Raw genomic sequence first — 72089 nt, 5'->3', positions numbered from 1 at the left:
CTATGCGTTTAGAGCGTCACCATTGAAAAATGATAATAGCATTACAACATTGATTGTAGCTTTATACAACTATTGTAATAGATTTTCACAACTATGGTAGTGACTTTTAACAACTATGGAAGTGAATTTTTACATTGTGATATCATTGTTGAACGTTGCATACTTTTTATATCATTGAATATGTTTTCTGTACATACATGTACATTTGCAAGCATAATTAGCTCTGATGGGCTACGCTCATTGTACCGCCAAAGGCACTAATTCCAACCAAAGGAATGACATGCAGACACACCGCCAGGCGGGCTACAGCCCCAACGTCGAACCATCTCCAGATCGGCGGCGACGCGCCGCCACGCGCCGCGCCAAGATGGCATCAGAAGCTTCCGAAACTGGGAACTGAAGCATATCAGTCCCACATCGAAAACAAAGAGAAGATTAACCTCTTCCTCACCTATAAAAGGTCCTCTCCTCTCTCCTCATTAATTACGCATTCAATACTTACCTACTGTTACTTTGTCAACATAAATACATTGACTAACTTAGGCATCGGAGAGTCGAAGACCGCCCAACGCGGTCTCCCTCTAACGCCCTTTGTATTTTACATGACAGGTAACGGAGGCTTTGGAAATATCACAAGTATCGATCCGCTCACCGGATCAGCGTTAACTAAGGTTCAGCTACCGCCGGACTTTTAGACATTAACATTTGCGCCGTCTGTGGGAAATCTTGAACAAAAGGTCATCCCATCACAACTACCATGACTAGCGGTAGCGGGGGAAACGCTGAGGAGCAGGCAGACCAATCTGCCATCCTCCAACCCCCCAATCCAGCGGTAGGTGTTAACCGCGCACTATTCAACACCCCAGCCAACCCCAGCGGTGAGGCAAATCCAAGCAGCAGCCGCCCACCAGGCCAGGACCTCACCGCCATGTACAAGCTGGCACTAGCAAACCTTTACAAGGCAAACAGAGAGCGTGAAGAGGAGCGCAGAGAGAAGACTGAGGCCCAAAAAGAAGGTGGCTACGCTGATGTCACGTTTTGATGACCTGAAAAGGACGTTGGAAAGAGCCGCCAATCCAGCGCAGAGCGAGCATTCACATAGCACCAGGCGTAGTCAGCCCAACACTGGCACAATAGCACCAGGACCAGTCATACAGATGCAGGTTCTGCTGGACCCACCTGAACTATTGGGGATGGGACCACCGCCCATCGCCCAGCTAATGTTAGAGCAGGAGGCGGAGTCAGTGCCGCGCACCAACCGCTCGGAAGCTAGGGCAAGAACCGAGGGCAATCCGCCTGCGCCAAGGCGTAGGTAGGCCCAGCGGAGTACATATGCCGGATCCGCCGGCGACGCAACAGCCCAAATTCTGGAGAGGATGCAATAGTTGGAACAGAGGTTGGTCCGGGCGGAGTCGGGCGCCCCGGCGCCAACTCAAAGTCCACTTTTCACGTCCAGACCAGGGCCCTTCACCGCTGCAATTCTGCAAGCTATCAGACCGGCGTACGCAAAAACTTCAAAGATGTCACACTACAGCGGCACGTCCGACCCCTTCGTCCACATGGACACCTTCAAGAAGGTCACCAACAACAAAGGATTTGACGACCCCACCCTGTGCCACTTGTTCAGCGAAACACTGGACGGAGAGGCAATGAATTGGTTCTTCGAATGTCCGTTGGGGTCCATTGACTCATTCCATGCACTATCACATACCTTCCTCTCTCGGTTCATCTTATTGTCCGCCGGACATCATAACACAAGTCAGCTGTTCAGCGTCAAACAGGGGGAAGACGAATCACTAAAGGCATTCGTCACAAGGTGGCGAGCGGCAGCATCTCAATGCCGCGATCTAGACAAATCAATGGCATCGGCGACCTTCAAGCAGGGACTCCTCAAGGGACCGTTCCTCTATCACCTCAACTACAACCATCCAAACGCGGCATATGACCATATCATGAGTGAGGCGGTCATTCACGCCCAGGCGGAATTCATTACATATGGAGAAGCCCCACCGCCGCCAGCAACGCCAGCAAAGACAACACAACCCACCTCCAGTCAGCATGAGACTGCTAATAAAGCACCCGCCGCACCGCCAACTGACAAGAAGAGGGAATGGCAACAGGGCCACTACCAGAACAAGCGACAGAAGAACCAATACCACAACAAGGGCAACCGCCCAACCCAGGAGGATAACCGCAACAAGCAAACGACGGAGTCTTCTCAGCGGTATGCAGTGTTCACGGTCCTCACGACCTCGTACGAGGAAATATACAATCAGTGCAAGGATCAAATCCCGCCACCACCCCCAGCTAAATACCCAAAGACGGGCAAACCTAGAAACACCGGCAGGTGGTGCAAGTACCATGAAGACAGCGGCCACAATACCAACAGCTGCAACGCACTGAAAATAGCCATTGAGACCTTATACCGTGAAGGCAAGATGGAGCAGTTCAAGGTGCGCCAACCGCCACCTGTGATCGCCAACGTAGAGACCTTGGGCCGCATTAACACCATCGACGGCGGTGCTCCAATCACGGGCATGTCTCACAGGGCAAGGAAGCGTTATGCACGCGCTAATCACCCAAAGGAAGTCTGCAATATCCGCTACGAGAGAGCCGCCAAACTCCCAAAGGCGGGTTGGGAACCTATTCCATTCTCAAAAGAGGAGGAGCGCGGGGTGCATCTACCCCTTGATGACCCCTTCTTGGTCGACGCCATTCTTGGCAGATTCTCAGTGGGGAGAATATTGGTGGATAGCGGGTCCGCTGTCAACGTCATCTTCAGCGGTTGCTACAGCCACCTCAGGTGGAATAACAAGTTGCTCCAGGACCATGAGCCACTGCTCAGCTTCTCCGGTGACGTCACGCAACCGCTTGGTTCTGACTACATGCGGTTGACTATTGGCGCTAGTCCATGTATGGCGGAGGTACATACAGAATTCATAATCGTTGATTGTTTCAGCTCGTATAATGCCATCCTCGGACGACCGGCGCTCAACAAGCTTAAGTGCATCATCGCCGGATACATGCTTCTCATGAAGTTCCCTACACCTAATGGCATGGGCTGTGTGAGAGGAAGCCAGCAGCTGGCACGAGAATGTTATTCAACGACTATAGCGCGGTCAGCGCGCCGCCATGAAATTCTGACGGTGGGTGATGAGGCACCGCCACCAAACATCTTTGAGGATCCTAGAGATGAAGAGGAGAAATATGTAAAGAAGGAACCGTTCAACCCGGACACGTCGCTGAAGGTTATCTGCATCTCAAACGAACACCCTGAGAGGACAGTCCGCATAGGAGCCCAACTAGACCCAGACGTGGAGGCAGAACTCACTCAATTCCTACGTGATAACGCGACCGTCTTTGCATGGTCCTACGCGGACATGCCAGGTATCTCTCCTGACATTATCACTCATAAGCTGACCATCAAACCCTCCTTTTATCCCATCAAGCAGAAACGGAGGGCCTTTGATGAGGAAAAATACCGGGCAATCGGAGAGGAGGTCGCCAAACTCCAGGACATTGGATTCATCCGCCAAGTCATCTATCCCCAGTGGATCTCCAATTTGGTAATGGTAAAAAAGCCCAGCGGCAAGTGGCGGATGTGTGTCGACTTCAAAAATCTCAACAAGGCATGCCCAAAGGATAGTTTCCCGCTACCTCGTATCGATCAGCTAGTCGATTCAACTGCCGGTCATGAGCTCCTCAGCATGATGGACGCTTTCTCCGGATATAATCAGATCAAGATGCACCCCAGCGACCAGGAATGCACCACCTTCACCACTGACAAAGGCCTATACTGCTACAATGTCATGCCCTTCGGTCTGAAGAACGCCGGTGCAACTGACCAACGGTTGATGAACGCCATGTTCGCTGAGCATCTAGGAAAAATCATCGAGGTCTACGTCGACGACATGCTAGTTAAGAGCATAAAGGCCAGCGGACATGTGGCAAACCTCAAAGTCATAATAACCATTCTCTTGACCTATGGTATGCGCCTCAACCCAGAAAAATGTTTCTTTGCGGTCACCGCTAGCAAATTCTTGGGATACATCGTCAACGAGCGAGGCATCGAGGCTAACCCAGACAAGGTACAGGCCATCCTTAACCTGGCGGACCCCGAGTATAAGGTGGACGTCCAATGCCTCCAGGGCAAGTTAACCGCCCTTTCTCGATTCATCTCTCGACTCACTGATAAGTGTGCCCCATTCTTCAAACTCCTCAAAACAACTCACAAGAAGGTCATCGACTGGAACCCAGAATGTCAGGCGGCGTTCCAGGGCCTGAAGGAATACCTGGCGGCAGTCCCTCTCCTTTCTATCCCTGCGCAAGGAGAAACACTATTCATATACCTAGCGGTCTCGGCATCGGCGGTAAGTTGCGCCATTGTCCGGCGGGAAGGCCAAGATGAGCTCCCGGTGTTCTACGCCGGTAGAGGCATGAACGGAGCAGAATCAAGATATCCTCCCTTGGAGCAGCTGGCCCTCGCACTCATCGTTGCCGCCAGGCGCCTCCGCCAATACTTCCAGGCTCACACGATCCATGTGTTAACCAATCAACCGTTGAGGCAAGTGATGCAGAACCCTGAACACTCGGGGCGCCTTAGCAAGTGGGCCATTGAGCTCAGCGAGTTCGACATAGAATACAAGCCAAGAACCGCCATGAAGGGCCAGGCAGTGGCGGACTTCATTGCTGAACTCACCAAGCGTCAACCTGAACCCGGTATTGAGACAGTGCCAGGAACGGAAGTGGTAACCGGTGGGGAGGCAATTCCCCTACAGTCAGATTGGAACCTGCATGTGGACGGCTCCGCCAGCGCCAAGGCCAGCGGCGCCGGAGTCATCTTAACAGGACCCGGGGGACTGAACGCGGAGTACGCGTTGAAATTCAACTTCAAAGCTTCAAACAACATGGCGGAGTACGAGGCACTCATCGCCGACCTACTACTCGCCATTGACTCAGGTGCTGACAGCGTCAACATCTTCAGCGACTCTCAATTAGTCGTTAACCAGGTCAACGACAGCTTCCAAGCCAAGGACCAGCAGTTAGCGGCGTATTTGGGGTACGTCAAAACACTGCTAAAAAAATTCAAATTTCATACCATCACACAAATCCCCAGGGAAAAGAACGCCCGGGCTGATTCACTGGCAAGATTGGCTACCGCCCAACCACACCAAAGTCCAGCGGACACAAGGGTGGAATGTCTCGATAAGCCTAGCATCACAAAAACCCTGGCGGAGATATTCAACATTGATATCAATCCCAGCTGGATGAACGAGATTATCGAATACAAGCGCAACGGGACATTGCCAGAAGACAAGGTCAGGGCACGACAACTTCAGCGGAGAGCAACCCGCTACAATATCCAGAATGGCAAGCTTTACCGCCAGGGGTTCACTCACCCCAACCTCCGCTGTTTAACCCCAGAGGAGGGAAAGGTCGTGCTGGCAGGAATCCACGGCGGGGAGTGCGGAAACCACTCGGGCGCCAGATCCCTGGAAAATCGCACAATGCGACAGGGCTACTTTTGGCCTACGCTCGGTGATGACGCCCGGCAGATATCAAGATCTTGCCACAAGTGCCAGCAGTTTGCTGATCTCTCACATGCACCGGCGGAACCACTTTCAATCATCATCGGTCCATGTGTTCACTCTACATGGGGCCTCGACTTGATGGGGAAATTCCAAACCGCCAAGGGACAGTTCAAGTACATCATCGTTGCCGTCGACTACAACAGCAAGTGGATAGAGGCAGAGCCACTGACCGCAATAACTACCGCCAAAGTTATTCACTTCCTTTGGAAGAACATTTACTGCCGCTATGGTGTCCCACATACAATCATTACAGACAACGGCACACAGTTCAACAACAAGGAACTCATCTCTTTCATCGCCAATCTTGGCACCAAGATGAGTTTTGCATCTGTCGCACACCCCCAAACCAACGGCCAGGTCGAAGCAGCAAACAAGATAATCAAGAAGCTGCTAAAAAAGAAACTCGACACCGCCAAGGGTTAATGGGCGGAGAAGCTTCCAGAAGTACTATGGGCCATCAGAACAACCCCGGCCTCCGCCACTGGTGAAACCCGTTTTTGTATGATGTTCGGCACTGAGGTTGTCCTGCCTATTGAGGTAACTCAACCTACCGCTAGGATCGAAGGCTACCGACCAGCAACCAACAATGACGGCATCAACCTGGACAAGGACCTCCTAGAGGAAAAACGATACAAGGCCCATTTGCACAACCTGCAAAACAAGCAGCGGGTGTCACGTTTCTATAACGCCAGGGTCAAGGCCCGGAACCTCCAACTGGGGGACTGGGTAATGAAGGAAGTCATTCCACCGCCAACAAAACTCCGCCCAACTTGGGAAGGTCCATACAAAATAGTAGAAGTCGTTAGCCCCGGCACCTTCTACTTAATGGACAAGGGTGGCGTCACAACCACCCACCCTTGGAATACCGCACACCTTCGGTATTACTATAAATAGTCATGTCACTACCCAGGAGCATCTTGACTTTTTTGTTCAATATTTAGCTAAGGGAAGCTACCCAACGGGTACATCCCCACTTTTGTAAACACTGATCCGTCAGCTATCAATGAAACGAGGAATTATTCAAACCATTGTTACCAAGTCTAGCACTGAGGGCAACTGGCAACGCCAGTAATCGTAAGCGGACTACGTCCGCTACATTGTGCACTTGGACCAATCTTAATTCCTTTAATGTTTCATTGATTGCAGAAGAAAATTCTAAGTCAAACCTCTAGCGGTACAAGCATATCATCACTGGCCAAAATTCCAATTTCATTTCATATATTGAGGGCTGGGACTCCCCACCCAAAAATATTCTTTACATCCACACAATATTCAGCCTCAGCAGCTACACAAAAAAAAAGAAAAAAAAAAAAGGGAAAGTTCAGCATCTCAAGGGTTGGCTTCCGCATCCTCTTCGGCGGCATGCGGCGGCGGCTGCGCCCGGCTTGTTTGTTCAGACTCTCGGGCAGTGGGACTTGGAGTCTCTATAGTCCCATCCGCCCGAGTATGCGCCGCCATAAAACCGGCACGGGACACATCCGACTGGGTAGGAGGAGTCCGCTGGGCACCATCCACCGGTCGAGCAGTATTTTCTCCGCTGCCTGAGCCAGCGTCAAGGACATTCTGCACTGGCGGGGCATTCTTCACCGGCGGAACATTCTGCGCTTGCGGCACGGCGGGCTGGGACGCCTTTGCCCAGTCAATGGCACCCTTTTGGCGCAGCATCTCCACATTGGCTAGGGCGCCCGCCTTCACCGCGTCATTCATCGCCTTTTTGTATTCCGCCGACTGTTTAAATTTCTCCACAGCGCCGGCCGCGGCACGGCTCTCTTCGTCCCTCAGGCGGGCCACCTCACCCTCTAGTTTCCTCACCTCCCCTTGCCTGGCGGCAGACTCCCGCTGCAGGATATCAATCTTCTTCTCCTTAGCGGCCACCCGTTCCTGCAGCAGGGCCCTGTCTTGCTCCAGCTTGGAGACGTGATCATTTTGCTCCACATCCCGCTGGATGGCGACTTCCAGCTTGCCGCGAGCGTCCGCAACATCGCAGTCAGCCTTCATCAGGCGCCGCTCCACATCCGCCAGCCTGTCCTTGGCATCCGCAAGCTCCCCCTCGAGTCTTTTGACCTCCTCCCTGAGCTGCACCTCGATCCGGGGCTGCTTCGACGCCGCCAGGAACATTTCATTCAGCCCGACCGCCAGGTGACCAAAGGCCGAGCTGAAGGGCGACTTGTCAATCGCCGTTGGGCGCGAAATCCCCGCTAGACCGCCAAAGCCCAACCGCTCGCAGAGATAGAAGAGAAACTCCCGCTCACTGTCGGTCATGAACTCGGCATATTCGGCGAAGGAGTCCAGATCGCTCACAACCGCCTCTTTCTCAGAAACCGCCGGGGCCTTTGGCGGAGCTTGTCGAACATTCTTTTGCTGGCGGATCCCGATGACCTCCGCCTCATCCTCATCCTCCTCGGCGGAGTCGTTCTGCCGGAGCTTCCGCACGAGCACCCGTGTGTTTCCAGCGGGCACCGTGGCAGTCCCCGCCAGCTGTCCCGCCCTCTGTGAGCCACGCCTGAGGGCAACCACCCTCTCTTTCTGCGGAGCAGGAGCAGCGGACCCTTTCTTCCCGCCCTCCACAGTGGCACCAGCCTGAACAACTGGCAGGCTGTCGACGCCAAGGTGGGAGTGGTGCGGCATGGGCAACACCACTGGAACCTCGGATGGGCTCAGCGCCAAGGTCTCCGGGTTTACAACCGTCTCCTGGGCCGCCTGCCCTGAGGCGTACATGGTCTCCAAGAAATTGTTAATCTCAGCACGGTCCATGGCCTTCTCGAAAGCGTCGCGGCTAGCTTTGTTCCCTGGCGGAGTCTCTACAACAAAGTCAAAATGCGAACACGTCAGCCTCGAACAACCTAGCAAAAGGTACTGTCTGGCGGAGGTGTCTTACCAACGGCGCGAGTCAGTTATTGATCGACCAACAACTCCCAACCGGTCAGCAGGCGGAAGTCCAGCAAATTGCGATTCCGCCAACAGCCTCTGATGCGCGCCACGCGGCACTCTTCCTCACGAGTCAGGGTATACTGCAAGCCCGCTACAAAACAAGAATAATGGTCAGCATACGGTACAAAGGCTATACATAACGTAAAACTAGACGTGTTCAGCGGAGACCGCCAGACAACCTCGTATAGGCTGAAACTCCGACTTAATCCTAAACATCGGCTCACGTACACCAGTTCGTAGAAGTGAAGTACCTCCGCCACAGTTGGCCCCTCGCAGCCGGACAGCCGCCACAGTGAGTTCATCGCCAACATCAACCGCCACATGTTGGGGCAGATCTGCCCAAAAGCAAGGCCGAACTCGCACACCAAGATCTGTAGATTGGGCACGAGCGGGAATGTCACCCCTTGACGAAATATTGCCTCGTGCACAGCGGCAAACCCCGCTGGCAGAATGGACGCCTTCTCATCCCCCGTCGGCGGACGCAGTTTCACCACGCCAGGCAACCGGTACACCCGCTTCAACCGATTGACGGCGACGACATTCATCCTCCCTCCAGCCTCATCAACGGGGGTCCCATCCTGGAGAACCCATGCCGACTCAGTATCCTCACCCGTCACATCTCCCCCTTCAGCGGAACCACTGGCGGCGCTGTTACTTGCCAGCCGCTCCTCACGTCTATTCTGCGCAGCGGCAGCCTCCCCCGCCCTAGAACTCTTCGGACGCGAACCACGACCCATGACTACTTCCCAAGGAATGGTTTGTAGCGGCTCAACCTCTAGCGGTTCTGGCAGTGAGGTTCCTGCACGGGCAGACGGACGCAACGAGTCAATAAAAATTCTATCCGCCGCGCTGAACGACACGTCAGACCCAGAGTCCTCACTGCTCGAAATCTCTACGACGTTAGCCATCCCAAACCCTAAAACCCAAATCAGTTAGCTCAAAAACGGATCTAACCTATCCCCACACCAGTTATAGCCAAGAACACCAAGAACAGCTACCCAGAAAAATACCAAAACACGAACACACACTCAACCCAGATTCGACCATCTAGTAAAACCCTATATCCCAACTCTCTGTCAAACACCATAACCCAACCCCAAATCACACTCTACACCCTCCCAGAACAGCAAACAAGACACCAATCCCAGAAATAGCAAATAACCCAGAAATCGACAAAACAAATGAAACAGGACAGAGAACCAGAATGCTAACCTCAGCGCTGAACTTTGTGAGGTCGTGGTGCGCGTTGGTCTCCGACGACAGAAGCTTTCGTCTTTCCGAGCAAGAGAACTCCACAAAAACACAGCAGCCTCTTTCTTGAATCTCAGACGCGAGGAGCTTGAAGACGAGTAGGGTTTGAAGTTTTGCCAAACTGACAAAATTTCGCTACGTTCCCCCCCTTTTATGTCCCATTCAGGGGATTCTGGGCCGTCGAAGTAAAAAACGACATCACCTACCGACCGTACACGTGTCCCACGTCTGCAGTAAACTCTCCGAATTAACCGAGGCAACGCCTCGGTTCCGCAATCCATCATTACTTGCATTAATGGCGAAAAGACGGCCGGACTGAAGAGACCAAGCCTCCGGACGCTAACCCTCTCGCAGTTTCCCACGTGTCAGCCACCATCAGACGAAGCGTCTAATGGAAGCAACCACTTGGGCCAACTTCAACAAGTAACGAAGTCTCCGCTGAGCGAAACTCCGCCAGCGGAACTTCTCATTTTTCATCTCGTGACGAAGTCTCCGCTGAGTGAAACTCCGCCAGCGGAACTACTCATTTTTCATCTCGTGACGAAGTCTCCGCTGAGCGAAAGTCCGCCAGCGGAACTTCTCACTTTTCATCTCGTGACGAAGTCTCCGCTGAGCGAAACTCCGCCAGTGGAACTTCTCACTTTTGATCCATTGACGAAGTCTCCGCTGGGCGAGGCCCCGCCAGTCTCGTCACCATCAAAGTCTCCAACAGTGGAGCTTCTCCCTTGTCAGCCTGCAAACGGGGCATCTTCCGCCACACCACACACCGCCAGCGGAACCCTCTTTCATCTGGCATGTCGCGTACTTTATTCAGCGCGGTACCGCTCAATAAAATACCGCCAAGCACGTCTACTGGACGCTGTTTCCTGCTCCATTTAGCGGGGGGATATCCGCCAAACGGCGAATCCCGAGGCCACGCCTCACTGACAACGACCGCCACGCGGCGTTACCGTCAGACCGTCCCTACGGGACACGGGGACTTGGAAACAGTCTACGACGGCCCTGATCAGGCACGTTGACCCCCGTCACTCGGGTACTAAGATTGAGCTCGCTACTCAACACCCTCTGCTCCGTGCAGCTCCCCCTCAACAAACAATTTGCCGACCATCCGGAGGTCTATCTTAGCCGGGGAGTGGGGGACTCCCTGGGGGGCCTAGCAGGGGCCCACCCGAAATGGTATAAAGCGTTTGCTCAGTAAAACCAACGGTTGACAACGCACTGACGCTAATTATGCTCTTGCAAGTCTAGCGGAAGAAAACGCTTCAAACCGCCGAACAACTCCCCAACCAAGATTGCCCTCCTTGACTGGGGACTTGGGGGACTTGTACATACATGTACATTTGCAAGCATAATTAGCTCTGATTGGCTACGCTCATTGTACCGCCAAAGGCACTAATTCCAACCAAATGAATGACATGCAGACACACCACCAGGCGGGCTACAGCCCCAACGTCGAACCATCTCCAGATCGGCGGCGACGCGCCGCCACGCGCCGCGCCAAGATGGCATCAGAAGCTTCCAAAACTGGGAACTTAAGCATATCAGTCCCACATCGAAAACAAAGAGAAGATCAACCTCTTCCTCACCTATAAAAGGTCCTCTCCTCTCTCCTCATTAATTACGCATTCAATACTTACCTACTGTTACTTTGTCAACATAAATACATTGACTAACTTAGGCATCGGAGAGTCGAAGACCGCCCAACGCGGTCTCCCTCTAACGCCCTTTGTATTTTACTTGACAGGTAACGGAGGCTTTGGAAATATCACAAGTATCGATCCGCTCACCGGATCAGCGTTAACTAAGGTTCAGCTACCGCCGGACTTTTAGACATTAACATTTTCTTTTCTCGATTTCAGTAGCATTTTTGTTTTGGTTGTATCTTTTACATTTCCATAGATTTGTTAGTCTTTGAGAATAGCTTTCTCAATCTCTAGGAGTAGCTTTTGTTCTGTGTGATAGTAGTTTTTGTCTTGCTTGGTTATAACTTTTGACATTGATGAGAGTAGCTTTTGTTGCTGGTGATGGTGACAATAGCCATTTGTTGCTGGTGAGAGTATCTTTTTGTGTCAGTGACAATAACTTTTGTTGCTGGTGACAGTAGCTTTTGTGACCTCGTTGGAAATCTCACCAGTGTAGCTTTTGTTTGTGACAGTAGCTTTTGTGTCATTGCCGGTAATCTCACCAGCGTAGCTTTTGTTGCTAGTGACAGTAGCTTTTATTGCTAGTGATAGTAGCTTTTGTGACCTCACTGAAGGTTGCTGTAAATCTCATCAGAGTAGTTTTTGTTGCTAGTCACAGTAGCTTTTAGTGTTAGTGACAGTAGATTTTGTGGTCTCCGGAGTTTGCTGGAAGTTGGTTGGAGACTCGCCGGAGTCGACCGGAGACCTCACCGGAGAGGAGAGAGAGAATGGTTGTTGACTTTTTACTCTAGTGGCATTTATGTAAATATGTTAGTTTTTATATCCAAAATATAACACCATTTTTAATCTAGTGGCCTTATGAGGGAAAAAATTTGTTGGTGGCCTTATGGCTAAAAAAACATTCAAAGATGCACTTATATGTAATTGACTCTAACAAAAAACACAACTTAGAGGACTCAAACCCAGGTCAAAACTTCAGAAAGAGTTAAAGAGGTTGTCACTTTGACAACTTAACCAAACTCAGAAGCTTGATTAAAGTAGCGCACCTATACTATCTAAAATATTGAAAGAATTTTGGGTTGGGCTACAGCCCTTCACTTGGCTTCGTCCCTGGTACGTAGTGTCAACTTCTGACGGAGCTTTTGATACTAATACGAACACCAGAGGTGTGTGAATTCTGGTACGTGTTTATGAGGGCTTCTTTCTCATGTGACATGCCTTGAGTTTGACCCTAATGTATTCCCTAGCTCATGTCTAGGAAAAGGAGTAGAGAGGAAATAGGCAATGACAAAATGAGAACGTGGTAGCAAAAAATGATCTCCACTAGCGAGAGGAGGCTTGTGCATGATCAGTGGGATATCGATGGTGGGGTGTGAGGACTTCTTTTCAGTTTTCATAATGAAGCTTAAGCAGTCTCTCCCTCTGCTCTAACTAACCAAAAATAGGAATTATCGGCCAAGATTGGGGTTCTTCGTCAGACTCTGGTTTTGACTTGATGGAGTTGGCCTAATAAGCTCGGGGTTGTCCTGTAGGCAGTATTTTATACTCTATATGGGTCCTTGACCCAAAGCACCAAAATGAGCCAAAATTGTCCCACTTACCCCAGCAACAAATTTTTATTCCCACTTACCCAATTTAGAGCAAAATGACATTTTTGCCCTTAAATTAATTATTTAATTACATTTTAGGCCACTCCTCATCTCTCTCTCTCTCTCTCCACCGGTCTCTCTCTCTCTCTCTCTTCGCGCGTACAGAGCGTGGGCCAGAGAAAGTTTCACGGCGACTATGGCCGGCTAATTTTCTAGCTGCATCGAGTCTGAGGAAGCACGAAGGTTCGGATCGCTGACGGAATTCTCTTTCAGATTCCGAGCAGAAGAAGAGGATCACCGTAATTGCAGTATCCGTCGGCAATGTCGACATCGTCGTCTCGGTCAACTCCGTCTGTGATGCCCGGCCTCTGGAAGGACCTTCCGGTCAAGCTCCACCACAAGGTCTACAAATTCTCAATGTCGCCGGCGTGTACCTCGATCTACCTTTGAACACTTTCTCAGGTGAGATTCCGAGGAGCAGCGCCAACCTTGGTGACAGATTTCGATCTAGAAAGGATTGGCTAAGGTAAGGACCATGGAGTTGGGGCCGATGTCGTTGTTAGTGGCGTCGGAGACGAGTTTGCCGGTAGAAATGTGCCGGCGTCGTTGTTGGATGGCTACTTGGGTGAACAAATCAGATTTATTTTTATTTTTTTTTAAGTAATGGAGCAGAAGGAAAGGGGAAAAAATGTTTTGAATGTCTATTGGGTTACAATAGACGTCTATTGGGGGGCAATAGACGTTTTGAATTAATGTAATCTCCCTGTTTTTTTTTCTGTAATCAAAGTTTTATTTGTCTAAATTTAGGGAGATTAGTTCCCATTATGGCGACTGAAAGTCCTATTGAGGGGCAATAGACGTCTATTGGGGGCAATACATGGCTGATAGTCAATTATTGGGGGGTAATAGACGTCTATTAGGGAGCAATAGACTATTGGGGCAATAGACGTCTATTGCCCCTCTATTAGGGGGTAATAGATGTCTATAGGGGGCAAAAAAACCTTTCCAGTGAGATTTTCAGCAAATTCCGGTGGGCTGCGACCGGTGACCGGAATCCAGCGAAAGTTGGCCAGAATTCGGCGGTCGGTGACCGGACTCCGGCGAAGTCTCCTACGGTTTCTCTCTCTTCCATTTTCTCTCTCTCTCTCTCTCTCTAAGTAACAAAGGGGTGAGGGTAAAATGGTATTAAAAACAAAAAAAAAATCTTAATGGGGTATTAAGGAAGACCTCCTTAGAGTGTTTTGGGTAAGATGGAATTAAAAAAACTTAATAAGGTAAGTGGTAAAAAAATCTCTAAAAATGGGGTAAATGGACAAAAACCCATATTAAAAAGTAAACCCAAAACACTGTTCATTGTTGTTCAATGAATAGTGATAAGACGATTTTGCCCCTATATTTTGCAAGATTTATCTTCATGTCCTGTATTTGCAACCAAGTGTTGTAGTCGATCTTCAAGTTATATGTAATTTTCCTCTATATATTTCTCACCCCTGTAGAAAAGAAATACTTGAGGAGTTACAAACATTGTTTCCCATAACTTCTCTACTTCGTAGTCCATTAAGAGCTACCAAAACTTAACAGCTTCCATTCAAATTCTCTCTCTCTCTATCTCTCTCTATGTGGGAAAAACCATTTCGTTCTTAACCACTATGACAGTCCCAGCCAAACCAAACAATTAAGGCAAAAATCAACCCCGCATCAACGTAGGGGCTTATCAACTAGTTCTAGATCCAAAATTCAATAAAGTCCTCGACCTCAGTGAGGACTAGCGCTCGTCGCAAAAAAAAGAAACTAGGTGAAGGGGATTCCCTTTCACGAGTTCGTTAGGGATGTCGAGTTCACCGTTATTTCTTGTTTTCGATTCTAAAATTTGTGATAACCATCGTCTCTAATGGTAGTATGACTAGTGGATGTCGATATGGCCAGCCTTGAGTTTGTCGAGACACAAAATGTAAAAGTCAATTTTTTTTATTTTTACGGAAAATTTTATTAAACAATCATTAAAAATTCAAGACTCTCACATTCATAATGGAAGATCAATCATTTTTATACTAACAAGTTAATTAAAAAAGTAAAAAAAAAAATTGATTCACAAAAAAATAATAATAATTTGAGCCCATAAAATTTGATAATTTGAGTATTATCTATGAAACTAGACGCCAAACACATCCTATGGGTGTAAATAACTACCTAGGTAGGTACGCATTTCACAGAATGTGGAGAAAATTGCTCCACTTCTTTTGTTTTTTATTTTTATTTTTTTTGTTTTTCTTTTATTTTGTGAATTGGCCTTTTTTTCCTTCTTGAATATTTCAGTTCAAAGGTTTTTTAATATCTAAGGGATATTTTGGTAAAAAAATTATGTTTTGGTTGACAAGCTCTGTCATCCTTATAATAGTCTAGATAGATAAGTTGGTGTCAATTTATGAACAAAATAAGAATTTTTCACAGGTGGGTGAGCTATTATTTGTTGGATATTTGAAATAACCGACACATGGGTCTACATGTTCAAATCTCACCCATATCATGGAATGAATGGGGGTGAGAAAAACGTCGTGTCTATCAAAAAAATGGAGTTTCACAGCATGTTGTAGGAGTAAGAATACCCCCAATTAAAAAAGAGATTTATTATATAGATCAAGATAATTAGCTGAAGAAATTCAAATTTGACAGCTTATTTTTTCATTAATCGATCATGCTTGACATACATGCATTGATAATATATTCATGCAATAGGTGGAATAACACCCGGGGTAAGTGTTCCAACTTTATTTTTATTTGTAACAATTAATAGAGTGAAGCTGATGATCGAGGATTATCATGTGTAGGAGGATAAGGAGGACTGGGACTAGTACGACACCTTGTAATTGGGGAGCAACCTCTTTGGTAAGGAGCAACAGCCGGAGGAAGTACTGATCCGGCTGATGCCTTAATTGAAACGTAACCAATCTTCCTAGCATCAATAACCTCGACTCCAGTAGAAAACAACAAGCAGATGAGCATAGCTTTGAGGCAAATCATGAGGAGCAGTCCTAAATTCTCTTTGGAAAAAGCCATTGTCGGTATGCAGTAAAACAGTTTGCAGAGGATAGTTGGACAATGAACTATGTAAACTGAAGACTACAATTGTATGTTTAATCGGTCATGTAATAAGCTATATATACTATTGGTGAGACTTGGAATCTTCATACGAATATTGGTACATATGGGACGATTATTATGTGGGAACAATATTCGTTGTACGTACATGCATATGTAGATATTATATTGTGACACTTTGAATCTTCATATGAATATTGTACATATAGAAAGATTATTACTTGAGAACAATATTCATTGTACATACATAAACATGAATAACCTCGCTTTTTAAGGGAAAAACTCATTCAATTACACATTAATTCCGGTACAAATAAAATATGTACATATGGGAAGATTATTACTTGAGAACAGTATTCAGTGTACATACATATGCATGAACAACCTCGCTTTCTAAGGAAAAAACTCATTAAACTACACCTCACCTATCTACATGTAATTGTGGTATAAATGAAATATAGAAACATCTCAGAAAGCTCATAGAAGCTATTGCCACACATACTAGACTTGAAAATCTAATTTTATTCCAGATAATAATAATTACCAACTCCCATAGAAGTCATGATCTGAAAATGATTGGTCCTGAACCATATACTGACCCAATTACCCAAAAAAGTTCAACTGTTAGGTCGGGCCCACCCTCATTATTAAGTGATAAATGAGGGTGGCAAAACACCTTCCTTGAACACCCACAAAAGGAGCTCATCAGCCCAAGTTTGAGCCCTGGTCTGAAGTCCTAAGCCCACACCCGAGCAAAAAGACTAGTAGCCCCAACTCTCTGTTACTAGTCTGCCTTCACAGTCGTCAGCCCTCCAGTGGTCGCCCTTTCCACCACAGCATCAAACTCCGATCAGAAACCACCCTAACCAGTCAAATCCTATAGATCCCTCCAACCTGCCTCGTGACCTCAACGAAACCGCAATACCAGAGACTCACGACCTCGACTCAACCGCCGCCTAAAGAGCAGAGATTCACGTCGAATCCTCCTCTACAGCCCAAGCGACAACCTCCCTGTCCGTTGGAGAACCGCCTTTGATCGCTCCGAATGACGAGATACCTCGCCTCTGCTAGATTTGACAAAGAGGACTAGGTCCGCCGCCGTCACTCTCTATGCTAAAAACCCTAGGGTTTACTCTCTCAAAGATTTGTTTTATTACATGACTTGCATCCAAAATTTGTATTAGGCTTGCATTTTTATGAAAGCATACCTTGTTCTGTAATGAACTGCAGGGCTAGGTAGATGGTTGATTGTTTCCCCGCCACACCTCTAATTTTTAGTGTTTGTAGACTCTGGCCATTGAGGCTGTTGATCTGATATATCGATCAACTTCTATTTAAAAAAAAAATTGTACATACAGGCATATATAGACATAAATTTGTGTTGCATAGGTCAGATTTTTATTTTTAATTTGAATCAATATAAATACATATGGAATTAAGTTTTCTTATTACCCATGCATGGTCAAACGAAGTTTAAATACATTATCATTACAATAATAAATAGTCTTTACTACCCCATAACGACATTCCCTAATACAAAAAAGGAGAAAGAATCATATTAAACGCGTCTACTTCTTCTCCTATGTACATAGTCGTACTAAGGATGCAAGCTTTGTGCTGCACATTATCATATTAAACGTAAAAAATACGTACTTGAATAATTTGAATTTTTAATGAAAAATATTTTTGAAAAATTCGGCCATAAACTATATATGAAAACAACGAATTATAAAATTCGATACATACGTGTTTAAACGAATTGGGATATTGACCATTTACACAATTTGAACCTAAAAATTGCCCACTTACTCCACTAAGAAATTTTTAATCCCATTTACCCAATTTAAACATCAATAATAGTTTTGCCCTCATTTTAATTAACAAACTACACTCCTCTCAGACTCTCTCTCTCTCTCTCTCTCTCTCTCTCTCGACCGAGTTGACTCAGCGAGTCACAACCAGTGGACACCAACCACCATCTCTGCTGGACGAGGAATTGGCGAGGCCGTTGGGGATGAAGATCTCAGCGTCCCTGCACCATCTCCGCCAAACGAGGAATGGATGGCGATTGGAGATCTCGGTTGGGGATGATGATCTTAGCAGTGCGCCCCGATCCCGCTCCCCATAATGTAGGAGATTGCTGCTCCCGTCTCCACTATGTGGTCGGTAGTCTGGCACGACGCTTGACAACTCCCGGCCAAGTATACAAGCACTTCGTCAAGAGCTGCCACGTCATCATCGGGGAAGGTGACGTTGGCAAGCTTCGCGAGGTCCAGGTTATCTCAGGCTTTCGACCAACAACATCACGGAGAGGCTGGACGTGTTGGACGAGGAGAGCCACCTCATCAGCTTAAGCATGGTGGGACCGGCTACCACATGCTGTCTTTTTTTTTTTTTTGGGAGACCACATGCCACAGGTTCTTGAGGAGAGTCTGTTGTTGCTGATTACACTTAGTGTTGTCACTTTTGATGTAGCCTTACTTCATTTATTCAAAACAAGCAGCATTATCCTTAAATGCTCGTAGGCTCATATGTGGTAGACTTCAAACCACAATTGCTTCGAACATGCGTAATTATGGATCTAAGCCATATACATTCACGAACCGGTTCATGAATAGCAATCATCTCTGCATGGTTTGAAGATATAGCGACAAGGGTTTGTTCTATGGACCTCCAAGATATCGTGGTCTTACCCATGGTGAACACTTAACCAGTTTTAGGAACAACCTTTTGTGTGGGTCAGAGAGATACCTAGCATCAGCAAAACCTTCCAAAACACTATTGTCTTTTTGGGATGGGGAGAGGGGACGCAAGCCAGTGTTGGCGGCGTTTTAGGTGTGTGATGGGTCTGAATCCATCATCTCTCTACAGGGATAAAGTATGCTCATATCAGTTGTACATCTCTAGTATCGAAAGATATCTTTTACACTAATCTAATGGCGTTACGTTGGCGCAAAGCTATACCTAGCTAACAAGTTCACTGCAAATGAGATGTCCGGTCTTGTGCATTGAGCTAAGTACAATAATGTGCCTATTGTACTCCAACTTGACACCTTTGCCTCTAGCACATCTTCGTCATCATCCTTCGGACGAAGAGGATCCTTTTCAGGATCAAGACTACAGACGATCATAGGGGTGCATGAAGGCTTGACCTTGTCAAAATGCCTAAGCATCTATTAACACGATCCTCAAGTTCCCAATTGAGACATAATCATGTTCTCCCGAAATCTTTCATCTCAAACTCGGATTTCAAGTGTTAAGCGGTTTCCTTTAACTCTTTAAGGGCTTCTAATAAAGATCATGTTCAACATGAACGGCGATAGAATCCTAAACTTGTTATGGAAACACTCGGGCATTTACATATACCTTCCCAATCAAGTAGTCACTTTAGTGAGTGTTTCAACCTCATTGCAAATGCGCTCCGTGGTCTGAAGCCACTTGACTTGGGTTAATGAAGTTCACCATGAACCTTCTTGTATATTCCATATCTAGATCCCCATAGAGATATGTAGTTAACACATTTGTAAGCTGCATGTTCATTTATTCGGAAATTACCAAACTGACAGGGTAGTGGAGTGCAATGACGTCCATTACGAGAGAATATGTCTCATTGTAGTCGATTCCATGACATTTTGTGAGAAGTCTTGCGCCATAAGGCGAGATTGCCATATCTTTCTCTCGTTATAATTTCTAACAAAGACCCATTAGTCAATAGGTTTTATATTAGGAGGTGTTGGCATCACTGGCTCGAAAACCATCCTCTTCGTTAAAGAATCCAACGTAACTTGGATCGCTTCTTTCCATTTAGGCCAAATTTCTCTACGTTGGCATCTATTCATCAACAGAGTGTGGTTTGATATCATCAGACTCAACAAACTCATGCGCAATGAAATGCGCGCATACATCATCAATCATGATGGAGTTTCTATCTCACGTCTCATGTACATTAGTGTAATTTTCATAGAGCTCTATATTCTTAGGAATATGTTCTGATGCTGAAGAGTCCCCCAACGATAACCATAATCCGGAAGATTCTCATGAGATGGATTTTGAGTGTCGATGATCAAAGGATTGAGTTGTGCCAAAGTACCCTTCGAACCCACGGGCCTCCCACACATCCTAGCTGAGGCCATGGCCTGTAACGCCAGAGTGCCACTCTCTATGGCGTTGGTGCCATACCTACCTCCGTGTATGGTGGCGCTACGTCCATCCTTGCAGACATGTTTATAGTAGATATGTGTGATCTCGTCACTTTAGCGAGGATCAAGATGAGACATAGTGGGGATAGACCACGACAATTCCTGTCGTTCCTGCTGAACATTCGTCATCTTATCTCCCTCTAACGACGGGAAGACTGTCTCATCAAAGTGACAATCCGCAAATCTAGCGGTAAAGAGATCGCCTAACAAGGGTTTTAAGTGGTGGACGATTGTCTCATCAAATCCAACGTAGTTGCCCATTCGTCTTTAAGGACCCATCATCGAGCGTTGTGGCAGCGCAATTAGCACATAAATGGCATACTTAAATATGCGTAAGTACGAGATACTGGTACCCAGTCACTAGCTGTAACGTAGAGGTAGATTGAGTGGCGGTGGGTCGTAGACGAATGAGCATAGCTACATACGATATTGCATCACACCAGTTTGTTCACGTTACTCATCCTGAAAGAGAATAAGAAAAAGAGTTAGTTTCAGAGCAAAAAAGGCTACCATGAAAACATATAAAATTTCTAAGCATAATCACTCCCAAGAAATTAAAAATTTCTGAGCGTAGTCGGTTCCAAGAAATTCGATTCCAAGAGGTATTGGATTAGATAGAAACAATGATGTGTTTGTGGTCGATCATAACTTCTCAAAAAACTCTAAGTTTGGAGGACTCTACAAGCTCCAAGCTTGGAGTGAGCATGAACCCCCACAGTTCGGTTTTTGGTCTCCCCTATGAAAAAGAAATTGGGGTAGAAGAATGAAGGTTGCAAGTCCCTGAGGAAAAAGAAGAGAAAAACAATAAAAAACTTCAAAAACGGGAACTAATAGAACCTTTAAAACATACCTTGAAAAGTGTAGAAAATTGCCGGAAAAAGTCGTTGGAAAAGTCGCCGGAGGTGGCAGGAAATCATCGCCGGAGGTGGCCGGAGCTTGGTGGTGGTTGGCCGGAATTGTTTGGTTGTGGGTTGCCCTTCCTTTTTTTCCTGATTCCTTTTTTTTTTTTTTTTGGCAGGAAATCGTCGCCGGAGGTGGCCGGAGGTGGCCGGAGCTTGGTGGTGGTTGGCCGGAATTGTTTGGCTGTGGGCTACCCTTCCCTTTTTTTCTTTTTTTTTTTTCTTTTTTTTTCCGGCCCAGGCCTGTTGAGGATCAGATGGCAGGGCCTTGACTTCTTCTTCCGGCCCGCGTTTCTTTTTTTTTTTATTTGGAAGTGGGCCGAGTCTTGGGCTACGTTTTTTTTTTTCTTCTTTCACTGGCGGATTGCTGCCAGTCCGGTCACTTTGTGGCAGGTTTCTGGAGAGATGGTTCCAGTTCCTAGAGCCTAGGGTTAGGGCGGCGATGGTGGCCAAGTTTGACGATGAAAGGCGGTTTGGAAGCTTGTGAATCGGGCAGGAATCCTTTTTTTTTTTTTTTCTTGGAGGGCTGGTTCGGTACATTTTCGGCCGGTTTCGGTGGTTTAACCTTCGGTTCTGAGTTTCTGGGATCGAGAGCTTCAAGGTGGGGGTCGGTGGTTGCTAGGGTTTGAAGACTATGATTTTAGGGTTTCAGGGTTAGGATTTCGTGTTGATACGTGTTTTAGGAAAACTGAAATTTGGAGAGAATTGGGTCGTGCTTTCATTGATAATGGGGGTCTCTTTATATAGAAGATTACAAGCATAGAGACAGAGTTGTACATGGAAACATAATCATACAATGATTGGATATCTACGAATATCTCCGAGAATATCTCTAACATAACCCTATTACAACTAGAGCAAGTAACATAGAGTTTGGGCCAGACACATATTCTGGATTTACTTGAACAATTATAGAATTTTGAAATTGTGCCTGCCATGTGGGCCCCACCAATGCTAAGCTGGCATGCCACATCAGCTACTTAACGGCTTCATTTGACGGAATCATGACGTAGTGATCTATTGGATGAGAAATGATAGTTTGAGGGGTGTTTTTGATGAAATTAAAAGTTCAGGGACTGAACAAACCACAGAGTAGTAAACATTATTTAATAGAAGAAAATTAAAGAAAGTAAGAAACCAACTCGAAAATTGAGGACAGATGACAATTAATTTAAGAATATTTTATATTGAGATGTACCCATTGTCATTTCTGAATTTATTCTTGTATTAAATTGGGAGAGGGACCATTATAAGAAATGAGTGATTTTATTGAATTATTTATGCATTTTTATGAGACTCTATAAGGAATTTGTAAAAAATTTGGGCGCGGGGGGCCATGGCTATCACTGACCCCCAAAGGGTTCCGCCACTGATGGTGGGATGGTTATTTGTTAGGTAATGTTAATCTTAAAGTCTTTGATAAGAAATGAATTGAATTGAATAAATTGACAATTGCTCTGCCTCCCATGAATCTATTATCTATGACTGATTCCTCCAATCCTACGACAAGATTGAATGCCATGATGTAATACAAGTATTAAAGGGAAATGAAAATGATAACTTTTCTTTGTCTCATAGTCTGATATAGGGAACGCGTCGTTTTCTTTGGTATAATTTGATAGTCATTCATCTAAATACTACATATATTCTTAATCGCCTCACCTAATAGCACATGTGCGGTTAAAGCGACAGCCTGCATTTCATTTGGAGAAATTGCAGTGCTATCACATCTTACTATTTTAGATTTTGTTTTTTGTTTTTTGAATTTGAACAATTATTTTAGACTTTGTTCATATTACAATTAATAATAAAGTCTAAATTATGGGCAGCCATATTAACTTCACGATACACATGTCTCAAGGAAGAACCTACTAAAATCCCAAGAGAAAAGTTAATGTTCTCAATAATTCAACCCTCCTCACCCTCAGCCTCAATAGCAGAAACTAAACTTTGACAATATGTCTCAAAAACTAATGAGAGAAAGATGAAACTGCATTGCAAAGAGAAAAGTAGCCCTACAAGCCATGGCCTCAACAAAATCAGGAGAGGTAACAGAGCAAACCCCACCGACAATATCACCCATAGCATCTCAAAACCATTCCTAATCCACTAGATTTGGAGGACAAATCAAAGTCTCCGTCACGATTGGCCTTAAGCCAAACTGAAGGAGGAGGGGACCAAACTGCCCTAGCCCTCATTGCAATACTACGAGGAAGAGCCAAAGTAGACTGAAACCACATATAAGTGAAAATAGGATCTAATCTTGAAATTGTAAGTGAGTCAAAGAAACAAATTTGTTTGACCACACCCTCAAATTAAGCTCATTTCAAACGAACCATCCAACTAAAAGCGCCACATTCTTTTTAGATAGAAAGCAAGAGACCAACCAAGTAATGACTGACATACATTCATTGCAATCAATCTGCAGCACCCCATGTAGCTAAGGAAAGAAAGAGAGCAAGTTTTGAAATCTTTTATTTTCTTAACTCTTGCAATACCATAAAGAAAATAAGATATTCATACCAAAATCCGTAGAAAAGATATGGTAAGACCATTTCGAACAATTTGTCTAAAAAAAAAAATTTCCCTTCTCAAAACTCAATATCTCAACAAATTTTATTCTCGATAAGGTTCCTGCATTTTCCCAATAAATTTCTAGTTTTCGTCGCATTACCAACAACTTTGTTAGGGTTCCTATATCTCGTAAAAATTATTGTATTTTGTTTAAGTTCTATAATATGAGAATGTAGACAACAATTTAGAAGATAGATAAGTCTTAAAACATTTCGTTTTAAACAATACAAATTTAAACTACCGTAAATAAACTACACAAATAGTTAAAAAACTTGAACACAGACATTCTTTTTTGAAATAGAAGTTGAATTCATTAGATCAACAGCAAAATAGTTGAACGTATAACTTCTTTATTGCTCTTTCTCTTATCTTATTATTACCAAGTACGTAAGCGCAATAAGATAATCTATATACCTACCATCTGCCAGACATTTTTTTAATCTATATACCTACCACCTACAAGACATTTTTTTCTTCTCGTTGAAAATACCTTCGAGGGAATCAAATGATGCCCAAGATGATTGATGATATTCCTATTTTTATTTTTATTTCTTTTTTCTCATAGAAGAAAAAACACTGACCAAGAGAAATAAGAAATCCCTCCTCCACCATCATCATTTTACCTCCGTCATTTTCAAGTCAGCACAAAACGTCAAGCACTCGAGCCCAACTCTCTATAATTCCAAAACCATTCCCCCAAAATCTCACTCATACGACTAGCACATGAACCTCCCACCTGCACCACAACCCGACCCGACAACCCTCAAAGCCCAGTTCCACCTTCACCGGAGCTACTTGACCCGCTAGCCATCTATGGAGCTCATGCAGCCTTCACATCCTCCTCCACACCACGCCGGGGAACCCACTTCTGGGTTCTCATCTCCGGCGAGTTTTGCACGTGGGTTTGACTCGCCGGCCACTACTTCTCAGTTGCCGGAGATTTTTGAAGAAACTGGTGGTGGTGATGGTGGCTTTGACAAGGTACACGTGGCGGTTGGCAAGTCTGTGGAGAAAGCTGTGAGCTTGCTTCGTTGGAGTTTGAAGCAATTTGGTGGTAGAGAGATTTGTATACTTCATGTTCATCAACCTTCTCAGCTCATTCCAACTCTCTGTAAGTAAAAAAACGGTCTAAATTATTCTCCTTTTTTATGAATGCGTTCTCAACTTTTCTGAAGTTTGTAATTTTTTACGGAAAGTTTGTGCCTTTTATGTTTTCTGTGCAATATTGATGAAGGGGTTTCAAGTTTGAGTTTTGAAAAATTAATGCAGAAATAAAATGTTTCCTTGTGGATAGAATGTCAATTGGTATTGTTTGGCATTTGAGAAAGGAAAGGGTTCTTGAGAGAATCTAACAAAGTTGGCTTTAATTATGCAATATTTCCTAATGGAAAAGCTAAGATTCAATCTTTCCTGGTTGAGCTTCTTTTGTGTTCCTTTTTCTCCTTTGATTTGTTCTGAACTGTATTTTGTTGTTGGTTACATTATGCAGTAGGGAAACTACCTGCAAGTAAAGCAAATGCTGAAGTGGTGTGTGCTTTCAGGAGGGAGGAAAAGGAACAGAAAATGAAGTTTTTGCAAAGTTATTTGAGTATTTGCTGTAGAGAAAAGGTGTGCTCTCGTCTGTATGTGTAGTCTTGACTATCATAACAGTTATAAATTTATGTGTCATAGTGCAGAATCTTAGGAACCATAGTCTCCTACAGTTTTGTTAATTATTATTCGGTGGAAACACTGGTTCTTTCCTGCTTTATTTCCTTTTAAGACCTTTCTAATTCACTGCTTCAGGTGGCACAATTAGTTATTTGTTTCCTCGCATGTTATTTTTTCGTTTATTGGTGGGGCTAATTCTTAGTAGTTGAATGTTGGCATTAAAAATTTGTCAAGAACTATTCTATGAGGCAAGTTTCTATACTTCTTGAAATGACACTGCTTCTTAAATGAAAAGAAACTACATATTATCCAAAAGAACCTGAATAAGTATAATAGTGTAAGCATTTACTTTACAGATTAAAGCAAGCATTGCGATGGTTGAAGCTGATGAAATTCAGAAAGGAATTGTAGAATCAGTGCATAGATATGGAGTTAGGAAGCTTGTTATGGGGGCTGTACCAGAAAAGTAAGTGGTGCATAAACCATTTCTGTTCTTTATCACTGGAAATTAATGGTTCTCTCTTTCGAAATTTGATATACTTGTAAAGAACATAATTAGACTTGATACTCTGGTCTGTGGAAAATTGCTATTACTGGATGGCGAACTTGGTTCCTGTAACATTGATAATGTGTGGGCTTGAACTGATTAGGCTATGCTCAAGTGTTCATGCCCTGCTTCCAAGGGAGTGGACCGGGGTTCAACTTTATCCAGAAAGTAGGAGTTGACCTGGGTATCCAAGTAAATCTACCAAACAATAAAAATAAAAATAAAAAAAAGGCACTTGTGAATTTCCGCTTTCTAAATCTTTTTCTTTTTCCAAGTGCGCAAAATAACTATTCCTGATTTGTTGTGAACTTGAAATGTTATATTGTTTTGCAGTTAAGGGTTTTATTTACTTTTTATTGTATATAAAAATAAAGAAACTAATTTCTAATATAGTTGCATGAAGGTGAAAAGGAGCTCCAGCAAAGCAAGTTATGCAGCCAAAAACGCTCCCTTGTTCTGTGAAATATGGTTTATCAACAAAGGGAAACCTCTATGGACAAGAGCTGCTTCGGAGGGCCAAAGTTCTCTGCCTTCCTGCAGTCAACTGCAAATTGCATCTGAAGAAAGTTTTAAATCATTTCAACATAGAAAGAATGAGGGTTTTCACCCAGAGTGTCTCCAGTCCGGTTCTGCCAATAATGATTTTTCCAGAATCAGTAACTGCTTTCAGAGTGAATCAGTTCGGTCAGAAGCCGCTCAATCATCATCAACTTTATCTTGTTCTACCCATACATGCTTACCCCACAATATTCATAGTTCAACCAGAACAAGTTCTAGCTCTGGTTCAAGATATAGTTCTGCTGAGGGAAGGGTGTCTTTAGATTCTGATTTATGTAGTAGGCTTACGGAAGCTATGCTAGAAGCTGAGGCATCGATGGAGAAGGCATCTTCAGAGCTATTGAAGTGCAAAAGATTAGAATCAGAAGCCATGGAAGCTATTGACAAGGTAACTATGAGTTGGTGTCTGTAGTACAGTTTAAGAACATTTGCAGTATTATGACTCCTAGAAGTTAGGATATGGCATTTTTAGCTTTCTGTGATATTGGAAAACAGAATGTAAATATTAAGACATAGTTGATTTACTGAACCACCGAAATTACTAGTAACCTCAAAATTGTTTTTCCTCCGATATCTTCAGGTTAAAGCATTTGAGTTTGCCCATGCACGTGAAGTTAAACTTAGAACAGAGGCTGAGGATGCCCTGAGAACTACATTGGAGGAACAAGAAAAAATCATGGAGGAGAAGGAAGAACTTTCCACGAATATAAGGAATACCATGAGAAATATTGCTCTTCTAGATAGTCGAGTTCAGGAAGCAAATCGTAGGTCAGAAGAAGCTTCTGGAGAAGTAAAACAAATTCAGACTTCAATTGCAGCTCTCTGCCAAGAAAAACAGGGTATCCAACGACAGAAGATGGAAGCCCTACGCTGGCTTGAACGGTGGAGAAGTCGTCGACAAGCTGGAGCTGCGAACTACAATGGTCTCACTGGGTCTGTTGAAGAATTGCTCAAGCTGGCAGAATTCTCATTGTCAGATCTGCAAACTGCAACATGCAATTTTTCAGTGAGCTTTAAGATTGGGCAGGGAGGATATGGTTGTGTTTATAAGGGGGAAATGCTGGGAAGAACTGTTGCTATAAGGAAGCTACACCCTCATAACATGCAAGGACAATCAGAGTTTCAACAAGAGGTTTGTCACATGATTAAAATATTAGTGTTGCACTTGTACTTCAAGAGATGGTCATACTTTTCCTGCCTCTACCAAATAGTACCCCTTAATCCTTATCTTGCTTGGTAGATCTGACAACATTTGTTTTTGTGCATGCAGGTACAAGTTCTTTGTAAAATACAGCACCCTCATCTTGTGACCTTGCTTGGTGTGTGTCCAGAAGCCTGGTCCCTTGTGTACGAGTATTTACCAAATGGGAGCCTCCAAGACCATCTTTTCCGAAAAAGTAATGTTTCTTTCATGACATGGAAGACCCGAGTACGGATAATTGCTGAAATCTCTAGTGCCCTTTGCTTCTTGCACTCTTCCAAACCTGAAAAGATTGTCCATGGTAATTTGAAGCTCCAAAACATACTACTCGATTCGGAACTCAGATGCAAGATTTGTGATTTTGGGATTTGCAGGCTGGTAACCGAGGAGAATCTCTGCTCTGCAAGTTTCCGCCGGTTCACTGAACCAAAGGGTGCTTTTTCTTACTCAGATCCAGAGCTTCAGAGAGTTGGAGTGTTGACACCCAAATCCGATATTTACTCCTTTGGGCTAATTATTCTGCAGTTAGTCACCAGAAGGCCTCCAGTTGGCTTAGCAAGTGAGGTGCGCAGAGCACTTCTGAGTGGAAATTTGACAGCAATTCTGGATTCATCAGCTGGAGAGTGGCCTGAATCCGTGGCAAAGCGATTGGTACAGCTTGGGTTGCAATGCTGTGAATTGAATAGCAGGGAAAGACCAGAGCTTACACCGGCTTTAGTAAGAGAATTCGAGCAGTTGCATGTCTCTGAAGAGCGATCTGTGCCATCCTTTTTTTTGTGTCCAATCCGTCAGGTTAGTGATACTGGTGAATATAATCTGTTGAGTAGCACTTACACAACCTCTAGGTGAACTCATAGCTCATTCCTGGAAGCCTAAACAAGTTAGGATTAGACTCTCCAAACTCGGTTGCTAAATGTTCCAACATCTGGTAACATAAGGCTCAATTAAGTTTTCCTTCTTCAGTTTGAGAAGGTGTACCAATAAGAAGGAAACAAAAATTAATAAGAAGGAAACATCATAGTTCATTCTTATTAGGACTTAGGACTTGGGTTTGGCACTTGTGAAAGAAGCTCAGAAGTCACAAATTCTGCAGCGGAAGGGCTCCAAGCTTTTCAACATGACCGTAAGAGCTAGGTGGTAAACATAGTTCAAAACCAACCAAGACTGGATTTTGCATGCTAGTCTGTATTTAACCTTCTGTGGCTTATGCACATTATTGGTTGCTTTCAGGAAATAATGCATGACCCTCAGGTGGCAGCTGATGGCTTTACTTATGAAGGGGAAGCTCTGCTTAAATGGTTGCAAAATGGCGGCGAAACTTCTCCGATGACCAATTTGAAATTAAGTCACTTGCATCTCACTCCCAACCATGCCCTACGGCTTGCTATTCAAGATTGGCTTTGCAAGTGTTGAAATCTCAGTTACTTCATATTTTGCAGATTTAGGTTGTTGTAACCATTGTATATCATGAAATAATAGGGAAGTTAGTTGGATTCTAATCATTAATGGAAAGTGCAGTAATTAATCAATTATACAATAAGCAGCAATAATTAATTTCTGATTTTCTGATTTAGACCATGTGTCTTCTAAGGATTGTAAAATAACTAATTCAATAGTTGTCCTTGCTTTAACCTGGAGAACTAGGATAGAGCCTGGTCTTCTGTAGTAGAATCTATTATCTACCCAAAATTAAAACAGGAACAATAACCTCTCAACTCAGTCTCATTCCACATGCAGTGGAAGAAACTTTCTGACTCCTGATCTTTCTTTTCTTCTTATACAAGCAACGAAGATGCACTTTGATTGTTAGTGTCACTGAAAGGGTGATCATCTTCAGTAGAAAGTTCAATTCTGGACTCATCTTTGTTATCACCCAAAAGAAGTGGGTTAAACGCCTCCTCGCAGTTCCATTTATCTAATACCTCCTTTGGAACCTTGTTTTCTTTAAAACTTGTTCGAGTTTCAGGTTTCTCAGCCACCAGACCATCCCTAGAGCTTGAATTCCCTGCTTCCTTGCTAGAGTCGGTGCTTACGCTTTCATTATTCTGCTTCGATTCTCCTAATTTCTTTGGTAAATCTTCAATACTGGGGGATGGTAGCTGATTTTCTTGATCTTCATGGTTGACGAAGTCAGAATTAGACCTTCCATATGTTTCATACGATGATTCTCTTAAAATGCCTTGTGCCGAAGATGTTCTCTGGCAAAAGCTTCCAAATCCTTGAATGCCTCTTGTTAGTTTTCGAGCTCGGTCTCTCTCTTCTTTGAGAAAGTTTCCTTGGTGTAGCAGCTTCAATATTCTCAGAGACTTTTTTCTAACTGCAAGACCCCAATTGAATCTGCATGCATGTAATTATACATATGTTACAACCATACTGGGTAGCTGTTCTATTACCAAACGGTGAAAAAGTTGCGTTGTCAGATTCTCGAGTATCAGCAGTATCAAGTATCAACCACACGTAATACGTTCAAATAAGAATTCACTGGGATCAATCAGCCAGATTGCCAGTCTAACTAGTAAAAGCACAACACCAAACAATATATGGTACAAGAAAAATGTCATATCAGGATTACTGACCCTTTCTCATCTATGTGCTGAAAGCCTCCCATCTGTTCAATAACACCTTTGTCAACCTCAAATTCAGCTGCAACACTCTCTGGTCCATGAGTCAACAAGTTTTCAAGCACAATCAGAGAATTGTTTGATACCCTCCAGTCCTTTCTCTCAAACTTGAGGAATCTGATGCAATTATAAGTAATTGAATCTGATGAATACTTAACCAAATCATCATAGATGAGAAGCATTAAGGAGAAAAGGAACAGTGCGAAAAGGCCAAAAACCTTTTGTGCAAAATCTCCACAATTCTTGTAAAGTCATCGAGTTCAAAAGCAGCCCTTGAAATTGAAGCCAAAGTCCTTGTGTCTGGTGCCCATGGATTTCCATTTGTAGCTTCCTCAGTCAATCTTTAGACATAAACATCAACCCCAGAAAGTTTTTCAGATCAGAATTAATCCAAACCCAAATAGCAAGGTTCATGAATCAAAACCTCCAGATCATCAAACTAAACGTCTAAACCCATATAACAAATAAAAGGAGTGAAATTCTAATAAGCAGTACTTACAATTGAGCTGGTGTTACATCTGTAAGGACCAACCTTGCGTTCTTGATCTTCTCCTTGAAAAAGAAGGAAGCTTGCTTCTTCAATTCATGAAACAATGGTGCAGTCGTACCACTATGGTTGCTCAAGACAGACATGTTTGAGATGAGAAAAATGAGAAGGAAACAGACCAAGGTTTGTAGATCGAGTTTGGCACAACTATAAAACAAGCACAACACCTAAAATCCACCTATCAAACAAAGTGAGAGCTGCATATGTAATCAGATTGAAGATTGAGACACAAACTTCATTTGTTTAACATAAAAGGGAGTGTTACAAAGGAGAAGAAGGTTTCAAAGTGAAATTTTGAGTGATTGATGGAACCAACGTGTGCGTGGGATTGATATGCCGTATGGCTTTTGAATTGAAATTTTCAACTTGAAAGCAAAGTTTGAATTTGATTAGTCATTGGAGTTTTAAATTGTATCATAAATATCGAGGTTTCAAGTCAACGTACATCAGTATTTTCTTCACTACCAGACAGCATGGTTTGAAATTGTAACGAGTCACAGAATGAGTTTTGAATCTTGTACGTGGCAGTATTCAATACAACTCTCTTGTACTCACATGCAGTGTGTGAATGCCACTCCTGCATATATTCAAAAATTTCAGAGAGTGTTTGTTTGTTCGTAGCAATTGTATATAGGGCGGATTTAGAGTGGAGGCCTGCACATAAAGAGAGCCAATGTCATAATTTCTTCTAGTGGGGTTGGTTCAAGAAGCCCCTGATTAATAAAAATGCAAGGTAAGAAAGAACACGTTGAAATTAACCCACTGTGAAAAATGTGGGCAGGATGATAGTAAGATATTTTTTGGTATTTATAATTTTTTTTTATCCTAAATGGTACCTAAAGTATTGTACAATTATCAAATATAGTACTTCCGTTAATTTTTCCGTTTAAGTCGCTTACATAGCATGTATTTTCTGAACTGTTGCAAAATGTATTTTTTTGTTTTTTACCTTAAATGATACCTCAAGTATTGCGCTATTACCAAATATAGTACTTTCATTAGCTTTCTCATTAAAGTGGCCTACTTATATGTTTTGGCTTTTAAGTATTTATTATCAATATGCATCATATGTCCGCACATGTCAATTAGCTTTTATTTTTATTTTTTTAAATTTAAAAAGTTACAACAGTTTCTCTCCTGATGTTGGAAATATTTTTCATTTTTCATGAGAAAATTGCAATTTTTTGAAATATGATATAGTCAATTGACTATCTTATCCTTGTATAGAAATAATTAATTTTATTTATTAATATCTATATTATGTGAGGGCATATATGGTAGTTCAAAAATTTAACTATTCCCTCAAGAATTGGCTTAATTATATAAGATGTAGTTTAAGTTTATGATCAATATGTATCATATGCTCTGTAGCTTATTTGTAAAAAAGACAACCAAGTGATTATGATCAATATGTAAATGAGCAAACATATGATACATACTAATCTAATATTTATTGATCATAAACCTAGGTTACGAAACATATGATACATATTAATCATAAACACTTTAAACCCAAAACATAACGAAAGTACTATATTTAGTAACGGTGCAATACTTGAGAATACCATATGAGGTAAAAAAAAAGAATTTATAGGTACAAAAAAAATATTTTGAAATAATTCAGGTACCATTTGGAGTTTTTATCCAAACAAATGCATGCCACATAGAGAACTTTAACGAAAAAGTTAACGGGAAGTACTATATTTGGTAACGGCACAATACTTCAGGTACCTTTTGGGGTTGAAAAAATGTGTAGGTGCAAAAGAATATCTTTCCTAATATTTCAAATACCATTTGGAGTTTTTACCCTTATGAAAAGGGTTTTTGTCCATTTACCTCAATTCTAGAGTTTTGGTCACCGGCTGCCACACACCGGACTTCTCTGAAAACCTCGCCTGAGGTCCCCAAAGAGGTCGTCGGAGATCTCATAGGTTGCCGGAAAGGTTTCTTGCCCCCCAATAGACTTCTATTTCCCCCAATAGAGGGGCAATAAACCTCTATTGCCTCCTAATAGACGTTTATTGCCCCCCAATAGAAATTTCAGTCGCCGAAATGGGAACTAATCTCCTTTAATTTAAACAAATAAACTTTTATTGAAGAAAAATAAAAGAGGAGATTACATCAATTCAAAACGTTTATTGCCCCCCAATAGAACTTTCAGTCGCCGGAATAGGAACTAATCTCCTTAAATTTAGACAAATAAAACTTTAATTAAAGAAAAAAACGAGGAGATTACATCAATTTAAAATGTCTATTGCCCTCCAATAGACCTTTAATAGTCCTCTATTGCCCTAATATAACTTTTTTTTTATTCCATTTTTCTTTCCTTCTCGGCCTTCTGCCCCAATTTTACCAAAAAAGAAAAAAAAGAAACAGAGAAATTGATTTGGGCATCTAGAGAAAAGCTATGGGCACCCAATCGGAGTTCAAGGAGTTCAACCGTGAGATGTGAACAACGACGTTGCTGATCTTTTCACCACCACCTGTAAATTTTGATCATTTCCAATCTCGGTGTCTATCTGCAAAGGTTTGCGCGTCCACCCGAAACGAGGTGATGGACTCGGTGGTTTCCGGGAACTGCTTTGAGATCAAGGAACGTTCGCAATGGGAGCCTCCGTCATGGAGCTGACAGGAATTGGAGGCGTTGGGTTCAGATTCGGGGCTGGGCCTTGTCGATCGGAATCGGAGGTGTCGGGGAGATGGAACTCTATTTTGAATCTGATCTCGACGGCGATGACCGGAGTTCATGAGCAAACTGCGACAAATTCTCTCTCAACTCGAAGGCGTACTCCTCCTGCACTACGGCGGTGATGCACAACATCTGCGGTTTGGTCCTTGACACGTCAGCTTTCTCGGTGAGGTATTTCATCAGAGAGAGTGCATCGCCGCGCCGGCAGTCTTGCTGGAGAGAGAGATAGGTCGGGGTCGTACTGGAGAGAGAGAGAGAGAGAGAGAGAGAGAGAGAGAGAGAGAGAGAGAGAGAGAGAGAGAGAGAGAGAGAGAGAGAGAGAGAGAGAGAGAGAGAGAAGGGAATGGCATCGATGTAATTAATTTTTCAATTAGGCTGAGGGCAAAAATGTCAATTTAGTTTAAATTGGATAAGGGGGAATAAAAATCTGTTGCTGGGGTAAGTGGGATAGTTTTGGCTGATTTTGATGCTTTGGATGAAAGGACCCTATTGAAAATATGGACTGTGGGTTATCAAATTACCTAAAGGTTGCATTCTATAAGTAATATTTGATGACAAATTTCTTTAGAAACCATTGTGCATCAGACACACTACAAATACCGATATCATTTTTGGGATTGCCCTTTTTTGTTCTATCTATTTCTTTTTCTTCCCAATTTTGGTTTGACTTCTTAATTCCATTCCTTTGCTATGACAATTACTAAGGGAATTAGAAAAAAATAGCAAACATATATGCAGTAGATGTAGATCCAGGAGAAAAATCCATTGTACTCATTTTAAGTGTAATTTTCATTTTTGGTTTTTCTTCCTGAAAATACTTGGATGAAACGTTTTCTGGAAAATGGGGATTGATAGGCACGTTTCAATCCTTATTGGGCATAAACCAAAAATTTCACACAGAACACCAGATTTTTAGTTACGCAGTGAAAACCTCAAATATGAGATTAAAAACACTGCGGGGCTCTTACTCTTGAGAACCCAAAAAGAACAATTTACTTATAACGAAGGATATGTTCTTTACAAACACATATAGCTCTCTACGCGGCTACAATCTCTAGACTCACTAAAGAGATGCTTGTCTTGAATCTTGACCTTCTTCTTCACTTGAACGATCACCAATTATCGCTCTTCTTTCTTCACAGCTTCTCTACTGATCTCAAGAGAATTTATGCATATGAACAAATGACCAAGAACATTTAAACATGGACCAAGTGTTTTGACTCTTATGATAACTCCAACCTTAAGCAAATAAGCAAGACTACTCAAATAATTCTTGCATCAATGGTTTACCCATATGGACGTCTCTTTTATTGAATATATTCAGAACCAACGTGTCACATGTGTGTCAATCAACCAAGATTCTACCCTAATTATGATCCTATTAGGAAACAAAATCTTTTTGATTAAGGATAACTAATTAAAAACACCAAATCCTAAAATGCCTAGGATTTCAATAATCCGATTTTATCAACAGAAAAATATCTTTATATAAAAAATATTAAACCTGAAAGATACTTTCCTAGATCAAACACACTTTAACACACGGGACTGATTCAAAAGGATACTTAATTGTTTTGTATGGAATACCAAGTGCAAAGCTTGTACCTAAACTATTCCTTCCATGTCCACAATCGAAAAGCTTCCTTCCATATGATAGGCCAAAAACAAAAAAAACAAAAACTTTGAAAATAGAAACCAAAGAAGGATTTTTTTTTTCTTTTATTCATTTGCCCTCAAGTATAGTAATTACAATTGTTCTTCTAATCAAGTGCACTGTACATGACATAATGAGGTCATTAACAACATTGCAAAATTCAAGAGAGCCGAGTACTTTTGAACTTTATCTCCTTCTCAACTTCTGCATCACTAGGAACGTAGCCTTCTGCAAATGGTGGTGGAGGCGGGGCCGGTGGTAGACTACTCCACATGGATTTGAGAATATTATCTACTCGGCTTGCTTGCTCACTACTGTCATCCTTTCCCTCTCTACCAATCGCGCTGATTCAAAGTTGGCCGCAGGTCCACTTTCAGAGCCAACGTATCCAATCTTCTCCAAATTTGAGGCAGTAGTCTTGAAAGCATTCTAGTGCATTACACGTCCCATTTTAGCTTCCAACACATTGCGAAGCGACGGTGCTTGGTAGATAGGGCTGTCAATTCCGACATGACCAGATAACACGACTCGAAACCCGCACGAAATAAAGCGGGTTGAACCCGCACGATTAAAAAGCGGGTCGGCCGTGGGTCAACCCGCCATGACCCATTTAATAAATGGGTCGGCCACGGGTCAACCCACCAACACGAAGTGAACCCATATAACCCGATTATACTATATTTCTTCTTGAAATATTGGACGTTAAGAGTATTTGATCATAGGATTAGACAATTTGAAATATTTTGCTTTATAATTATTGGATTTAATTAGTTATGAAGTACATATAATTATTTATATTCTTTGTCTTGTGGAGTTTTTAGTGAATTTAATCAATTTTTGTATTTTTTAGTTAAATGGATCGCATTGTTAACCCTTAAATGGGTCATTTTGTCTAACACGACACGACTTATTTATTAAATGGGTTAAGCGGGTTGGAAACGGGTAACCCGTTTAATAAATAGGTTGAGTTTGAGTTTAAATTGTTGACACGATTATTAAATGGGTTGGGTTTGGGTTTGTATGTTGCAACACGATAAATACATTGACCCAACACGAACCCAACCCGACACGACCCATTGACAGCCTTATTGGTAGATCGAGCCATCCAAGACATAGTAAGTCGCCACAGGAGTAACCGTCTCAGGAGCATCCCTCTTCTGCTTGGTTATGACGAAAAGGTTTGGCTCCTTAACTTGAGTCAGCACGTACTCAATGCCCGTCATTTGTGAGAGGCAAGAGAGGTCGAATGGGTGAACGGAGCTTTGCGGAGTTGTTGGTTGTTGCTGGTGCAGTCATAAAAAGGAGACAAGGCGAAGTACTCGAATACCATATTGCGATCCAGAGGGAATGTTTGCAACCAAGCCTCGTCCTTGAAGCGTAGGCCGGTCATATCCTCCTCCGCCGGGATGCCCTTCATGCTCTCCGGCTCTGATCTATCTTCTTCATCTTTAATTTGTCTCTGCAAATCAAAAAAAGAAATCACTGCATATCTTTTCTATCAAACTTTATTATAATTGCCAACAATATTGTAATTCCAATTAATCATATGCCTGAGATGAATTAACACAGGCATACATATACCTCTTCCAATTTATGTGTTTCGAGAAACTGTTCCACTTCTGGCAGTGATCGAAGGGTCCTCCCTTCCGGGCTGATGTAGTACTGCACAGAGAAATTGAGAAACGACTAGTCTTATTAGTTTCGAACTTTCGATCAAGAATCTAAACCAGTGAACACCAATTACAAAATTCCCCGTATCTGTATAAGCATATATACTGGTATTTTGTGTGCCATAAAAGAAAATCAAATTTGAAACAAGAGAACGAGATTTAGGTAGAAATGGAACAAAAACCAGAAATGGAATCGATCCTTCATTGGTCAATGGCAATCTATATGTGCATGTCAACATGAATGGTTGTCTGTTCCTGTGCGCTAGGGTTACGTGGTTATGTATACGTGAATACATTCAGTACTTTTCTTAATTAGAGTAGATATATAGTTTTATGCATTCGATCAGATTTCGTTCTAATAAATAAATTCAGGAAATAAATTGCATATATGGTTAAGAAATCTCATTGATAGACGCCTAACCCTGAAACCAACAATTGAAGTTAATTAACAAAATCAACAAATTAAATTCAGCATTGCTCAAGCCAATGCAGTGTACGTATATGCAAGAAGAGGATAACTACATTAGTAAAACGTAGAATAGCTTTGTTATCATTACCTTATCAACCTGCCCGGCAGATTTGCCACTCTTTCGGGTTTTTTTTTATCGCCTGCCAATCAGAGGGCAATCCTTCAGGCAACCGCTCCTGCATGTGATCTTCGTTCTTGTGGCCTATGCCGTCCACTGCTGCCGCCCCCACACCCGTCAACCTTTCTTGGTCGTCCGCGGCCACGCTTTGTCAATGGAGGCTGATGATCAGCTAGCTCTGTGATACCGGCTAACTGATCATCATGCCGTAACTGAGCTACATTGAACTCCATTGGCTCTTCTTGTACCAACCCCACAAGCGTTCAGACACTTGTGGTGGTTCAAGATCTTCAATCTAAGCCTCGCGTGCCTGAAAATTATTGGTGAAAAATGGATTCATTTTAGTTTCACACTGGCTAGTTAGACTATGGCAGTGGGGTTTATGGCTACTGTACCCTAACTAAACCAATATTTATACCAGAAAAGGCTTGGACTAGGTTAATTAGGCAGTCTAGGACTTGGATATATATTATTCCTAAATGTTCACTTTTTTTTTAACCAAATACTTTCATTGAAATTTATTAACAAGTACACCCGTTTAGAATGGCATCCCTTATAAACTCGATCAGGAGCAATTATAAACCATGTTTGGCTATCACTATTACACAAAGAATGACCAGCTATTCTATGTGCCACCATATTAGCATCTCTAGGAACAAATTTGATCATGTAATGCACATGTCCTCTCAATAACTCTTTCACTTCCGCAAGCATGAAGCCTAAATTTGAACAATCTGTAGCTTCTTGTTTCAAGGCATGCACAAGTAGTAGACAATCAGTTTCGAATTCTACCTTATCAAATTGCAAAGTTTGAGCCAGCTTTACACCTTCATATAAGGCTATAAGTTCAGCATGGAAAGGGGAAACCACTTGATCAAGTTGCTTCGTGGTAGCTTCCTTGAACATACCATCATGGTCACGAATCACAGCTCCCACGCCTCCTCTAGTAGCAGCAGCATGCAAGAAAAGAACCATCACTATTACACTTCAACCAACCATTCTCTGGAGCTTCCCATCCCCTTCGCTATACCCGTGGAGGCTGTTCAGATGTATTTGCTTTAGCAAACTCATTAAACCAACACATAGCTACCATAGAAGCTTCACTTGGTTGCTGTCTACTCCCTTCCCACAACTGTGCATTCCGGTTTTTCCAAATAGCCCACATAACCATTAAGGCCTTATTAAACTGCTCCTTACTGAGAGAATTAGCTAACATTAATAGCCAATCCTTCAAGTCCGATACTACCACCGTAGACAGTGTGTGGCAGCGCAGCTGCAACCCAAGCTTCTAATGCATAATAGCACTGAGTAAATAAGTGAACACCATTCTCTACGCCATCGTTACATAACAAACAGCTAGTGTCACCCAAATAGCCCTTTGAACTAAGGCAAGTTCTATTAGGCAGGATACTCATACAAGACCTCCAAGCATGGAGAGCAACTTTCGGTGGCACTTTGGCATGCCAAATGGCTACCCATAACTTTCTATAAGGGTCAACCAGTGCAGGAGGAACCAACATGAGCCCTAAAGCAATATCACGAGCAACAAAATATGCACTATTTGTGGTAAAAATACCCTTTTTATAAAGTGCCAGACTAACTTGTCATTTGAAGCCCGACGACCAAGAGGGATACTCAAAATCAAATCCCTATCCGCGGGTGTAAACCACTGATTAAGTATTCCAACATCCCACTTTCTTGTAGAATGATCGATCAACTCCACTACATACTTTGGAGCATCCCTTGGAGGGGGAGAAGACAGACATTGAGAAAAAGAATCAGGAAGCCAACAATCACGCCAAATATCAACAGACTCCCCATTACCAATTTGCCATCTAATTCCACGTAGTAGAACACTTTGAGCTTCACATATACTACAAAAAGGAAAATGAGGCCTATCTCCCAGCTCTGCAGTACTAAAATCACCTTCAGGGTAATAGACAGCCTTGTACAGTCTAGCAATAAGTGATTCTGGATTTTTTTAAATTCTCCAACCTTGCTTTGCAAGCATCGCAAGATTAAACTAGTGAAGATTCTTAAAACCCATACCACCCTCCATTTTAGGGATACATAATCTATCCCATGAATGACAATGAATTTTTTGCTTTTCTTCCGAATCTCCCCACCAGAAGCCTGCACACAATTGCTGTAAATCATCACTCAAACCCACTGGCAGCATATAACAATTCATAGCATAATTTGGGATTGTTTGAACAATCGCCTTTATCAGAATCTCTTAACCTGCACCACTGAGTAGCTTTGCACGGCAGCTCACAACCTTCTTTGTAAGCCTCTCTTTTAAGTAACTGAAAGTAGCAGTTTTCGATCTTCCCAAAAAAGTGGGCAACCCTAGATACCTTTCATGCTTGTCTACTCGCTCAACTCCAAGCAAATTAGCTAAGAAGAGTTGCCTCTCCATGCTTACATTTTTGCTAAAAGCCACATTACTCTTCTGTAAATTCACACACTGCCCAGAAGCTATTTCATAAGTATGCAAAATATTACGATACTGCTGACATTCCTCATCAGTTGCTGCCCCAAATAAGAAGCTATCATCAACAAACAACAAGTGGTGAATTATTGGGGCAGTAGGGGCTGCAATTATCCCTTGAATCCACTGCTACTGAACAAAATATTCAATCAGAGAAGATAGACCCTCTGCACATAAAATAAAGAGATATGGTGATAGTGGATCCCCCTGTCTGATCCCTCTAGAGGGTCTAACATAGCCACGTACCTCTTCATTCATAAGAAAAGAATAGCTGATCGACAGTGTTAATACTAGCCATAATTAACTCCACCCGCTTAGCATCAAAACCAAGCTTCAGTAACATAGCTTGAATAAAAGGCCACTCCAATATGTCATATGCCTTACTGATGTCCAATTTGAAAGAAAAATGACCATCACCACCCCAACGATTGTATGCAAATAATGAGCCAGTTCAGTTGTCAGACCCGCTCCCGGATTCTACGGTAGAATCTAAGGTGGATCTGTATAGACCAAATTAGAGAAAGATTTTTATCGAAAATTCGACATAACCTCCCCTAAAAATGGACTACCCAAGAACCTGTAAATCCAATAATATACTTCTAATATCATAAATCCCTAATAACTTTCAAGTAGGACCTCCTGTCCTTCACAAAACATCCACAAACAACCAAAGCAAGGGGTTCTAACCCAACAATTACATCTTAGGAATCCAATAGTCAATTTATGGTTACATCAGAGCATAAGTTGCATAGTCTAATTAAGTAAGAAATATAAAAGTACGAAAGGAAATAAATCCTACAAGTCGAGATGGATGACGGTGGATAAGGAGAATGCCTCAACGTGGTGCGGTCCGACCTCAGCGAAATCTACTACCTGGGCAAAACGGAAATCCAAAGATCCCCGAGAAAACATAGAAAATGTGAGACAAGCTCAATGAGAGGACAAAAAAATAATTTAATATTTAAAACCACTTTGATAAATCTTATTTTCTTAAAGCCATTTCTCTTTCGTAAACTTTTGGCATGCAATTAACCACTTAAAGTAAAAAGACAAGTTCAAAGATTATAAATCACGAATACTTTCACATACCAAGTTATAAAGTAAACTTGTAACAAAATAAGCACTTGCTTTAAAAAAAGTCCCATAAGAAAACTAAACGTATAACTGTATAATAAACTCGATACTTGCTTGCAAAGGTGACTCAGTCCAAAGGCATTTTGCATAACTTTCAAAACTAAAAACCGTTACCAAACTTGTACCCAAAAACTGGTCATACACCTACAATGATCTAAATCAAAATAGGCAGAGCGTGGCGGACAACTGGTCATGCACCCATGTTGAGTGAACTCAACATGAGCAGAGCAGGGGAGGGGGAAGAACTGGTCGTACACCTGTGCGCATCAGGCAGAGCGGGGGAGCTGGTCATACACTTGTGCGTCCTCCGGTACACAAGCAGAGCATGAGAGTATACATGCACGTAACCGGAAAACTGATGAAGTATCGCTGTATCTTGCTGGGGTTGGGTACTCGTAAGGTAAGTTGAAATCCAATTTATTTTGCCAAAATAGAAGGTTCTTTCTTTTCGTACACGTAACAACATTTAAAACTTCATATCTAATAGATCATTTGAAAAGTTTCTTTCTTTCCCAAAAATAAGCAATTTACTTCAAAACATAAATTATAAAATTACAAAATGACCACAACAATTAATTTACGAGAAATCATAATAAACTTCTTGAATAAGAAATAGGTAATTAAGGAAATCAAATATTAAAGAATCAAAGTAATTGCATGCATTTCTTTAAAACAAAGTCCAACTCACAATGAAGGGTGACTAGGTGAGTCCCATCTCGGGAATATCCTTAGAAGCTTGCTCAACCGGATTACCTAGCCAATAATAATTTATAAATAAGTTAAGCTCACACTATACCACAAAGTTAATCAGACAACTGTCGAACGACTGTTGTCTGAATGAAAAACCTGCTGTTGTCTAGTAGCTTGATGTCTGATTGACCTCGTTCAGACAACTGTCGATAACAGTTGTCTGTTGCTCAGTCACACAACACATATAAGCCAAAATTTGTTGTCTGAATTTACCCAAAATCTAATGCGTGTTAACTTAGACAACTGCTTGTTATTTTGGTGTTGAGTGAAATGAACCTCAGACTACAGATACTTTTTTCCCTGTTGTCTGAAATATATTTAAGATAACAGTTTGAGAGATGTAAGTATTGTCTGAATGCGTATGAGATAACAATGTGCCGGAAGAATCTGTTGTCTGAAATGAACCTCAGACTACAGATACTTTTTTCTCCTGTTGTCTGAAATTTATTTAAGATAACAGTTTTCGAGATGCATGTGTTGTCTGAATGCGTATGAGATAACAATGTGCCGGAAGAATCTGTTGTCTGAAATCAACCTCAGACTACAGATACTTTTTTCCCCTGTTGTCTGAAATTTATTTAAGATAACAGTTTGCGAGATGTAAGTGTTGTCTGAATGCGTATGAGATAACAATGTGCCGGAAGAATCTGTTGTCTGAAATGAACCTCAGACATCAGTGATAGTGTGGTCATGTCGTTGCAAGGAATTGCACACAATATGTCCTTTAGTAAAACTGTTGTGTGAATGTTCCTAAGACAATAGGTATTATGTGTGTAAATTTATGTGTTGTCTGATGATACTGTACTACCATATTTAATAGCCTTATATATGTTGTTTGAATTGAATAAGCACTACAGGTACTGATTTTGGAAATAGGCAAATATGAAACACAAATTAGTTCAAATGTCATTTACTATAGCACATCATTGTCATACATTGCCAAAACACACTGAAACTAGAAATAGAGTACCTAATTGTTAAAGTATTTCTTACATATCAATTCAAAGTACTAGCTACTGATCCTGTCCAACCAAAACATAACCACAAACTTTGAACTAGGTCTCCAAGAAGTACCAACACAAATCTTACATATATGTTTTAACCACAAACTTTGCCCACTCAGTTCTGACCACATCGATATCCTCCTGGGAATATGCTGCTTTACTTCTTCTCTCCCACTGAAACAAAATGGTTTGTACTTAGTAGTTGACATAATTCCTAAAAAGAATCTAAAGAACTCAATTGTGCAACAACAATGAATCTATGCATATATATATAAGCAACTCTAACCAGCCAATAAAACAAGATTCTATAGAACTTCTAATCAATACACAGGTAATTGACATGAAGAGATATCATATATATCTATACTGTATCAAGGCCAAGATACATGGACTAAATATAAGAACATTAATTGCCAGTGAGCAATCAACAACCAAAACTATATATACATATCCACCAGAATACATGCAAAATCACAGTAACCCATGTTTCAATAACCATAATCCAAGTGACCTCAACTAGTTTTACTTACCTTGCTGAAAATGTCCAAGGTTTTATCCTCCACTATTTCCTTCATGTATCTCATTATAAAATATCCACAATCCTTGTCGGTCTTTTGCTCCGGAATACCCTAAAAACATGAGGTCATAAAGTTTTCATTACTCCAGAAAAGAAGATGAGGTGGGAGGCTAGAGAAGGAATAAGCAGAAAGATCAAAGGCTGGCTTTAACTGAATTTGAATCCGCCATGGAAATCGAAAAAGTCCACTAGATCCAACGATCTAACACTACTAGAATGTTTGTTGTGTCAAACACAGAGACAAAAAGCATTTAAGTGATCAGATATAAATTAAAAATTTCACAACTTCCATTTGCAGAAATCTACAGAGACCCCAGGCCCCAAAGTTAATAATCTAAGAAATGGAAAATACTATATATACCCACTTAGTATAAATATAGGGAAAAAGCAATCTGTTACCAAGTATGATGTGACCCCATGGTTGAAGTAGATCAAAGGAGATCTGAGGGAGGGGGCGGTCTTAATCATGATGTGAAGATTGAATTGAAACAGCAACTTTAAAAGCTTTCTAGAAAGTCTGATGAAAGACCAAGTCAGTTCAACTAGAACAAACTGAATAGAGATCAGAAGAGTACCAAGTATTGACTGACAAAAAATTGGCTCTCATCTCCCTGTGATTTTCATTCTGCTTGGAAACAGTGTGGATGAGTGGAGGAGATAAAGAACAGTGTGCAAGTTCAGATAAGAAGAGAAGCTGTGCAAAAATAGAAGCAGTAAATCAGGAATTGCCTACTAGAGTGAAGAGGTGAGTAAACCGAATCAACTGCGAGAGAATTATACTTACAACAACAAGACATGGCAATATTGGTCCTGCGAGCAATCTTAACCTTGGCCTATCTTCGTCTTAACATATCAAGATATTTTGCTCACTTTCCACGAAACTGCTGCATATCAAGAAATAGGGCAGAAAGAAGACACATTGCCCAGCTTTTCAAAGTCATCAGGGCTCATTTGGGTTGCCATGTCCCTTCGTGAAACTGCACGAGATACATTGGTGGCTGCATCCTTAACCCCATCAAGCTTTTCATCTGTATTTACCCATGGACATAGACCAAAGATTAGCCATTCACGAGTATACAACAGTTCTAAATTACCTACAGTTATGATACCATTCTGAATTCAACTAGTGAAAAGCACTGTCTAATGCAACCAAATCAAACTAGTACCTTGAGACTCAGGCAGGGATGACTGCTGGTCCAACACCTCAGAGCAACCATGCACGCTAACCGAACGAGCAATGAAAGGCTCAGCCCTATTCGAAAAGGCTCCATTATGAGCACCGGAGGAGTGGAATGCCATTCCATCCGCTGCCATAACCCCAGCTGAAAACGGGTCTCGGCCTGTCTAGCTTCTTGGACAGAGCTTCAGATCTAGATCGACAGTCCTGGCATTCTATAAAACACAAGGGTCATTTGGTTTTTGGCTAGGAATGGATTGGATTGGATTGTAGTGGACAAAATTGGGGGGCTTACCTTTTAAGGCGAGAGAGAAAGAGCTTCGTGCTGAATCAAGAACCAAGTCGGCGTCGATGTCTTGCTTTGGAACTGTGCAAGCTCCAAGCCAAAGAGTGAAAGTCAGGGAAAACAGAAAGTCACATCGTTTGGAAAAACTAAAAAGGAAAGGAAGAAAGCGACGTCGTCCCGAAGCTTAGCTGTAGTACCTTTGGCCTTTTCTCCTTTTCTGGATCGACGACCGTGGTGGTGGCTAGTGATGTGTAAAGCGGGCTTCGTCTTCGGATCTAGATCGCGATCCGGACCACTGGAGCTCTCTTCAACCTGGTGACGGTGCGCCGCCGAGTTCTGCATCCAAAATTTCAAATCAGATTGTTCCACATTTGCAATGAGCATGAAATTAAAGCATGCAGAGGGTGGGGGTTGGTCACCGGAGAGATCTCGGAGGCGGTGGAGTCGTGGTCAAAGGCTTCGGAGGCGAAGGAGCAGCGGTCAACGCTGGCGGAAGCGGAAAGGAGAAGAGGCTGGACTCGAGTGTGTAAATAACCGAGTCCGGGCTGGCGTCTCGGATTCTTAACCCGGATCTCTGCTCCGACATGGTCAATTTTAGTAGGGATCGTTCACATTAGAGAGAGTTGAACAAGGAGAAAGGCTGAGAGCGATTTTGGGTGGGAGAATGACCGAATTTTTTAGCTAAGGGAGGGAACACGATTTTGGTGAGTCCGAGAGGCTGAGAGCGATTTTGGGTGGGAGAATATGACCTAATTTTTTAACCAAGGGAGGGAACACGATTTTGGTGAGTCCGAGAGGCTGAGAGCGATTTTGGGTGGGAGAATATGACCTAATTTTTTAGCCAAGGGAGGGAACACGATTTTGGTGAGTCCAAAGAGGCCGAGAGCGCGCGCGGTTTGGGTGGGAGATCGAATGACCTAATTTTTTAGCTCAGGGAAGGAAACAAGATTTTGGTTTTGAGTGTTTTGAGTGGAAAAAAATAAATGTAAATTAATTGTTTGTTTATTTTTTCTATTATTCAGACAACAGATGTCCTTATAACTGTTGTCTGAAATCTCTCAAATTTAACAAATAACGATGTGTTGGATGAGTAGAGGGTGAAACGACTGGTTTAAAAAATCTGTCGTCTGATTAACTCAGACAACAGCAAAAACTCATGTGTTGTGTGATGACTGTCGTGTGATTAATTTATTCTAGTAGTGTCAATCTCGATAAACTAAGTAAAGAAACGTGAATGCATCCTAGGAAATCGTATCCTCTTCTCGACGTAAAGTCCCCCAAGTCTTCCTATCATCAAATAATCATCTTAAGTCTCTTCTACTAACTTCTCTCCAACTCCAACACCTCCAAAAATAATTTTTCCCAATATATTCCCAACACCAAATTCTAATTCCTCATCCAAAATTCAATAATTTTACTTGAGCTAGTACTAACACATCCTAGGAAGCATAACAACGCTCAAAAACACTAAAAATGGCCATGAAAGGCCGCCGGAGGCGGCGGAGCCGCGGTGGCTCATGGTGGCCGGAATTTCAATTTCCAAAATCCTCAAATATATATGCAATACTATACTCAAAAGAAAGCCCATGAGGTAAGGAACAACTTTATACCTTGGGGTTTCTCCAAAATGTCGACGGTTTGGCCGGAATTTGAAAAATAGCCGGAAAATCACTCAATCTTCTCTCCTTCGATTCGTCGCGTACACTTGATGATAGGTCTTGAAACTTATATCAATAGAAAGCCCATGGAGAGAGGAAAGCTAGGGTGAGGCGAAATGACCAAAATACCCCTCACAAGAAAATACTCATAACTTTCTCGTTACAATTCCGTTTAACGAACCGTTTGCGCCTACGCTCTTGTATTGTCATGCTCTATTTTTCCATGCTAAGAAAAAAAAATTGGAAACTCCAAAAAAGTAATTTCCTATTATGAAGGCTAATTTAACAATATGATGATTTGAAATATCTAAATGCAATGCAAATAGGTTAAGGGATAGTATTTTCGGGTATGGGGTGTTACATCAGTTGCCACAAGTGTATTATCTGAAATCAATCGACCCGGTACAAATGCACTCTACAAAGGTGAAATGACATCTCCCAGTATTTTCTTCAACCTTTGGCAAGAACCTTAGAGCAAATTCTGTACAACACGTTGCATAAAGCAATGGGCCGTAGATCAAACATATGCTTAGGATCCTTAATCTTAGGTATCAATGTCACATGAGTGTAATTAACCTCTTTCAGTAATACCCCCGATGAAAGAAAATGCTTGACTGCCATACAAACATCTGGTCCAACCTTAGTCCAATACTTTTGAAAAAAGAAAGGAGACATACCGTCCAGACCGGGAGATTTAGAAGGATGCATTTGAAAAAGAGCTACGTGCACCTCCTCATCAGAGTAAGGAGACATCAACTCCTGATTCATTACCATAGACACGTTAGGCTGCACGATATTAAGGATCAGCTCTCTAGCCATTGGGTTTGAACCCTCAGTAAGAAACAAATTCTGATAATAAGAATTAACAACCCTCTCAATCTCGTGGGGCTCATTAACCCAACGACCTGTATCATCAAAGAGTCCCAAGATTTGGTTATGCTGCCTCCTTTTAGAGGCACGACGATGAAAATAAGCAGTATTACGGTCTCCACCCTTTAATCATAAAGCCCTAGACCTTTGTATCCACACAGTTTCTTCCTATGTAAGCAACTCTTGGAACTTGACCTGAAGTGCTTGCTTTTCTGCAAAGTCAGACGCATCAAAAGGTGTCTTCAATAACTCATCCAATCGAGCTCTGACTGCCCAACCAATCGAAACTTGAAAGTATGCCTCTGCCATTTGTACAACTTTTGCCCAGTTCGTTTTATACGCTGACACACCCTGCTCATAGAATCACCAGCAGTAACCTTTTGCTAGCCTCTCTGAATCACCTCCTCAAATTCTTGGTGAGTAGCCCAAAACTGCTCAAATAGGAACCTAGCTTTCTTTCTCCCAGAGTGAGGGATGGGCGCATCACTGACCTCAACAAGGATAGGACTATGATCTGAAATGCTGGGAGGTAGATGTGTAATACAGGAACAAGGGAACAGATTGCGTAGTCCCACATTCCATAAACTCCGATGTAGCATCTCCTTAGTTTGGTAATCAGACCATGTGTACGGACTACCAAAATATCTCATATCAATCAAGTCACAATCTGCCATTGCTTGTTTGAAGGCTTGCATCTGTGGGAGCCTACGAGGCACACCTCCCGTTTTCTCAGTGTTATCTGCTATTTCATTGAAGTCCCCGACTATAATCCAAGGTAGATTAGACTGTGCAGCCAATTGTCTCATCAGATTCCATGTCTCTGAGCGATCAGCAACTTGAGCGAATCCATAAATACCTGTCAGCCTCCACTCTGCCGCTGAGCCCCTATCTCCGATCGAAACATCCACATGACGAGTAGAGTAGTTTCGAATATGGACAGGTACGTCATTCATCCATAGAAATTCTATACCCTGTGAGCCATCTCCCTTTGGCTCCCCCAAGCAATTGTCAAACCCCACCTTGATCCTTAGGGTTTCAAGTTGTTACTTGTCGCATAAAGTTTCAGAGAGAAACAAGATCTTTGGTTTCTCTTGCCTGATAATATCAATCAGTGCCCGTCGTCTAGAGCTACCCACTATACCTCTGCAATTCCATGCCAATACATGGAACGTCATGTTTTCACTGCCGCTGGAACAGCTAAACCGCCGCTAGGACAAACGATACAGTCGCCGCACTTTGCCGGAGATTTCTCTCATTTAGGGTTTTCGGTAGCGACCGAAGATCTTGTTTTGGAATTTTTGACCATTGCATTGAGGGTTTCTGTTACCTCAATAGTATAAAATTTATTCCTAAATGTTCTTGCATAAAGTAGAAATGCAATTAATATTTTAAATGTGCAGTGATATCCAGTCCACCAAAACAGTTTACTCATTTCAGAAAACAAATTCTCATATATGTATATACTATTTTTTGGAAAAGAAATCAATTTCATTAAATTATATATGATTATAATCGAAAAAGATGACATCCATAAATAACTCTGGGTATGAGATAACCATATTCAAGATGAAAATATAAAATAAGGAAATTATGCACTATTAAAATTCAGATTAGAAGAATAGGAAATCTGTTTGTATTTATTCTTTCTATATTCTAAATTTCATTATTACTCTTCTAATTTCTCTTTTATTTGATTTTCTTTTACCTTTTTGTCTATCATTTTCAGTTGTCTTTTTCCAAATTATTTCATAGCCATATATTTGGGCCTGAGTCAAACTTATCCTACCTTAATATTTGTGCTCGTTTTTATATTTTACCTTTTACATGTGTTATAGATTAATTAAAAATCAACTAAACCAAAAAAAAAAAAATTAAAAAGGCCAAGAGAAAATTCAAATGGTCGTCATAGAAAATGTTAGATAGAATCGGTTCTCATTTTAACTTATTAAAAATTTCATACAATTGACAATGAAAATTGATCGATTCACTGGCTGACCAACAAACAACAAATTTGGGATTTATTTTTAGAGTGTCAGTGAAATAGATCAACAAAAACAAAGTGTCTCTCTATTGAGTCTAGACTCTAGAGTCTTGCCACACAATTTTCTTTTCTTACAATACAATCATAGAAAAATGTTTTAGTAAAATATTTCATGTTTGTTTAATTGAGTTACTAGAGTTTAACCAAAAACAATTACTGCTTACAAAATCTGAATGAGTTTGAGTAATAAGAGCTGAAATGAAAGAAGAACAAATTTCAATATGACAAACAAAATGCACTTAATATTTTTCAATATAGTAGGTTGAAGTGTCACACTTGAAATCTTTGCCAACACTATGAAGAAAATATTTACAAGTAGAAAAATAGAATATAGTTTCTCTAGAAATATAAAGTTTGTAAACATATCATAATTGATAATTCAAGGTATAATATTGTATCTCTGATAAATCATTGATTTGATGAGTGATATATAATCATAATCAAGCTCTTCAATTCTAGCATCATCTTCATCTTCATCTTAACCTTCTATCGTCTTAAAAACGTTCTCCATTATCTACCAATGACTAGAAAATAGGAGATGAATGCATATATGCAATAAAAATTATCAGACATCAAGTTCTTTTTTTTTTTAATGAATGGTAGTTCCATTGATAAAACGCATGCCAAGAAAGCCATTACATACCCACTCATTGCCTCACAATGGATATGACAAGGCTTCATGGTAAAACCATAGTAATACATAGGATAGATCCACTATATTCGAACTTATCGCTAACTTATCTAAAGCGAGCCCTATAACTATGACAATGCATAGTTTATAGGCAAGCAGGCAAATACTCATTAGCGCTCACTAAGAAACTAAATGAGCATAGCTCCCTAAACACTAGGGAATTATTGAAAATAGACTAAACTACTAACATAGAGATCCCTAAATAAAATAGGAAACATAAACAACCCACAAGGTCCCAAGACAAACATCACCCAAAGCCCAAACATGAGCAGCCCGGCCCAGCTCAAGCCTCCACCCTTCTGCAAGACCTTACGCACACCGAAGGCATCGTCACCGCGAGCGAACCTCTGCCGTCCCCACCTCAAGGAATCACTGTTCCACCATCCAGAAGACCCCAAACGAAGCTCCAACAACACGGTCAAACCCAAATCCACAATGGGTTTGTGCCCCCCGCGCTCCAAAGCCTTCAGCAGATCCTTGAAAAAATGCCATCGTCGTCGCCGAGCAAAACCCAAATCCTGCTACTGACAATATTCCATGAAGTAGTGCCTACGACCTGATAGGAGCATAAAATGCGACGTTTATAATGTTTAAACCCTATATTTTGCTAAGTTATTTCCTTTATCTTGATCAATTTAACTTAGTTAGTGTTTTACAGGTAAAATGGAGTCTCAAAGTCCAAAAATGGCTAAGGAAGGCACAAGTGGCGCAGAAATGGAAAGAAATGAAGAAATGGAAGTTTTCCCAGTTTGACTAGGAAAAGGAATCCTAGTTGGAGTAGGAGTCTGAAGCTGACTTGGACTAGGAGTTCTACTTGGACAAGGAAACCCAATTCTACTCAGATAAGGAATACTAGTATGACAAGGAGTCCCTGTTGGATAAGGATTACTCAAGAAGGTTCCGGAAGAGTGTAGAAGTATCTCGGAAAAGGAAGCAGTATTCAACTAGGAAACCTACTTGCATACTAGTATTCCTTATCTGAGTACTTGCATATGGAGTTCTACTCATACTAGGAGAGCTTTGGAATGTTCATGAAGTATCTAGAAGTCTCAAGAAGATCATATGCCGTGCACATGGAAGAGAAAGCAACAAGGAATTCGGATTTCAAAGCAATGTGGAGTTTGGATTTCTAGTTGAGTATGGATTGGAATTGCCGTGAGATTCTTGAAGGTTCTAGGGAGTTCTTGACGTTTCATTCTTCAATAAGGCGTGGAAGACATGTGAGAGGCATGTGATGTGAAGGGAAACCGAGTTGGACTTAAGTTGTGCTTTAAAAGTCAAATCCATTACAGATTCGGATTACTGCCTGTACAGATCAGTCAACTTCAACGGAGCATAGAAAATCGCTCAGAGCTCGGAAAATTATGAACTTTATATGGTTGGAAAGCTACGGATGTCTAGTTTCCAGATATTTTTATAGCTTGTCAATAGATATTTTCTAGAGGAAGTTATGGCTGTTTTAGTGCACTGAGGTCAAGACTGCCGGAAATCTGTTTTGTGCCAAACAAGTCCTAGATCAATAAGAACTTGAAGAAGTCAAGTAGAAACGAATTGGGAGTGCTTTGAGACGTTCTCCTATATATACCTTGTGTATTTGACGTCTCAAGGTGAACAATTTTCTCCACAATTTCGTATTCTCACTTGTTCTCTCTAGTTTTTCAGGTTTCGCAATCTTCAAGGAGAAAGGCCGTGACCATCCACCTTCCTAGCCGTGATCAACACTTGTGCACCATCTTGGATCTGCTTTGGACCTTGGGACGTGATCAAGGGTTGTCCACACCATAATCTCATCATGTATTTTCACGGTTTTTGCTTTCTTGTAGTTAGAATTTCTGCTTTGGAAAATCTGTTGTGTAAACCGAAACTATGATGTGACAAAACTGTTTTCAAAGTATAATTTTGATGTTCTTTTCATGATTGATGTGTTTATGTATTCTTGATCTTGCTTAGTTGCCGAATTGATAGAATGATAATCTGAATTTTGTGCTTCATTACATGTCAACGATTCACTTGGTCTGACAAACATAATAGGATGAATTGCATGTAACTTGCTAGTAATTAGGTTTGATGCTTTGTGAAACCTAATTCGAAAAAGTAGTAAAGGCTTGCTTTGAGTCGAAATCAGATTATGCATGTGATGAATAGTTTTGACACGCTTGGATTTGCATGTTCATCAATTCTTTCTTGAACTTAATGATTTGAAAACGAATTTGCAACGTATGTGTGTGTTCGGGTTTTCAAAATAAATTGATTTGGTGCCTTGCTATTTCGATTAACACAAGAAAGAAAGTTAAAAGGGACATTGGTTGCTTTGATCTTTGTGTCTTGGTTGATGGCGTTCTTGGTAACTAATAAAGATTAAGGGATGCATGAAACATGGATCTTGATTGGTTCTTGATAAGTTGTTCTTCGAAAATTCTTCTTTTCCCACCTTTGTATAGAAACGATTTTAATCTTTTTATTTGTTTTCGAAAATTTATGTTTTCAATCTTCAAAAACCCCCCATCTTTATGTTATATATGTGTTTTTGTATATTTGTAAATAATTAAAATTAACTTAGAGTTTTTAGGTAGCATGTTCATGTAAATAAGAAAATAAATAAAATAAAAATGTTTTCTAAATTCGTGAATAGTAACTCCGTGAATAGTAAATATGTGTTAGTGTTTTCTAGGAATTAATTTTGTGGTTTTTAGGAAATTGTTTTGTGTTTTTTAGGGATTGCTAAAAAATAGGGATTTCTTTGGTGTTTTTTTGGAATTGTGTTTCTTAGGGATTTTTGGTGGTGTTCTTTAGGGATTTTTGTTTCCTTGTTGTATATGGTTTCCCAATGTGATATGGATTTGTAATTGTGTATAAATAGGAGTAGGATTTCCAAAACCCATTCTAACTTGGTTTTCTTTGTTTGTTTCGATTTGTGTGAGTATATATATGTGATTTCGTTGCTTTCTTTGTTCATTGTCTTCTAATTTCGTATGTTAAATGTAAATGCTCTCTCTCTCTAACTCTTTGTTGTTTCATAATTCTTTCCTTGTAAACTTGTAATTTTCGTGTAAACTTGTAAATGTTCTTATAATTTTCGTAACTTGTATATTGTTTTATTAATTTGTTCTCACATGTTAGCACCCTCAATCCCCGGTTTTGAACGATACCCTATTTGCTCTATACTAACGATGATATTTTTCAGGGTTTAAATTGACGATGCTTTTGCACGTATCACGACCACTTCTAAACTCCGAAGAGCTTCGAACCCGAGCAGAACCCGACTACTCGCTGTCTAAAACCTCAAAAAGTGCAATCTTGGAAGCCAAAGGGAATAGCAAAAACATTCCCATCCGGCGGCATCCCAACGCCGACGAGGCAAGTGCCAACGTTGACCGTGGATGTCGCCGGACAAGAAGAAGATTCTTGGGTTTTTCGCCTTTGCTCCCTGACCGTGTGCGGCTAGGGTTTTTGCCCTGTATATGGATATCATTTCAGACGTCATGTTCTTTTTATAGGCTATTCTAAAAAAAAAGGTTCCTTTTATAGGCGTAATGAGAATTCTAGTGCAAGTGGTTTTGAAAAATACAATGGGTACAAAAACAATGGGCTCTAAGTCTGGTATTTGGTCGACGATTTTTTCCACGTATTAATAGGGAAATTATTACATGGTCCCGGACCATGGTATACGTGGTGGTCCGGGTTAATGTGATTGGCCCATATGTCTTGCAGTTATTTCTGATTGGTTTCTTAATTTAATTTATCTTCTTCTTTTTTCACCCCCCTGCATGGTCCATCCCAAATTCGAATGATACTGTTGGTTTGGACCACCACATGGCACTGCCATGTGGTACTCCGGGACCACAGAATAATTCATCCGTATTAATATTATCAATTTGGCAAGTACGTAAATTTGGTCTTATCTGTTTTACTAGGTCTTAATGAAACAATTTACAATATTAATTGAATGATGAAACTATAGGAAATATTCAATGGCCTAACATCTTGGGGGTCTTGAATGAGTACACTGGCAGCAGCATAACTCAAACCATACAGTATCATTGAGTATCCAAGTGTTCACTATTCATAATTGGGCTTAATTGTTAAATAGCTAAAATTTCTTAAGTGATTTTTTTTTTTTGAATAAGCCTTGACTAATGAAACTGTCGAATACAGAGGGGGACATTGAGCCTAAACCCCATATTACAATAAGCATCTAGAGTATTTCCCGAAATAATATCAGAAATCTCTACAGCAGACATGTATTCTAACAAGCACCAACTAGCAAAGAGTGCTCTATTGGCTACTCCATTTGTTTTGATACAGCGGTGACATAACGGAAAGATAACTCGATATGTAACCCGATTACAACGTATCATAATTACCATACGCACAGCTTTCCCACTATGTTGCCGCCGGATAATAAATTTAACAACACTTAGTCTCACCCTGCCACTAGGCGGTAGCGACTATTTGACGAAACAAGGAACTCGCCGCCGACCTAGAGCAGACAAGGCACTTAGAGTGCAAACACAGGCACAAAGCCCGACTAGCTCTACACAACTATTTTAGGGACTTATTAGCGCAAACAAACTAAATAGCATAAATAAAAAACAACAGTAAATGAAATAAAACCTAATGGACCTAGGGTGAAGCCCCAGGCCCGAGGACAGCCAGGCCAAGAACAGGCCCACAAGACCAAGGCCTTAAGTGCCCAAGCCTTGACCCCAGCTCAAGACAGCCCTTGCACAGGGAGGCCAGCCACTACCATCGGACCACCATGCCCGTCGCGCCATCGCCTTTCTCGGACCCCGACATCATCACTGATAAGGAACTGGCAAAGATCATTCCTCACCACCACAATCCCACACCTCGTGAGCCCAATTCCAGAAAGGAGATTGACGCCACTCCCTTCATCACTGTCCCCAATCTCACCGCCACCCTCCTAAGGAAAGATCCTAGCCAACGCCGCCGTCGAGCCACCTGTGATAAGGTCCGAAACCACGCAGCAACCAACCACCAATGAATCTGCAACAAGATCCGAACGGATCCAATCACACATCCAGAACCCAGATCGGGTTTGCATCATAGCCACAAACCCGACCACCACCGTCAGCTGCAAAACCCCGATCCGTGCAGAAACCACCTTCGACTGAAAGTCAGGACAATGGGATTCTCTCAGGCCCCCTCTCCAATCACCGGAAACAACAAACTCCCGTCTGGCCGCACTCAACCCAAGCCGGCGAGGCCAGAAGCCAACGCCAGCGTCGACATGCAGCTGGACAGGCACAGTCAACCACGGCTTTCTCAAAATTCTCTCGCTAGGTTAGTTTTAAAAGAAAAGACATTGCCTCTTAAGTGATTTCTTTCTGTCATATCTAAAAATGAAAGGACGTCATTTATAATTTTGATTCTTAATACATTGTTCTTTTCCCATAAAAAAAAATAAACTTATTTCGTTCATAATAATATATGATTACACGAATCAACATTTCGTTCATAAACCTGATTTTAGAATCAGGGTCAAAATGGTAATCAACAACTGCTAAACCCACATTCCACCTAGGATTTGAGAACCAATAAGTAGTTTGAAAGACTAAATAATTGAAACTAAACAAATGCTCTTCCTTTCCTCTTCGGATCAGAAAAAGCCAGAGTTTTTTCATATACATAATATGTGGAACATAAGTCCCATCCTTGGCCTTGGGAGTCTTTTTTTTCTTTTTTTTTGTAAAGGTGCTTTTTCTTAAGAGTAGTTTTATATATACCCCCCTAAATACTCAATACACATCCCTTACTCAATACACTTTATATTTAATTTTTTATTCCAACATTTTACTAAATACACAACCTAAAAATATCTACACTACCCTCACCTCTCAGAACCCGACATCCATTATCAATCAATTTAGCAAATCAACGATCAAGATAGCACCTTAGTCGATTGACCTCGTGTCAAAGACCAATGTCCCGTTATACACCATGATCGAAGATCTAATTTAGTAACATGTGACCCAAATCAACTGTTTGATTTAGATGCATTAGGGATTTGGTTAAAAGGTTTGTGGGTTCTATTTAAAGGAAGGCACAAAAGAGATCCAACTATCCTTCCAAATATGCACTGAAGAACCATCCCAATCTGCCATAAAGAACCATGATGAAGAACAAGACGACCACACCAAGAGGTGAATAATAATTTAGGAATTGAAAAAATATTTCATGTTCACATTTTTAATAAATTATTTAACTTCTTAATTCATGATTGCAATTTTATGAATTGAATAATCATTTCATCTTGATATTTTCTTTAGGCATATACAAATATAGCAGAAGGATTATGACAGGACGTTCATGTTTTGCAAAGTTGATGTTGGAAAGAACAAAAGCAGAGATATAGAGAAGAGATAGTGTAATTCAATTAAATTTCTTTTCTTCTATCTTTCTAATATAGATGTCTCTTTTAGTCATTTTATTTATTAATGAAATTTGATTTGAAATGTAAAAATTATGGATGTGTCTCAAGTAATGAGGGATGTGTATATAAAATTTCTCTTTTCTTAACACCATGAGGTCTCATTCACTTCTGTTATATTTCTCCCCATTTCGCTGCTATTATCAATTTGGATAATCGACGGGAAATAGACTTTGTTACTTTTGTTTCAATTCAGTAGATCATGTCATTTGTACTCATAATGAACAAGATTACTAATAATTGAAAAGTCGAAGATCTTGGAATTGGTTATTTCTGTGTCTGTTGGGTGTATTTGTTGTTTGTTGTTGGTGGTGGTACTTCATGACTGGTCTTTCTGGGCTAAGGGAGTTGGTCCTAGGGCATTGAAGAAGCTGATGCGAGTATTGGAATTGTGTTTCATTTCCTTAAGCTTGCTTTCGAATGAGGACTCTAGTACTGTATTGCAGCTTGTTACCTTATATCTGGACACCCAGCCTGCACAATTTTGGCACCTACTTGGTAGGAGTCTTGCTCTTCCTTTAAAGTTGTTATAGGAATACAACAAGGGGTGAAACCACCACCGATGAGCAAATTGCTGCAAAGGACTCAACGACTAGCTAAACCAATCTTACTTGAAGACCTTGAAATCAATAACACAACACTAGCACTTGCATCTACTATGGTCAAAAACAATATAAAAGAGTCATCACATAAGTGATTTCACTTAGTTTTATAGCACATATTATATATGAAAAGACAATCCCCTTCCAAAGAGGTGATCATCTTTGTATTAAAAAGACGATCTCCTCATTCTGACCTATTGGCAATATAACTCACTCATCGCTCAAGGTTTAGGTTTCGCTTAAATTATCATCCTTACAAAAAATCAACCCAATTGCAGAAATTGTTTGGTCATTTTTGTTGTTGTTTAGTTTACAAACAAATTCAGTTCGTTAAATAAAGCTATAACGGTTAATATGAAAAATCAAATGGCTAAATTCTTTCTAATTTGGATAATGTTTTGTCAAAATGATCTTTAAAAAAATGCCTAAAAATAGACGTTGTTGATCATTAGCTTAGACATCGAAATGAGGAGGTTATCTTTTAATACAAAGAGAACGTCCTCTCTTAAAAGAAACTGTGTAGAAAGATACAGATTTGGAACTAAAATAAAAATATATAAAGAAAGACAAACTTAATTCATTCAACACTACGCACTCCACACGCTAAAGTTTTCGCTAGGGTTGTCATTATTTTCTCTTGGTCTCGTCCGGCTGTGCCGCGACATTGGCACAGGCCTCTGGTCTCGCTGGCGTGCGTCGAGCGTGGCCGAACGAGATGCTGGTATAAGTGGAAGTTTTGGTGATTGGGACAGAGGGGGTTCTCTTTGCAATGGTTTCAGTCGTTAGCGTTGGCTGCATGGGAGTCGGGTGAGGGGCAGAAGGTGGTAGTCAGTCGTGTGGCCGGGCACAACCTATCTGATTTTCAGGTCTGGGTCTCGATCCGCTCAGATCTTGTAGCAGATGGAGTGAAGATGGGCTATGGTTGGGTTTCAGATTACATAGCAGAAGGAGGCGTGATCGTGCTCTCGAGATTGGGGGTTGTGGTGCTGGTGGTTACAATCTGCAAGAGCTCGGTCAGCGGCAAACGTTCGACAGCTAACGCGGTCCGAAAGCAGCGACACGACGGGCTTGGTGGTGCGATGGTGGTGGTGGGCCTCCCTGTACTAGAGAAGTCTTGGGCTGGACTCATTGCTTGGGCACTTCTGGCCTTGGTCTAATTGTGGGCATGTTTGTGGTCTGGAGGTACTTGGGCCTAGGGCTTCACCCTAGGTCCATTAGGGTTTATTTATTTCTTTAATGTTGTTTTATATTTATGTTATTTAGTATGTTTGTACTTTTTGCGAGCAATAAGTCCCTACAGTAGTTGTGTAGGGCTAGTTGGGCTTTGTGTCTGTGTGTGCACTCAAAGTGCCTTGTCTGCTCTAGGTCGGCGGCGAGTTCCTTGCTTCGTCAAATTGTCGCTACCGCCTAGTAGTAGGGTGAAGCTAAGTGTCGTCGGATTTATCCTCTGGTGGCAACATAGTAGGAAAGTTGGGATTATGTTAATTATGCTACATTGTAATCGAGTTACATATCGAGTTATCTTTCAATATATCACCGCTATGTTAAAGCAAATGGAGTAGCCAGTAGAGCACTGTTTGCTAGTTGGTGCTTGTTATAATACATGTCTTCTACAGAGATTCCTGATATTATTTCGGAAAATATTCTAGATGCTTATTGTAATCAGGGGTTTAGATTCAATGTATCCCCCTGTATTCGGCGGTTTCATCAATTAAGGCTTGAGGACAGCCGCACCAGCCCTTTATTCAAAATATATATATATATATATATATATATATATATATATATATATATATATATATATATAAATGAGACATCAGATATTGTTCTTAAATCCATGTTTCATCTTTCCACGGATGATGAGCTAAAAAATCCCTTCTTCTTTTGGACAATGGTCTAGATTCAACAACTTATATCTTTATGGGAAAACAGGTTGCTTCATATCAGGGGTCTTAACAACACCACATTCCCCAATGAAAGTGCAATCCAACCCGAAAACTATAACGGGCCAAAGTCAATAAAGACATGAGTTAATTTTCCCACATTCTACCAAAATTTCTTCTATACACTAGCGATGTAAGTGAACCAACAGATTCAGCCGATCTCAATCATTGATATTTAAAGACAATGTTTTTTTTTTTAATAACAAAAAAATATATTTGATGCTATCCAATCATTTAAGTTGGTACAAGTCCACGTGTTCGGGGTCATACAAGAGGTGTCGAAAGACGACAATGCAAATAAGTAATGACAGCATAGTATTGACGGAATGTTTGATCTCTCTGCCAGAGATATGTTACACATTGACATACACTGAGCAGTCATGGTAACCCAACATGGTCAAAAACAAAAAACCAATACTGATGAGCCCAAATCTCACATGTAAGGTTCATAACAGATATATGTTGCAAATTGACATACAATGAGCAGTCATGGTAACCCAACATGGTCAAAAACAAAAAAACCAATGCTGATGAGCCCAAATCTCACATACTGATAAGGTTTATAACCGGAAAGAGTTTTTTTTCGACAAAGTTATAACCGGAAAGAGTTGATGCGAGTGCAGGCATTATTTCTGTTAATGAAAATAATAGAAAAAAGGAATCCATCGTATTCTTCAATTGGCTGCCCAATAATTCTGTACCTTTTGCCTCTCAATGAAGGAATCTACTGGGATAGGCTAGAAGGCTCTTAACTGTAGCAAGAAGTAACTGCAAATGAAGCTTGCAGTTCGTAAAATCTTGATGATGACAAGCAGGACAGGTTTGCATCATTCATGAGTCTGATATCATCCACCTTCTTCCAACTATAAATTTGCATTTACTATCAATTCAGAAGTCGCTAGCAGTTGGGAGAAACTGTAATTAAAGCACCAAAGTTAAGTTCTCTGTCTGCCTAAGGCTCTCGTTTTGCTGCGTGTCATACCCAGAAGACGTTTATATATTTGTTTGAATTTTGATGAATGCCTGCTTAGGATTTCTTCCACATATAGCAATTCATTCCCATTTTGAATTTGTTTGGCTTATTCGCAACTTTGACCTAAAAGAATAGACCGGTTTGAATTTGGACCACTGTTATGATAAGCTCAAATATTATTCGTACCATGAAACTAACTGATTAGCTCTAAAACTCACCCGCAGATGACTATTAAGAAACAATTTCAATCTGATATTGACTAATGTGCACTATTTCACTCATGGAAGAGATTGTCAAACAAAACCCTTGTTCAAAAGGAATGCCATTTATTGGAAAATTACAATTTTCTATGACAGTTTATATTCGACTAGAGCCAGCTTTTACATCTTTACAGTCCTCACCACCCAGAAAACTGGACAACCAAGTTCCTCAGGCATTTCCTGAAGCTTAATTGGTATTTTACAGAGGTGATTAGGAGAAAAAAGAAAAGAAAAAAAGAACCGTCAAACAAAAGGAGGAAAATGCCTGACTTTTTTTTCCGGGGATGTCTCTATATCATTTTATCTTTTAATTTATGATTGTCTCTACTTATACACATGATCTCCATATTCTTCCCTCTAAAGAAATAACGATGATGGAAACATCATCATGGTACCGCCTCCGATCCCCTTGTGGTATTTGAAGCAATTCGTGGAAGTCCATACCTGTGATTCACCAAAACCAAGTTCAGACGTCAGTGTTCTGCAACGAATAACACTTCTATTCTAAGAACAATTTCTTTACTATGTTAAGTACGTACCAGCTTTTTTGGCAGCACGAAACAATACTTCCTCTACAAGATGCTGTGCCGGATCTCCTTCAGGTTGTAATGTGATGAAAAGTTCAACTTCAGAAACAGCTTCTTCATTCGTGAAGTACTGATACAACCCATCCGAGGATAATATCAAGAACCTGTCTTTAGGGCCTAATCTGTGATGGTGGAGATATGGGAAGCAAGTGATGTAGGGGGAAGTCCCTATATAATCAATTTGGAATGCCTCTAGAAGTGCATTGTTCCATTTAGGCTGCAAAACGTTGACAGAAGAAGCACACACAAATAAGCAAACAAGTTTGCAATAAAAGCATTGTTAAACTAATAGCAGAGATCTTTGAATGAGCTAAAACAGATAATGTGTCTGTGCTTGTGTGCGTATATTAACATTTTGATCATGACAGGAGTTCAGGTTATCTCTTTCCCTGGATTAGATGGGAATTGAAAATGTAAATGAAGGCAAAAGTGCTAGCTGAAGTTTAGGGTCACATAAGACTTGCTTCATTAACCTCGACCTCCCCATTCCCCAAAGCATTACAATGTGGGATTCAAGGTAAATAAAGTTTTTTTTTTTCATGTTATTAGACTTTTTAAATCATCTTAGTGGAAACGATTGTTAATCTGTTGATATTGACCATAATTACATGAGATGAAATGAAATCCTAAATCAAGTTGGGCCAGAAATATGGTTGAAGAGAAGCAATTGTAAATTGTATTAATACCTGTTTGAGAAAGCCGGCACCAAAAGCTCTAGTGACCTTCAATGAACCTTTAACACGATCATTCATGACAGCACAAGCATCCTCTGGGTGTTCATTTCGGATTCTATGAACTTCCTGAAAAAAATGCAGCGTATAAAAGATGAGATTTATATTTCACCTCAAAAATACTGTGATCCATAAACTAACAAACACCACAAAAAGGGACATATAATTCACCTCTTGCTCGCTAGTACTGTGATCCATAGTCAGCTGAACAGCGCTCAAATTGGGAATTGCATTCTGTCTTTCGCCGTCCTCAAGATCATGTAATGTTTCCTCATTGATCCTCTCCAAATCCTGCCTAATCTTCCCAAGCCAATAATCCGGTTCCGCCTTCTGGGCCAAAACAACCCGACTATCACCCACATTCATCACATAAACATCCTCCCCCTTCATCAACATCACTAGAACACAAGACCCCATCAAGGCCAACTCAGGATTTTCCAAGAGCATTTTATCAGCAACTTCCAAATAGGCCTCCTCTGTTTTCCTCAAAGCTTGAGACAAAGCCTTCAAAACATCAGAGTGGTTAGTAGCCGATGACCCATCTTCGCTGGACCTATTCAGCTGTTCCTTCAATCTCCGATCAAGCTCAACTCTCTCTCTATCCCATTCACACCTCCACCTCCTCTGATTATCCTCCCATTTCCGACCGGAGCTCCGGTACTTTGTTTTCGGGTTCCTGGACTCCCTTTTCTTGGAATTGGAATCGAAATTCACATCCCCACTTGCACAAGGATAATTCTCTTCCTCAACAAACTGAGAACAAGCATCTGCCACTTGATTCCTTCCCAAATCACTATCCGAAACCGAATCCGAATATTCTGGGTGAACAGGAGAAGTCGCAGGCGCGGCCACCACAGCTGATTCAAGCCTCTCGTCCCAAATCAACCCTTTCAGCTCCTTATGGACAGCTGTGTACAGATTCGATAGAAGATAATCAGGCGCATCTGGGCCGTTGAACCCATCGTAGATTCCGACGAAAACCCAGCCGTCCTCCTCCGAAACCACGACGTGGACTCGATCCTCCCCTGCTTTCCCTTGCGCCCACTGAAGATTTTGACTCGACAACGACTCGTCGTCTTCCAAACTCCCCTCACTGCTGAAATTCACAGAGCTCACAGTCAAATTCTCGTTGTGATTTTGAAGCTTACTATCATGTAGTCCGCCGCCGCCGCCGCCGACGATCCAATCCTGATCTTTCACCGAAACGACGCGGTTTTTAATCGGCGCCAGAATCGAGTTCTGGCCGCGATATATCGTCTTCGATATCGCTCTCTGAAGAACCCGAATCAGTTTCCGCTTCCCCGATCTCGGCTTAAAAGCGAACCCGCCGCCGTGGGAGAAGCTCCTCTGAAACTGCTCCGAGTAACCCTTCTCCATGGGCCCGGAGAACAGCCCACGGTCGAGCGGGCCGGACATGAACGCCCGCTCGATTGGGCCGGACAGGAACCCTCGCTCGAGCGGACCCGACCCGGGGATCCCCGCTCCGAAGTTCCCCGAAATCGGTCCCGAATTGATCAGATTTCGCGGGATGGGCTGCAGCGGAATCGAGGCGAAAGAGGTCGAGGACTCGAAAGCCGCCGCCCTATCGATGCTGTTGTAAGAGTAGAGATCGACGACGGCCGTGGACAGAGGCGTAGACGTGTTGGCGCTGACCGAAGCTCCGGAGATGGTTTTGAAGGTGGTGGCCTCCTCGGAGTGGACTTTAGAAGAGGCCAGCCAGGTCGGGTCGGGTCGGACATAGCAGAAAGAGTGGCCGAGGCCCTCGTCGTAGGTGTCGGATAATACAACCGGTTCATCTTGGGTTCGACGATGAACTCCTTTAGCGCCGGTGAAGCAGACGCTAACTTTTCCAAAGCTGTTGCCCATCTGATCGGGGAACCCAAAGAATATAAATTTGAATGAAAAAATTTGGGCTTTTGATATGGGTGTGTGAGTTAATTAAGCTCAATTCATGGCCGATTGTGAGGAGAGAGACCAAGAGAGAGAGACAAAAGAGTCTGAGAGAGAGAGAGAGAGAGAGAGAGCAGACGAAGCTCAGAAGAAGAAGAAGAAGAAGAAGAAGAGGGAGAGAAGGAGGGAGAGAGAGAAAGCCGTTGACTTTGAGGCTCCTGTTTTGAAATGAATGGAAATGACTTTTTTTTTTTCCTTTTTTAATTTTGATTTTTCCGTTTTTATTATTTTTCGTATTGAAAATGCGTTGTGCTTTTTATATTTATTCCAAGCGTTGACTAAGGTTCGGGGATTTTAAGTAAACTCGTGGGCTTAGTTTGATTATTACCTTCAATGAATGCGAGTGGAGGCACGCGCGTGTGGGAGGCGGACATATTTGAACGGCACCGTGGGGGCCGCGAGCGGGAAGACGTGATTGAATTTGGTTCTTGGAGGCTTCTCCACGCGCGGAGGAGAAGCGTTGACATGTACGGGCGGGGTGAAAACACCGGTTAGGATCGAAAAGTCAAGGAGCAAAAGCGAATAAACAGGCGTGGAAAAACGTGCCACGATCACCGTTGGATGGGATTGATGAGATGCGAGGGTTGACGTACACGTGGCGTGGCGTAATTGATTGGCTGTGTCTGTTTGTCAACTCGAGCGAGGTTCCTCCCCCTACTTAAAACGCTGTAGGCAGCTCAGCTATTTAGAGCTTGACTTTTTATCTTTTAAATATAATTCCAATTTAAAAAAAAAAAAAAAAAATGAAATTAGTTAGAAATTTAGTTTATTAAATTGGGTGAGATGGGGTGGTTGCTGGGATCACTGATTAGGCTAAGAAACATTTAGTATGTGGGACTTTATTTATAAAGGCTTGACCAATTGGGACTTGTCCTTTTGTTGACTAGGATCATTTTGACAATCAAAATATTAAGAGGAGAGAGGGGTAGACGTCCGTCCGATGTCGATATAGAAAACACAAGACTTCATTTACAAAACTCTTCTTTATTCAAAAACTCTTCTTCTTCTTCTTCTTCCTTTTTTTTTTTTTTTTTTTTTTTTTTTGGAATTCATTTACAATGTGTAAGTGAGATTCCGTATTTATTAGGTAATCTCAATCTTTGATAATTATAATTTACATTTTTTTAATAACAAAAAATGTGTATTTAATGTTATCCAACCGTTTATTTGTGTTAGTGTAAATGCACGTTGGTGCTCTGAATCCTTCCGGAAACCGCCTCTTTTTCGCTTTAATTCAAAGTCCCTCCGTGGAGTGGGATTCAAAAAATGATCAAACGTCGAGGAAATAAGGGGTTTTTGACTGCTAAATACGCTTTTTACGCAAAAAAGAAGAGTGAAGTGCCTTCGGGATTCGTTTCAGACTGGGCTGAGCCTTAGCCCTTTCTTGCTCCCTTACTTGGTGGAGTGAACGGGAAGGGGAAAGGGTCGATAAGGCAGTTGTTCCACCGGTCGATGAGCGGTTCGTCAACAGAAGCATGAGCCGTAGTAAGTAGGCCTGGGCATTTTAGCCCGGATCGGACCAATCCGGACCATCAGGACCAAGCGGGGCTTTGAGGAAAAAAAAACACAAAAAAAGAATGCCCGGACCGTTTGAGTTTTAACAGGCCAGTCCCGGGCCCTAGTATCCATTCATCTGAAAGCCCGAAAAGCCCGTTCTCTAAATCCCTTTTCAGTTTTTTGACTTTTATCCCGATACCTTTCATTTTTTTCTCACTTTTTCCCCGATCCCTTTCTACTCTAGTTTCAAAGAATAGAAACCTTAGAACCCTAATTCCTAAAACTTTAGATTTCAATCTCCTTCATCGAACCCAGCCTTCAATCCCCTTCATGACTTCGTCGAAGATCTAATTTCCCAATCCTATCATAAACCCCAAGCCTCGTTTCAGAATCAAAACATCACAAAAAAATAAAAATCCCAACCCTCTTTCAATATCAACCCTTTCTCAGCCTAAACCCGATGAACCTTGAAATCCCATACTCAGTTCATCAAATCCATCCCTCATCAAATCCCATACCCAGCCTATCCCAGCGACCAATTGCCTTTCATTTAGATAGAACCCCAGCCCTTCAAATCTCCTCTATCCTAAATTCTCAATCCAAATCCAACCTCCCAATTCCAAATCGAAAAATCCCATGGAAACATTAATTCCCACTTTAGGGACTTAGATGGTGCCAGCTTCCGGCCATTCTGAGGGAGGTGAGTCGAATATATCTCTTCGTTCTGCAAAGAGAAAGCAAAGCAGGAGAAAGAAGCTGTTTCTAGAAATTTTCTAGTTCTACCACATGTTTTCCAGTTCTAAGACTTGGAACCCGAAAAGCCCAAAGGACCGGCCCTGAGGTTGGTTCATAAGAGTGGGTGTGGTTGGTTCCCCTGAGGTCAGATCTGTATTCCTAGTTAGAGGAGTGCGCCAAAGCAACCCTGCCCAAAACAGTTAAAGCTACGTTTTCACAAAGGAATCTTTTCTTCATATTCACTTACCTTATAATAAAAAAAAAAAGATTATATATTTCCAAAAATCCTCTTTGATAAGTTGGAATGAAGTATGAATGAAAATCCGTTCAAGCTAAATAAGTCTTTTAACTCATATAAAATGGTGGTAAGTTATTTTATTGACATGTGAGTATTTTAGTGTCAGAGAATAAATAAGTTTGAGCCCGAAAAATTTACTCCAACACGTGATTGAAAGTGATAACTCACCCAAATATATCATAATAAAAAAAAAAAAAACTCACTCTAATATACGAGGAGTTAGAACTTGGATTTGTTTTATAAGGTTAGTGGTTGAAAGCCAAGAGAGCGATCAGAGTCAATGAAGATGATGTTCTAATATTAAAGTACGAAGTATTTGAAGTAATGTCTTAAAATGCTTAGGCATAAATCGAATTATTTTTGGGAGAACCTCACTATAGCTTCTAAGCCTTGCATTATAAGAGATTGTAGAAGATTTGGGGCTAATTTGAGATTTTGTGAAGGAAGAGAGTTTGAACTAAGGAAAGAATGAATGGGAAACTTTTTGCAACTGTGCATCTTTAAAGGTACTAAAACAACTTCATTATTATTATTTTTTTATCTTTTACATTATCTTACGCGTTTCGCTGTCATGTCAATGAAACAGACACAACATAATTGAAAAAATTCATCTTTTAGGCGCCTTTGAGGTGCAAATTTTAATACATTCTTTTGATGAAAAAGAAAAAAGTAAATAGGAAGTTAACGAGAGCAATTACTTGTTGAGTATTTTTTTGTTTTTTTCAATTTTTTTTTCTTTCTCTCTCTTTCCAAAAAGTAACCTAGCTATATTCTATCTAACATATGTCATCAATATACTAGACCTCCTTTTGCCATCATCATATTGAAATGTGGTAACAAAACTACTCGGCAAATCATGAGGCAAAAGTAGAGAAATTCTTAGGTGGGGGTTTCCCACCACGTGGCTTTAGGGCCACCAATCAGAACAAAGAATTTTTTTCTTCTTTTCCAAAAATGTCCCTGTTCCCTAAATGTACAATACCCAAAAGACCCCCCTGCTAGGCAGTGATTGGTCTGCCGCATTGCCACGTAGTGCGGGTGCCCCACGCAAGTCTTTCTCGGCAAAAGTAAATGGTATTTAGGTACATGATTGCATTGAACACTTGAAAACAGAAAGGTTGGATTAAGAATAACCTTACCAAGCATTAACAAATATAAAATTAGAGTCTAGCTAAGTGAGCATAAGCATTAGGTTGTTAATGTTATTCAATTTTCATTTTGGCCAATTGTCAATGTTCATTAAACAATTGATATCTCAATTGCCACTGATTTCTTAGAGATTTCAAACCCACCATGATTTCCATATTGCAAGTGGAGAAAACCTTCCTAAGCCACCAGCACTTGTGCACATTCACTTGCTTGGGTCCCTGACCCACCTACTCTTTTTCCCAACTTTTGTCTCTTTCAGCAGGCAGCAGCTCCCTCATCCTTCTACAGTTCTACCAAAAACGAATCCAACCTAATTAGTATCTTAAAAACCATTATTTACTGCATTTTATAGACTAATCTAACTGAACTACTCACTTAAATATATGCATGTTGCAGTTTTGGCAGTTTATGGGCAAGGTCGGTCCTTTCTTACTCTATAAAATTTACTCTCAAAATAATGTTAGTGAACAAAAGAAAACTTGAGAAAGTGTAACTTAAATAATCATTAATTAAGAAGGGATTTTAGTATGTTTCTAACTAATTGATCAGAACATCTCTACAATGAAAGCTTTAATACTACGCCAGACATTTGTTCGAACTTCAAGTTCTAACAATAAAACAACAGATGAGTTTGGTGCAATAGTGAGAATAAGTTAATAATTATTCAACAGAACATTAGTTTACTTGTTTTTAATTCTCTATAATAGAGAAGATTTCATAATCTTGGACTCAATCTTCAGATACTATTTATGCACAAATAAAATGAACTGTTGTGCAATGAAGCCCCATAAAGTTGAATATATAGCTGCAGATATATTTCAATAATGAATGGCATGCATATCCAAATTCTTTTTTAGGAGCACAATTGGTATGCTTTGTAAACAACTCTAGAAGAAATAAAAGAAGGATAATGGCCTAATGCATTGACTCATCAACTTGCAGAATAAACTAATCTTGCTTTGGATCCTTAAATCATTATATTGTCATATAATAAAGAAGGATACATTTTTTAATTCACCTTTTCTCATTTTGTTTTGTTTTGTTTGGTGGGTTTTTTACTTATTACCTAGTGGACCTTTGAGTCCTCTCCCATGCCACCATGTTTTTCTTGACTAATGCTATCCACTTCAGCTAAACCTTTGTTTAAGCAAGCATAAGAAGAACCCAATAATGTGGATCTCATCTTTAGCATCAATCTGGGTTTTTCCTTATCATAAAGTTTGTTAGAAGTTCATTAAATTATAAATTATATGGTTTGATTATGTAAGCTAAGAACAAGTTACAAGGTCATATATAATCTTCATAAATACATGAAGACAATCTAGTGACTATAGACATTTACTCAATAACTCGAGATTTCAACTTCAAATTACTATATTTCAGTATGATTAAAAGAAGACAAAATTTTCAATTGAATATAAAAATAATGTAATCTGACAGTTTCTATTATTACAAGGAAATATAGGGCAGCACAGTAAAATAATGACATAGGGTTAAGAGAGGTTGTTCTGTTTTTGACTTTGGGTACAATCTCTTTTTCTTAATGCACATAGACAGAACTTGAACCTTAAAATACTATGAAGATTATATTCAGCCTGCAAAAAGAATGTTGATTTTAAGCAAAGTCAAGGAAACTTAATTTGCAAGGAAAACTGGCCGTGGTATTATATAGACTATTTGCAATTTCTGAGTATACCGGAAAAGACATTTTAATGAATATAAATGCCAGCCATAGAGCAAACACAATCTATAAAATTTGACCCACAAGAGAATTTATAGCAAGGCACCATGGTCACTATCATTAGGCTTATGCTTTTCCCACTATAGGAATCACCGGTACAATTAATTTAGACATTGTTATCTCTATTATATGCCATATATATATCTTCACATCTTACCTCTAAAATTAGCAACTTTGGCTTAAAAGGTTTGGCTGAGATTTTACCTACTTTGGTCATTCGCTCATTTGGGTAAAATTCAAAAATTACTGGTGTCTTGACTGAGTGAAAGAGGAAGTTCGGTGAAAAACCAATACAATGTGGAAACAATTAATCAGATTGGACAGAGAGGAGGATTGCTGTCTAGTAAAGAACATGCACAGATGGCCAGATTTAGATACTGTTTAAAGATTTGTGTGCACCCATCTTCATATTGGGTTCAATAATTTGATTCAATTGGATTACATGTGTGGATCATGCTCTCTGATTCAAACCTTTTCATTTGAGTATCTGGACATAAGATAACACATCTTTAGATCAATGATTCACTCGAATTAACATTAATTTTGTTTACCAAATTAACATTTTGTTTATCAAATTTACGTTTTGATTGATGTGCCCTTTTACCATTACAACTTTTGACAAATGTGTTTTTCTACCCAACTTGGATGATTGCCCTTAGTCCATTACTTTAAAATTTTCTAACAACCATCTCTTTGTCCTAAACAACAATATTTTTTTTCATGCCAATCACGCTAAATTACAATATTTTTTTTCATGCCATCTCTAATATACAATTGTTATTAGAGATTCTAATCTCCAATTAATAACTACATCCCCCCTCAATCCCCACTTATAATTCAATACATCTTACGACATTCATATTTGTATAGTTTTCTCTCAACCACAATATGATCAACATAAATGCGCTTAGGTCATGACATAATAGTAGTAATTTGCATTCGTCTTCTCAAAAACTTGAATATATAGATTAGGCTCAACAAGCTAGCCCAAGTTGGCCCAAAAAATAAAAAATAAATAAAGGTTAAGAAGAATGGAAACACAGCCATTGACAACTGGAAGGAAGGCTTGAACCACAAGGGCGTCATTGCAAGGTCACAGTGATAGTAATTTGCATTCGTTTTCTCAAAAACTTGAATATATATTAGTTCAACTAGGTAGCCCAACTGCACAAGTAGGCTAGAAAAAAAAAAGAAAAGAAAAAAAGATTCAACTTTCTGAATCCAATAGAAAACAAATACAAACATTGGCGCTAGAAGGAGGGTTCGAACCTCCGACCTTGTGGTTAACAGCCACACGCTCTAACCAACTGAGCTATTCCAGCTGTTGGTTTTATTTCATTCCATCTACATTAATTGATATAATGATAAGGTAATATGTAAGTTTGCACTTTGCAGAGACCACTTAGGCCCAACATATTTCTATGCCTGTTTCGGAAGCGAATAGCCCATTAAAACCAGTTATGATATTCCAGAATCCAACATGTGAGACTTCTTTCCTACGAGGATTGCAATTTGTCATGGTGACCTCTAAGAGGATTGGGCCTTGGGAGAAACTATAATGCTTGATCTTTTCTACCACATCAAAATTCATGGTTTCTTGATAAATAACTTATTCTCCAGGTCGAATCTCCAACTATACGTGCCTACTTCTCTATTAGCATATTGAAGCGGCATTGCCTGCTTAATTCTCAAACGGCACATGGCCATCTCAAGCTCGGCATCAAAAATAAATCAAGCCTCTTGATGGTGACAGTGCTTCATTATATGTTAGCAAGTTTAAAGGCAATAAGAGCATTTATCAATTTTTCACATGAAAAGCGAGAGCCGAGAAGTATTTTTGGATATTGATTTTTGGTGTTATGAAATATAATTGACGGGGCGGACATGACACGTCCAAACTCCAAAGCAAGACAATCTCCCAAAGTTTTCTAAAGGTTGGCTTTGATTAAAGCCTCACTATTTCGGATGACGAACCCTAAAACCCTAATGGGTACTTGGATCACAAAGTGCGAGTCCAAAATAAAATGTAGGGTTTTACAAATTGTCACTCAACTATGACTCATTCGACACTTTGGTCACTCAAGTAAGTCGGTAACCGTATATTTCGGTTACCGAGATTATGGTCGGTTTTGCCTCGGTTAAGGCCCAACCGAAGAGGATGATTGGGCCTAATATTGATAAACATTTATGTAGGCCAATCACCCATTCTGGGCTGTTTTTAGACCATTTTTCCTGTTCAGTTTTTACCAAATACATAAAAGCTATCAGCTTCTCTTTCAGTTCTACATTCACAAATTACAAGCTCACATATCATATGTGACTGATATCCAAGTCTAAAAGTTATTGAATATTACAGAACCTCAAATTGAAATAAACAAAAAGTTGCAAGTGATTTGAGTGTTCCAAAGACTAAACAAACAAAACAAAAACACAGCAGCTGCATCCAAATCTTCAAGTAGACTCCAAAGACTTGACCAAAAAATGCACAGCAGCTATATCTTCGATCTGGAAGTTTGCACCATCCAAATCTTCAAGCAGTAGTTGTCGTAGACGAGTTCGCACCTCCCAAATGCAGCGCAGCAGTTTCTTCAATGTTAAAACCACAAAAAGAATACAAATAGCCAAGTCAATATAGAAATAAGTTGATGTATTAATAAAAAAAAAATTCAAGTAAGCTAATATTTCCAGATTATACCTTTCTGCAGTTCTTCTAGATCCTTATACAAGGACATCTCATCCGTTGTTGGTTCTGAATAGAAATTAGGCTGCTCAGCTCTCAACCAATCACTAGTGCAAACTAGTGCCTCAACCATTTGAGGAGTGAGTGAACTCCTAAAGGGATCAACTACCCTTTTTCCCAAGCTAAATGCATTCTCACTTGCCACAGTAGAGCAATGAATTGCAAAAATGTCTTTAGCAAGCTTGGAAAGAATAGGATATGCAGCTGTGTTGACCCTCCACCATTGTGAAACATCAAACCCTTTGACTAAAGG

The 72089-nt window shown here is 41.1% G+C and overlaps 3 protein-coding genes, 1 long non-coding RNA gene, 1 other non-coding gene and 1 pseudogene across 5 annotated transcripts; 1 reads left to right on the top strand and 5 right to left on the bottom strand.

Annotated features, from left to right (window-relative positions):
- Positions 1-24392: 24392 nt before the first annotated feature.
- On the top strand, positions 24393-29305 carry LOC133731638 (U-box domain-containing protein 33-like). The gene is made up of 7 exons (XM_062159020.1): positions 24393-24887; positions 25266-25384; positions 25783-25892; positions 26367-26919; positions 27112-27663; positions 27802-28524; positions 28963-29305. Exons 1-7 carry the CDS (start codon positions 24590-24592, stop codon positions 29143-29145), a joined length of 2538 nt encoding a protein of 845 aa, XP_062015004.1. The 5' UTR covers positions 24393-24589; the 3' UTR covers positions 29146-29305.
- On the bottom strand, positions 29270-31246 carry LOC133731639 (uncharacterized). Its single transcript, XM_062159021.1, has 4 exons — positions 30853-31246; positions 30572-30694; positions 30309-30470; positions 29270-30069 (listed from the first exon to the last, which is right to left on the bottom strand). The coding sequence occupies exons 1-4, from the start codon at positions 30984-30986 to the stop codon at positions 29508-29510; spliced, it is 981 nt and encodes a 326-aa protein (XP_062015005.1). The 5' UTR covers positions 30987-31246; the 3' UTR covers positions 29270-29507.
- Positions 31247-35403: 4157 nt separating this feature from the next.
- LOC133730417 (uncharacterized) lies at positions 35404-38475 on the bottom strand (annotated as a pseudogene).
- Positions 38476-44392: 5917 nt separating this feature from the next.
- On the bottom strand, positions 44393-45872 carry LOC133732816 (uncharacterized). The gene is made up of 4 exons (XR_009857334.1): positions 45117-45872; positions 44929-45000; positions 44623-44848; positions 44393-44484 (listed from the first exon to the last, which is right to left on the bottom strand). It is a non-coding gene; the product is annotated as an uncharacterized LOC133732816 (long non-coding RNA).
- A 14564-nt stretch (positions 45873-60436) lies between these two features.
- On the bottom strand, positions 60437-63848 carry LOC133731491 (probable protein phosphatase 2C 4). The gene is made up of 4 exons (XM_062158858.1): positions 61898-63848; positions 61682-61795; positions 60948-61212; positions 60437-60852 (listed from the first exon to the last, which is right to left on the bottom strand). Exons 1-4 carry the CDS (start codon positions 63590-63592, stop codon positions 60737-60739), a joined length of 2190 nt encoding a protein of 729 aa, XP_062014842.1. The 5' UTR covers positions 63593-63848; the 3' UTR covers positions 60437-60736.
- Positions 63849-70344: 6496 nt separating this feature from the next.
- On the bottom strand, positions 70345-70418 carry TRNAN-GUU (transfer RNA asparagine (anticodon GUU)). The gene has a single exon. It is a non-coding gene; the product is annotated as a tRNA-Asn (tRNA).
- Between the last annotated feature and the right edge of the window lie 1671 nt (positions 70419-72089).

Source organism: Rosa rugosa, chromosome 2 (assembly GCF_958449725.1).
Source record: "Rosa rugosa chromosome 2, drRosRugo1.1, whole genome shotgun sequence".
NCBI lineage: Eukaryota > Viridiplantae > Streptophyta > Magnoliopsida > Rosales > Rosaceae > Rosa > Rosa rugosa.
This window is presented reverse-complemented; position numbering and strand designations above follow the sequence as displayed.

Excerpts from the sequence above, each read along its gene's own strand:
- LOC133731638 (XM_062159020.1), top strand. The coding sequence starts at position 24,590 with ATGGAGCTCATGCAGCCTTCACATCCTCCTCCACACCACGCCGGGGAA. Across the intron at positions 24,888-25,265 it reads TCAGCTCATTCCAACTCTCT|TAGGGAAACTACCTGCAAGT; the intron begins GTAAGTAAAAAA and ends TACATTATGCAG. Across the intron at positions 27,664-27,801 it reads AATCAGAGTTTCAACAAGAG|GTACAAGTTCTTTGTAAAAT; the intron begins GTTTGTCACATG and ends TTGTGCATGCAG.
- LOC133731639 (XM_062159021.1), bottom strand. The coding sequence starts at position 30,986 with ATGTCTGTCTTGAGCAACCATAGTGGTACGACTGCACCATTGTTTCAT. Across the intron at positions 30,695-30,852 it reads GATGTAACACCAGCTCAATT|ATTGACTGAGGAAGCTACAA; the intron begins GTAAGTACTGCT and ends TTATGTCTAAAG. Across the intron at positions 30,471-30,571 it reads GTGGAGATTTTGCACAAAAG|ATTCCTCAAGTTTGAGAGAA; the intron begins GTTTTTGGCCTT and ends TAATTGCATCAG.
- LOC133731491 (XM_062158858.1), bottom strand. The coding sequence starts at position 63,592 with ATGGGCAACAGCTTTGGAAAAGTTAGCGTCTGCTTCACCGGCGCTAAA. Across the intron at positions 61,796-61,897 it reads ACAGTACTAGCGAGCAAGAG|GAAGTTCATAGAATCCGAAA; the intron begins GTGAATTATATG and ends CATTTTTTTCAG. Across the intron at positions 61,213-61,681 it reads GTGCCGGCTTTCTCAAACAG|CCTAAATGGAACAATGCACT; the intron begins GTATTAATACAA and ends AACGTTTTGCAG.